This window comes from Neoarius graeffei, chromosome 1, assembly GCF_027579695.1.
Source record: "Neoarius graeffei isolate fNeoGra1 chromosome 1, fNeoGra1.pri, whole genome shotgun sequence".
Lineage (NCBI taxonomy): Eukaryota > Metazoa > Chordata > Actinopteri > Siluriformes > Ariidae > Neoarius > Neoarius graeffei.
In genome coordinates, this window is record NC_083569.1 from 79,702,938 (window position 1) to 79,769,648 (window position 66,711).

At 43.0% G+C, this 66,711-nt stretch overlaps 1 pseudogene; it reads right to left on the minus strand.

Annotated features, from left to right (window-relative positions):
- Positions 1–16,589: 16,589 nt before the first annotated feature.
- LOC132894691 (E3 ubiquitin-protein ligase TRIM21-like) lies at positions 16,590–42,380 on the minus strand (annotated as a pseudogene).
- Positions 42,381–66,711: the final 24,331 nt, after the last annotated feature.

Sequence of the window (66,711 nt, forward strand, 5' to 3'; positions counted from 1 at the left end):
AATCTGTCCCTCTTGAGTTACATGTTGGTCCTGGGATCGAGATGCTGACCTCTTCTGCTCCTTGGACCTGCCTGATCCATCCTGGTGCCCTGTGTCTGGTTGGAGTCTCATCACATCACTCCTGTGGAGGATGGCCCCATGAGGACAGTAAAAGTCACACTTGGAGGACACTCTGGACTCTTACAGTAATGCTTTTATGGCTGAGGACTACAGTTGACTTGCTAACTTTAGGACTATAGTTGTCATGAACAGTTTTGCACTCAAGTTTCCATCAATGAAGAGTTTATAACATCAACAAAACTGACTTCTTGTTAAAATTGTTAATATTATAGTCATGTTGAGCCCTGTGATGACCTGGCGACTTGTCCAGGGTGTACCCCGCCTTTCGCCCGTAGTCAGCTGGGATAGGTTCCAGCTTGCCTGCGACCCTGTAGAAGGATAAAGCGGCTTGAGATAATGAGATGAGATGAGATAGTCATGTTGTCTGTTGTTGCCCAAATGAAGATGGGCTCCCTTTTGAGTCTGGTTCCTCTTGAGGTTTCTTCCTTGTGACGTCTGAGGGAGTTTTTCCTTGCCACCGTTGCCACAGGCTTGCTCATTGGGGATAGATTAGGGATAAAATTAGCTCATGTTTTAAGTCGTTCAAATTGTGTTAAGCTGCTTTGCGACAATGTTTATTGTTAAAAGTGCTATATAAATAAACTTGACTTTTGTTAAGTTCTAACATGTTTAGTGAGAAGACTTGAGTTACACATAATAATAATATCAATAATAATAAGCTAAAGCAGGAGGCAGCACGGTGGTGTAGTGGTTAGCGCTATCACCTCACAGCAAGAAGGTCCGGGTTCGAGCCCCGTGGCTGGTGAGGGCCTTTCTGTGCGGAGTTTGCATGTTCTCCCCGTGTCCGCATGGGATTCCCCCGGGAGCTCCAGTTTCCCCCACAGTCCAAAGACATGCAGGTTAGGTTAACTGGTGACTCTAAATTGACCGTAGGTGTGAATGTGAGTGTGAATGGTTGTCTGTGTCTATGTGTCAGCCCTGTGATGACCTGTTGACTTGTCCAGGGTGTACCCCGCCTTTCGCTCGTAGTCAGCTGGGATAGGCTCCAGCTTGCCCGTGACCCTGTAGAACAGGATAAAGCGGCCAGAGATAATAAGATGAGATGAGAGCTAAAGCAGGGGTTTTCAAAGTGTGGCAGAGTCAGCCCCCCCTCAGAGAGCAAATAAACAACAGCGCCCCCCATTTTTGTTGTTGCTATACTTAATGTTCCATTCATATTTTAAAAAAATGGTTGTTGTAAACATTTTTATTATTTTCTTTTACACATTTTAAACATCTGTGCTTTTTGAAAAGATCTTTTTTTACACATTTAAAACATAATCTCATCTCATTATCTCTAGCCGCTTTATCCTGTTCTACAGGGTCGCAGGCAAGCTGGAGCCTATCCCAGCTGACTACGGGTGAAAGGCGGGGTACACCCTGGACAAGTCGCCAGGTCATCACAGGGCTGACACATAGACACAGACAACCATTCACACTCACATTCACACCTACGGTCAATTTAGAGTCACCAGTTAACCTAACCTGCATGTCTTTGGGCTGTGGGGGAAACCGGAGCACCCAGAGGAAACCCATGGGGACACGGGGAGAACATGCAAACTCCACACAGAAAGGCCCTCGCCGGCCACGGGGCTCGAACCCGGACCTTCTTGCTGTGAGGCGACAGTGCTAACCACTACACCACCGTGCTGCCCTTTAAAACATATGGGCTTTATTAAAACATCTTTTTTTACGCATTTTAAACATCTGTGCTTTTTTAAAACCTCTTTTTTTTTTACACATTTTAAACATCTGTGCTTTTTTTTTTAAACATCTTGTTTAACACATTTTAAACATCTCATAGCATCGTTAGCTAGCACCTCTTGGCAGACAACACACTGTGGCAGTGGAGCATCTTCAGATCCAGTCCACAAAAATCCAAACTTTAAATAATCGTGGTCATACTTCCTTGTTTTTTTGCTTGGCCCAGACTCTGTCTCCTCACTTACTGTAGCTTTAGGTATAAAAATCGATCCATTTTGGCTCTGGCAAAGGCTAGCTGAAGTTCGCTAAATGTCCGCAATAGTAACTTCTCATCTCATTATCTCTAGCCGCTTTATCCTTCTACAGGGTTGCAGGCAAGCTGGAGCCTATCCCAGCTGACTATGGGCGAAAGGCGGGGTACACCCTGGACAAGTCGCCAGGTCATCACAGGGCTGACACATAGACACAGACAACCATTCACACTCACGGTCAATTTAGAGTCACCAGTTAACCTAACTTGCATGTCTTTGGACTGTGGGGGAAACCGGAGCACCCGGAGGAAACCCACGCGGACACGGGGAGAACATGCAAACTCCACACAGAAAGGCCCTCGCTGGCCACGGGGCTCAAACCCGGACCCTCTTGCTGTGAGGCGACAGCGCTAACCACTACACCACCGTGCCGCCCGCAATAGTAACTTATTCTGGTTTATTTTTCCTGACGTTGCCCCCCCCCCTAAGAACTCTGGCGCCCCCTAGGGGAGCCGCGCCCCACACTTTGAAAAGGCCTGAGCTAAAGAAAGGGAGACGTCATGTATTGGTTGTAATACTGTAGTTACCAATAGGTGGTGCTGTGACATTACAAGGCCTTGCTGTATATAATGAAGCTGCACCAGTAAACGTTGTTCAGTCTGCTACCAGCCGTCTTTTCCTTGAGTCACATACATTCAAGGGCGTAGAATTGGCATGGACGGAAGTGACGTGTCCCCACCAATATCCAGTGATTATTGAATTGTCCCCACCAATAATTTCCCTCAAAAAAAAAAAGATCTGTCAACGTCTAATTCACCTAGAGGTGCAGAAAGGGTTAAATCAGAGAGGGTTGGTTAAATCACGTTCTCTACTGGAGTCTTACCTCGGTTACACATTATAGTTAGTGTGATTGGCTGTGCCTTTCCCGAGCTGTCATGTGAGACTGTAGCCACGTTTGGTTGTTAGCAGCGCCAAAACTGGAAGGTAGACCACCAACGGGATTTACTGTGTAAGACTCAGGTGCAATGTGACACATGGGTGTCATAAGCGAGTAAGGATGGCAGCAAAAAAGAAGAAAGTGGACATAAGGACCTACTTCTCAAAGAAACCTGTGAGTTACTTAAAGTCATGTTTGCTAATGAAATGAGTCTAATAACGTGGCAAGGCTTTGTCGCACAGCATAACGTTACATACAGCAGGCTAAAATCATCAGTAACGTCAGCTATGATGAATAACATGGTTTGGAAACCAACTACAAATTACCAACTGTCAGTTCTGTTAAAGTCTCAGTTGAAACTCTATGTCAGAGAAAACTGCAGCCTTGTGCAAGGATATTAGGCTAGCCTACAGAGCCTGTTGAAATGATATGTCTATCTGGTGACACACAATAACTTAGTTGTATTAGTAGCCTACTACTGACCCGACGTGTTCATTGGGTTAAATTTTTGAGACAACAAAGTAGGCCATCATGTGCGTCTGCAAGTATTCCACTTTGCAGTGCAGTTGGCACAAATTGTTTTAAAAATGTACTCACTGAAACATTAATGATGATTCAAGATTTGCATAAAGTGACTCAGAAAGACTGAAGTAGCTATCCATTTTTTTTCATACTGGCATGCATGTCCTATTTTGTCAGGTGACGGAACCAACACAACCATCAGACAGCGATGGACAGACAGGTTCACAGGTGAAGTTGAATGATGACTTGGTGATGTAGGCTAGTTGTCCTGTGATTTAACAATGTGAACAGTGGTTCATCACTGTATTTGAAGCACATACTGTGTGACAGCTTATATGGAATGTCTCACTGTTATATAACAGGTGACAGAGGTAGAGGCAAGGTGAATCTGAATGTTGATTTGGTGCTGTAGATTACTAATATTTAGCATCATTACAAATGTTAGGCTGATGATGTAAAGTGATTAATTTGCGTACATTTGACAAAGAATTTGAATTGACATGTCTCACTTTTTGTATGGCATGTATCAATATGTTATTTTATCAGGTGACAATCCTGACAGGTACTAGTGCAGTCAGAGGGGAAGAGTCAGGGCCAACGGTGAGACCCATTAAGCACATAATCATGGTTTTAATGTGGAAATAAACTATGTAATCTATATATAATGAGTGGTGATCTGATGAAGTCACATATGTATTATCACATAGTCAGCGTTACAATATGGCTAATTGTATAATGTGGTCTATCTCTAAGGAAACTGGTACACCTGTAGTGAGCAACGGGGAGAGCAGCAGTGAGAGTGACAACAATGAAGAACAGTGTAGAACTGGAGATATTCTGGACATTGAAAACAAGCCACACCAGCTTAATCCCAAATGCATCCCAGTTCAAACATTGTCCAGTAGGGTCCTTCATTTTCAGGAGAGGTGGTACAAAGAGTATCCATGGCTCCATTATAGCCCAGCAGTGAAGGGGATTCTCTGTTTTTACTGTGTGAAAACATATACTGTACAGAAAAGTACTATGTAAAAAAAAAAGGCAGACCCTGTGTAACAGAGTTAAAAATGCACTTTATTAAATATTTATTTCCAATTTGTATTTGTAAGTTTTATTTATCATTTTATGATTATTTTGGGGTGGCACAGTGGTGTAGTGGTTAGCACTGTCGCCTCACAGCAAGAAGGTCCGGGTTCGAGCCCCGCGGCTGGCGAGGGCCTTTCTGTGCAGAGTTTGCATGTTCTTCCCGTGTCCGCGTGGGTTTCCTCCGGGTGCTCCGGTTTCCCCCACAGTCCAAAGACATGCAGGTTAGGTTAACTGGTGACTCTAAATTGACCGTAGGTGTGAATGTGAGTGTGAATGGTTGTCTGTGTCTATGTGTCAGCCCTGTGATGACCTGGCGACTTGTCCAGGGTGTACCCCGCCTTTCGCCCGTAGTCAGCTGGGATAGGCTCCAGCTTGCCTGTGACCCTGTTGGACAGGATAAAGTGGCTAGAGATAATGAGATGAGATGATTATTTTGAGTATTTATGAATTTTATCTGTGAGTTATTTTCATTTACCATTATTTTATAAATTTTCCCTGTGTTAATTATCCTCCTGCACTCTGCCCTTTTCGTTCCTCCTGAGCTTTTGTAGCCCCTCCCCTCTGACCTCACAGTCCTGTTGTGTTCTGCTGAGGGTAAGTTGTGTGGAAAATACAGCAGTAATATTGTGTTATTTTCTTTGAAAGTTTAGTCATTTATGTTAAAATATTCAGTGTATATTATTCTCTGTTACATACTTTATGTTACCAAGTTGTTTTGTGTTGCTTTGTACTGTTAATATAAGAGTTGTGGATGTTTTTAGTTTCGCGTTTTTGGCGCGATTTGTTCATGCTGTCGTGTAACCCATGCAGCATTAGTTTGCATTTCCTGGTGGTGCTATCATTATATGTGTGCATGTTTAGGAGCAGTGGTGTAGGAAGGAAGAGACAGAAGATTTATAATCTGTGTTGATGTCTTCTGCAGGGGAGAAAACAGGAAAGCAACATCTCGAGTCCTCTTCCTTCATGCCCAAACACACACCCGTTACACTGGTGCCGTGACCCTTTGGATCTTCAGATCAGCTTGATGCTCATCACCGTGGATGCTGTGCTACTATCCTGATCTACATTTCAAGATTTTTATGTGGTCAGGTTGATGAGAGACTGTGGTTCAGGGCACTCTGCTTTATTTTTTTATTTTTTATTTTTTTTACCCTCAGTGAGTTGATGACTTTTAATTACTGATTGTACTCCCAGTTAACTTGTTTTTCTACTCCATTTTGTTTCTGTGTACATAAACAATGCAAGTACATTTAATGGTTAAAAGCAGCTGTTGAAATAACGATGGATGGGTTTGGTAGTCCTACTTTACCTAAAGGTAGGGGTGTTTGGTTCAATGATGTTGCTGACAGTAGGGCTGTGGGACATTCAAAGTTCACACCTAATGGTTGTGCAGAATCAGGGTTAGGTTTGAGCCCTGGTTGTACTCCTGTTGGTGGGATAATGAGGGAGGGTCCCCTTACTTCCACACCCCGCAGTGATGCTGATGACATTCGCCACCTCACAGACATGGTAGGGCAGTTAGGTGCTCAAATTGGTGAATCCATTGTTGCTAAGCTAATGTCAGCTTGTGTTGTTAACATGAATAGTGACCACCAGACTATCCCAGCCACCCAGAACGCACCATGTGAAGTTAACAGACATGACCTCCCACATGTGACAGTCCATGTTAAACCTGATAAAGTGCTCCAGACATTCAGAGGTGACAACAGTGACAAATACTCAGTCCAGGACTGGATTGACATGACTAAAACTCACCTCAGAAAACAGGACATTCCTGTGTGTGAACAAGCAGAAGAAATCATGAGCCACTTAATGGGCAAGGCCAGAGATGTTGTGAAGATTGCCTTGTGCAGTGATCCTGCACTTGATGTTACACAGCGACCTGAACTGATCTACAATGTTCTTCTCCACTATTTCAGTGAGGCTCCCTCGTATCTTCCTCTCGCTGACTTTTATGCTACTCTGCCCAAGCACAGAGAAAACCCAGTCGACTACTGGATAAGACTGAACAAGGCAGCAGACCTAGCTCTTGAGGGCCTGCACAGACGAGGGAAGCAGATGGAAGACATGAATGATGAAGTGACTCTCATGTTCGTCAAACACTGCCTTGACCCGGAGCTATCCTGCACCTTAAAATGTAAGCCAATTCATGAGTGGACCTCACGTGATGTTCAGCTGAGAATCGATGATTATCAGAGAGAGTTGAGGGCTAGTGGCAGAACCAATGGTGCTACACAGCTGAAGAGCCACATCAGCACCATCACCCCTGAGCAGCCCAGCCCACCATCATTGAGCCTAGTGACATATGAGCAGTGTCACACTCCGAGTCCATTACCCTCACCCTCCTCTCTCCAAGCCCAACGTCACATGTGTCACCCTCCTTGCCTTTCTCCAGCGCCTGTCTCAGTTCAAGGTGGTCCCCAAAAAGCCTAAAAAAAGAACTACAGGGGAAAATATATTGCTAAATCTTTATAAAAAAAAAAGGCAGCAGGAGGAGCAGCATTCCAGAACTACATTCATGTAAGTTATACAGCTCATGCATGAGTTATTCATTCTGATTGGTCAGAAGCTGCGGATTAAATTTCTATTATGGCATGCCTCTGACAGTAGTGCTGTCTTTAGGTTCAGTCAGTATTAATGCAAGAGTTACTTAGTTGCTGTTTCTAGTAATGAGTAATTTATAAGGGTTTGGACTGTATGGTGGATTTGCTACATCATTTAATGAAGGAGGCGGCACGGTGGTGTACTGGTTAGCGCCGTCGCCTCACAGCAAGAAGGGTCGGGTTCGAGCCTTTCTGTGCGGAGTTTGCATGTTCTCCCCGTGTCCATGTGGGTTTCCCCCACAGTCCAAAGACATGCAGGTTAGGTTAACTGGTGACTCTAAATTGACCGTAGGTGTGAATGTGAGTGTGAATGGTTGTCTGTGTCTATGTGTCAGCCCTGTGATGACCTGGCAACTTGTCCAGGGTGTACCCCGCCTTTCGCCCGTAGTCAGCTGGGATAGGCTCCAGCTTGCCTGTGACCCTGTAGAACAGGATAAAGCGGCTAGAGATAATGAGAATGAGATTTAATGAAGGACTGTCACTATTATGAAATTTTAATTGACAAAAGCTAGACGGCCTTTTGATTTCATAAAATCTGTGAAATTTACACGACCATTCAAAAGTTTGGGGTCACCCAGACAATTTTGTGTTTTCCATGAAAAGTCACACTTTTATTTACCACCATACGTTGTAAAATGAATAGAAAATATAGTCAAGACATTTTTCTGGCCATTTTGAGCATTTAATCGACCCCACAAATGTGATGCTCCAGAAACTCAATCTGCTCAAAGGAAGGTCAGTTTTATAGCTTCTCTAAAGAGCTCAACTGTTTTCAGCTGTGCTAACATGATTGTACAAGGGTTTTCTAATCATCCATTAGCCTTCTGAGGCAATGAGCAAACACATTGTACCATTAGAACACTGGAGTGATAGTTGCTGGAAATGGGCCTCTATACACCTATGGAGATATTGCACCAAAAATCAGACATTTAGTAGAATTTAGCTAGAATAGTCATTTACCACATTAGCAATGTATAGAGTGCATTTCTGATTAGTTTAAAGTGATCTTCATTGAAAAGAACAGTGCTTTTCTTTCAAAAATAAGGAAATTTCAAAGTGACCCCAAACTTTTGAACAGACATTGAAATTTGGTCATTGTGATACATGTTTATTTCTGTAATATCTCACAAAATATCAGGCCATTCTGTGACTGGGAAGTTATTTAATTTGAGGGGATTCCCTATCAAATATTCTTTTCTCAAAACATCTAACTGCTTAATGTCTGATATTCTGACAAGACTTGACATAATTTCTGTTTCAATTAAAAATAATGATGGTGAAATTGGACAGAATTGTTTTATGGGGAGGTGTCCCCTGACAACAATATAAAGCTATTAGTGCGATGGTAAAAGGATTTGATTACAGTCCTAAAGTTCTCTCTAAAACCACAGAGCACCAATGCCTTTACAATAACAGGATGATCTACCATGTTGAGAGCTTTTATAGAAATCCAGAAAAAGAATAAAGCCATCATCATCATCAATATAATCACTATATTCAAGAAGGTCTAGAACTTGGCGCACATTATGTATTGATCTACCTCTCGTTAAAACCTGATTGGGTATCACTTATTATTTGAGAGAGTTCTTCTTTGAGATGGTTGGAGAATATGCGTTTGTTAGTCGTTTGTACTTGTTATTGAGGAGTGTTATTGGTCTCCAGTTATCTAATATTTTTGGATCTTTATATGGTTTTAGTATAATAACTGACACCTTACCTCATAGTTTGTGGAAGTGATACATTTTCTGTAGTTTCTTTAAGTGTTTCAAAAAAAAAGTGCTTTGATATGATCCCAAAAATGTTGATAAAAATGTGCTGTAAGGCCATCTGGGCCCGGGGAGAGGTCTGGAGTCAGGCAATGCAATGCTCTCTCAAGCTCCTCAAATGTGATTTGTGCCTCACAGTCATTTCTGAAATCCTCATTTATTTGAGGAATGAATTATTTATTCTACCAAAAAAGACTTCTGCTGAATCAGAAGAGAAACTAGAAGAGTATGACTTAATAAAAAATAGTGTGTTCCTTTGGTGGTTATTATTATTATTATTATTATTATTTTTTTTTTTTGGTGGGGGGGGGGGGGGGGTCTGAGCATTTATCAGACCCTCCAGGATTTCGCGATGTTGCGATTTGCAACTTCAACGCAAATTCAACCAATCCCCGCGAATTCAGGGCGGTGTTGCAATTATATCCAATCACCGCAACTTTCCCGCAAATTTGACCAATCGTTGGCGTCGTCTTGAGGTGACGTCGACAAACTACCTTCCGCCTTACTTCCATGTATACGTTCAAGAGAAGCAGCATGTGCGAGTCAGTGTTTATATAGGCTTAAATTCTGTTACTGAAAGTATATGTTTACAGTGAAGGACTGTGTGCACTTTACATTATTTTTTTTACTTAATACAAGAAATTAATGGATGCCAACATTTTTGCCAAAATGGTATTTTATTTTCCATTGTTTAGGCAGCTTCAGCATCATACTGTGAGATTCTGTTCAAATTGTTTTTTTTTCTTTTATGAAGCCTGAGCCATTTATTTTATTAGTTTATAATTATTGTTTAATTTAGTCTTCAGGAGAGACTGCCTGCACACAGTACTAGTATTAATAGTTTTTTTTTTCTTACATGAAAGCTGAGGCATTTATATTATATTTTAAGGTAACTTCATGTTGTGCTGTGAGGTTCTATGCACTTTAACTTTTGAACCAACAGGTGCATTTGGATAAGTAAAGCCTATTTTTCTGCATTTTTGTAGTCCTGGTAATCTTTTTATATTGGTAAAGTTGTTTATAGGACCATTTCTCAGTGTCTTTGTTTTTTATAATCAATAGTTTTTCAGTGATAACTTAATATTTAACATATCACTCAATTTTAATCACAAAAAGAGAAAATCGCAACAATTTCTCGCAACTTTCACTTCCTCCCGCAATGTAATCGCAACAAAAACCTAAAAAACACCGCAACTTTCATCGCAATTTTTTGGAAACACCCCCCCCCCCCCCCCCCCCCCCCCCCCCGCAACATCAGACATTTTAGCCCGCAACAGTCACAAAAAAGGCCCGAGAAATCCTGGGGGGACTGATTTATCATCATTAATGATCAATGTTCTGATATAATTTTTCTCCTGGAGGTTTTTCTCCAATCTGCAAAAATAAGAGTTTCTCTCTCGCTCCTCAATGCATTTAGCTTTAGACTGAATGAAAACCACATTTGCTTTCTTCTTATAAATATCATCCAGTTTGGTTTGTAATGTAAGCAATTCCCTTTTGTTAGCATCACTAATTGAGGGTTTACTGCAGCCAGGGCTTTGAACCAGAATTTTTTTCCTATTGGTTCGTTCCGAACAGAAATGGAATTTTAACATTTCTGGTTTTGGGTTCCACCATTAAATAGACATTCCCAAACCGGTTAGAACAAACAAAATTTCATTCCCGGAATGGTTACTTGCGTTCCCTGTCAGCTGTTTAACAAATGGCTATAAAATTATGTCTCTGTCTCATCCAGCTTAAGCCAAATGTAGGCTAATTCTATTACAACCTTCATTAAATAAGACAAGAAATAATTCAAAACAATTATTACTTCAAATGTTGGCGATTTGGATTCTCAGTATGTCTTCCCATCTACACAAACAGAAAAAGTGCCAAAAATGAAAGATAATTAATTTAGTGTGTTACCAAAGGCTAGTCAGGCCCTATGCATTGATAGGCTAACAGAGGTTAACATCATTTAATGTTCGCGAGCCTCTCATTAATGTGGACAAATTTATCGATATCGTGTTTGAAATTGACGTTTTTGAATAACGATAGACTGCAATATTTACCTCTTATTTAAAATGTGGAGACGTGATAGTAGTCCACCCTCCCGCTCTCTCCATTCAGTCAGCGAACGTCACACAGGAAGTGAACCCCAGCGGGTCATAGAAACTTGTGCAGGAGAAGAATGACTTTTTTATTTGTAGGCTACAGAAACTTTGAGGAACGAAATAAAAACCGGTATTAACCGGTTACCATTATTTTTAATAAGCGTTTCTGTTCCGGAACATAAAAAATAATAAAATTTCTGGTTTCGTTTCTGTTCCATGTGAAATAGAAAAAGTTCCCGGTTTTCGTTTTCGTTCCTCAAACCGGTTCAAAGCCCTGACTGCAGCACAGATATATTTCTCTAATCAAATTGGCCGCTACAAGCTGGGCAGAATGTTTTAGTTGTTTATTAAATGACATAGAGAAGTTTCTTATTCTAAATTTCAGAAATTCCCATTTGGAGATACAAGAAGAAAGGCTGGCATCTTCAGAAACATCAGCAATAATATTTTGAACCCCTTGACAGCAGATCTCAGAATGTAACAAGCTGGCATTGCACTTCCAATAGCCCTTGTTTCATTTGTGGGCATTACTAGGTTTCAGAGTTAAACACTTCAAACAGTGGTCAGATAAAGGAGCAGAAGATATACAACAGTCAACAACAAATTCTTTTATATAGTCAGAAATGAGCCTATAATCAAACACATTACTCAAACAAGAGTAATGGGTGTGGAGATGGATGTAGGGCTTTATTCAGAGTGAAACAATGATTAAATTTGAGATAAATTAAAAATTATATTTATCGACAACAATGCGTAGACAAGCAACTAGCATCTTTGGAACAGTCAAGTTTTATATAGGCTGCACAGTGGTGTAGTGGTTAGCACTGTTGCCTCACAGCAAGAAGGTCCTGGGTTTGACCCAGTGGCTGCCGGGGGCCTTTCTGTGTTGAGTTTGCATGTTCTCACCGTGTCTGTGTGGGTTTCCTCCGGGTGCTCTGTTTTCCCCCACAGTCCAAAGACATGCAGATTAGATTAATTGGTGGCTCTAAATTGACTGTACAGTAGGTGTGAATGTGAGTGTGAATGGTTGCTTGTCTCTATGTGTCAGCCCTGTGATGACCTGGTGACTTGTCCAGGGTGTACCCCGCCTCTAACGCATAGTCAGCTGGGATAGGCTCCAGCTTACCCGTGACCCTGCACAGGATAAGTGGTTACAGATAATGGATGGATAGACATTTCATGTAATATGTGCTTCACCTCACTGTACAATAATCTTATGCTATATTCAATGAATAATAATTCTATGTCAGTGATGGTGATGCATTTGGGGGAAGGGGGAGGAGGGACCGTGTATTTCCTTCTTTCTTATGATAGCGGTGGACACCTCAACTTTCTGGTGATATACTGCCCCTTATTTGTTTGGAGTGTGGAGTATGAATTCATCAGGGGGGCAATTCTTACATGCAGCACCTTTAAAGCTGAAAGACTCCACTTCAATCACAACTTGATGGCTTCATTTCAAATCCATTGTGGTGGTGTACAGAGGAAAAACAACAAAAATCATCACTGTCCAAATACTTATGGCCCTTACTGGATATAAAAAAAGTTAAGTTTTAATTTAAATAAGTATTTAAATATGCATCAGTCAAAAACCTGATGTTATAAAAAGAACAAATTCCTGAACGAGGAGCCTGTCACCTTCTTAAACAGACAAAACACAGTGAAGCTCATGAGGAAAGAAGTGACAATGACTGATATGGCCCTTTTCCACTACCCTTTTTCAGCTCACTTCAGCTCGCTTCAGCTCACTTCAGCCCGACACGGCTCGCGTTTCGACTACCAAAAAACAGCACGACTCAGCTCGCTTCAGCCCTGCTTAGCCCCTAAAACTCGCACTGTTTTGGAGTAGGGCTGAAGCGAGCCAAACCGTGCCGAGTGAGGCTGGGGGCTTGAGCAGACACTCCCCTGTGCACTGATTGGTGAGGAGGAGTGTCCTCACATGCCCACACACGCCCCGCGAGCATGCTGGGATCTGTAAACACCGTAAACCCGGAAGAAGGAGAATTACGAATTACGAGAATTATGAAGCCTTATGCACCTCGCCTCATCTATATGCTCTTGCCAGTATCTGTTGGCGTTGTCGGTGACAACAAGCCACAGCACCAAGACCAGCAACACTAACGACTCCATGTCCTCCATGTTTATTGTTTACTATTCGGGTCGTGAGACTACCGCTTAAAAGATCACTGATGTCACTGTTTGCGCTGCTTAACGACATCACGTAACGTCCACCCACTTTCGCTAACTCCACCCAATGTGTCCACCCACTTCCAGCCAGCACAGTTCAGCGCGGTTGTAGTTGAAATGCAACTCCAATAGCCCCACTCAGCTCGACTCAGCCCAACTCAGCACGGCACGGCTCAGCCCGACTCAGCCGCGTTGGTAGTGGAAAAGCGGCAATAGAGGAATCAGGTAAACTAGTCAGTGTAATCTCCTCAGGATGACTTTTCACTGCAGTCACAACACTGTCACGTGCAGCAACATGAAATGTCAGAGCCGTAACGTGTCACTGACCAATCAGGTAGCTTTTTGTCATGAATTTTAAAGGATATGGGACATGAAACATAAATGCACGCTATATCAGTTTCTTTCCATTAAAAATATTAATTAATTGCATCAACAAATACAAAATCATCTATTAAATTCAGTAAAATCGTTATATTCGTGATGATTATATGGCATTTCTGCTCGACTTCCGATATGCATTTTCTACAACCGGAAGAGCCGCTGTCACGTGATCATACGTCACAAAAACTTTCGGGCACAGCACAAGCCGGTAGATGAATGGAGAAGTGGATGACAAGAAAATTGTTTTTATAGTCTTTAAAGTACATTGGACATCATACATTGGACATCATGGTGTATTGTGCTGCTTATGGTTGCAATAATTCCAATGAGAAATGCCCTGGAGTAAGTTTTTTTGCATTCCCCAAGGACCCGAAGCTGAGGAAAGTGTGGGCTCACTACTGCCATAGAAAAAACTTTGCACCTACTGTTTCCCACAAACTGTGTTCGGACCATTTCACAGAGGATTCTTTCAACTTTAATACTCAGGTACTGAACGAAATTAATTGCCAAGCCAAATTTACCTTCACTCGGAGTTGTACCATTATTTTTAGACAGGGCGGACGAACCAGGGCATTCGCCCGCCTGGCCGTGCCCGACGAGGAGCACTCTCAGCCGGCTTGGGAGGCAGACGGCAGCCCCTCCTGGAAGTGTGGTTTTACCATGGGCCTCATGCGGAAAAATGCCGAGGTGCATTCGCTAAGCGACTGAAAGCCAAGGTAAGGATTAGTATTATAATTTTGGGTGTATCAATTATTGATTATCATAATTCTGACTCGTTTCGCCATTTTGAATGTTTTCATCTCGGACTCTGGAAGCATTGTATCTCAATCAATCTCGAAAAATATCAGCAAAAAAAAAACTAGCTTGCAACGGACTTTAGCTAGATCTATGATGAACTTTCAATGTATGATACAAAAATAATACTTCTTTCAACAGATCATTAGCCTTTGAGCAGAATTGTTTTTAACTTACCAGGAAGTGTTATCGAGCCGACCGCTTTCAGTTTCATGGGGACTGAATGAACCCTCGCTCTCAGAATCATCTGACCCGTCAGACTAAATACAAGATCCATGTTCATGTGAATTTCCAGCTATCGGTTCGAATTGATAAGGTCTAACTTCACATCTCTGTGAAACATCGGGAATATCACTGTCGATGGTGTCCATTTCGGTAACCTGTTTACATTAGATTCCCAAGCGCTGGCTCCTTGGAAAGTTTTTGTTACGTCACAGGTCACGTGACCACCTAGCTCATTAACGAATCCTTGTTTTACGCTGATGTATAAAAAAACTTGAATAATGTGATGATTTTCACATTTTTGACGCCCTGCAGTGATTTAGATGGCATTTCTTATGTCCTTTATACATAATTATGCCCAGAAAAAAATCCATGTCCCATATCCTTTAATGAGAATCCCCTCTGCCATCCTACATTTTACATATTTGTTTTAATTTAATGTTTTCAGCCCAAATGGACCGCGTCATTTCACCTTTGTACCAGCAGATGGAAGGATTTAGTGCAGATTGAAGATTCATTTATTCATTCATTTCTATTTTGAAGAACAGAAAAACGTTGCCACTTTTAGTTCTAAATAAAATATAAGTTTGGTTGTGTTTGGTTTTATTTACACAGACATCAGCAGGTGAACTTAATACATTTTACTGATCAGATTAAATTCTGCAGTAAAACTCAGTGTGAACTGTAAATAATCTTTATTAATATTTTATTTATAATGACAAAGTTCCACAATCAAAATGTGTAAAAACAGACACTAGGAGTAAAATTATTTGTTTCTGCAAAAAACAAAACCTAGGTATTAAAATAAACCGAACAGCACTTTTAAATGGGAAAATGCATTTCTAAAATTAACCAGAAAAAGTAAAATATTTCTGTTTATTCTGATCAATTTCTTATTCTAAATTTCAGAAATTCCCATTTGGAGATACAAGAAGAAAGGCTGATATCTTCAGAAACATCAGCAAAAATATTTTGAACCCCTTGACAGTAGATCTCAGAATGTAACAAGCTGGAATTGAACTTCCAATAGCCCTTGTTTCGTTTGTAGGCATTACTAGGTTTCAGAGTTAAACACTTAAAACAGTGGTCAGATAAAGGAGCAGAAGATATACAACACTCAGCAGCAAATTCTTTCTTACAGTAAGAAATGTGTCTGAACAGATTACTCAAACAAGAGTTATAGGTGGAGATGAATGTAGGGCTGTACTCAGACTGGAACGATGATTAAACTTGAGATAAATTCAAAATTATTTTTACTGACAACAATGCATAGACAAACAACAATGCATAGACAAGCAACTAGCATGTTTGGAACAATCAAGTTCCATGTAGGCTGCACGGTGGTCCTCAGGATGACTTTTCACTGCAGTCAGAACACTGTTAGGTGCAGCATCATGAAACGCCGTAACGTGTCACTGACCAATCAGGTAGTACTTTGTTCTGAATAATGAAACTCCCTCTGCCATCCTACATTTTATATTTTTGTTTAAATTTAGGATTTTTAGTCCAAATGGACCACGTCATTTCACCTTTGTACCAGCAGATGGTAGGATGTAGTGCATATCAATGATTCATTTATTCATTCATTTCTATTTTGAAGAACATTTCTAAATAAAAGTTTGATTGTGTTTGGTTTTATTTACACAGACATCAGCAGCTGAATTTAATCGATTTTATTGATCAGATTAAATTCTGCAGTAAAAGTGTGAACTGTAAATAATCTTTGGTAATATTTGATTTGTAATGACAAAGTGCCACAGTCAAAATGTGCAACAACAGACTGTATGATTAAATATTTGTTTCTGTAAAAATCAAAACCCAGGTATTAGAATAAACTGTACAGCACTTTAAAGGGGAATATGCATTTCTAAAATTAACCAGAAAATGTAAAATATTTCTGTTTATTCTCACGATTTAATGGATTAATAAATCTGTGAGATGAAAATTCATTCAGTCTTTAATAAAGGACAGATGATCAGTGGTGCTGAATTTTTACCTCCATCAATTAAACCAGGGCTGAAGTGTGGATAGAGTTTCTCAGTGAAAGACTGACCAGTAAAAGAGTAGATATGAGATCTGGACTTCACATCATAAAAGGAGACCAGACCCTCATCATAATCCACAAACACCCCCACCATCTCCACCTTCTCTCTCAGTGTGAGGGGGACAGGGGGACCAGCACAAGCCTTATACTGATTCTCATTCCTCAGTACCACAGTCCAGAATCCATTCTGAGGTTCCAGTGTAATATTCCGTTTCCTGTTAATGTTCTCTCTCACAACTCCTAAATCCCAGTTAGTTTTCCCTCTGACCTGCACCTCATAATAAAATCTCCCTGAGGAGAAACTCTGCTTTCCCAGAACATTAACACACAGATCAAACCTCTGTGGTGTATTAGGGAGTTTCTGTCGTTTGTCTCCAAGTGTCACTTGTTTTCCATCAGCAGACAGGATGAGTTTGGGATGAGCTGTATCAGGATCCAGAGTCACATCCACTGAGAGAAACACACAGTGTGTGATATGAATATGCAGGTAAAAAAGATTAAATCATCATCCAGTAGATCAGATTCATGAGGACTGATAAGAGTATTTATAGAAGATTAAATAATTAAACATATTTAAATTATCCCTTGAAAAAAGAAAAAAACTTGTACAGTTTATGGCAGGAGTTTTTCAAAGATGATAAATATAAAAAGTCTTCTTTCTGAACCTTTCATGATTTCTCTGTATTTGTAATTTTTGCTTTTCAGGAAATTATAGACAGTCACAGAACGAGAGAAAAACATTTGAGGAAAAACTTGATCCTGATGGATAAAATAAGTTCAGTGAGTGTCTCTAGTGATATATATCTGGTCAGTTTTAGCTTTTGAAAGAAAAAACGTTACTCTGAAGTCGATGATAAAGACACTGCGTTTTTCAGAAATTCTTTTCTCACTGTGTGAGTATAAAACTCTTTGACTTCTTTATTTACCACAAGAACAACATTTACCTTTGATAGGAATAGAGTTTTATACTCAGGCAGTGAAATAAAGAATAAAGTTAAATTCTGTCCAAATACACACTTTTCCTGAATTACTTTATGAGTGAAATGGAAGATGAAGATCAGTCTTTCTAAAGGAGAAAAGGGTTGAAGGGCTTTAGTGCAGGGCAGTAATAGTGAGCTGTAGTGAGGAGGATAATGAGAGACACTTTAAAACTTCCTTTTAGCTGGAGAGATCTACAGATGAAAATAAGTCTGATGATGCAGTGGTGTAATGATGATCTGTGCATTTTAATATGAGAGGAAACAGAAACCTCACTGTACCTGCATACTGCTGAATCCTCTTCAGTTCTGTGGAAACTAATTACAACAAAACATCACTTTCATTAGATTTCAGATGGTTTAATTGTAGGATTTGAATCAAATAAAGCAAAAAATATTATTACAGACTTGTGCCAAGAAAACATATCATATCAAAGTTTCTCACCTTTTTCCTTTAACTTGCCATCGAGTGTTTTAGTGAGTTTCTCATTCAGAGTGTGCTGAAGCTGAGACAGAGCTGTCCTCACAGTGTCCCCACTCAGATCAGTGTTAATACTGATCTCAGTCCAGTTCTTGGTGTTTGAAGGGCTGCACATGGGGGAGTAAATCTACAGTAGAGCAGGAGAGAGGAGAAATCCCTCAGCATGGTGAGTGTTGTTCTGTGATGTTCCAAGGACGCGTTATCCTAATGGGCTTCATGGGCAGCTGCCCAGGGCCTTGGCCACTAGGGCACCTCAGAGGTAGCGAGATCGGAAAATATGAAACGATATTTTCAGAAGTTTTGATCATATTGATAACATTTTTGATGCATTTCACCACCCGTATGGAAGCCCACCTTGTCCCGTCGCATAAATCACCCGTCATTGTCAATATGATCACTGTCCACCATGTCTTCACACGCTATGCCAGCTTGAGTTCAATGATTTAATTAATGACTTTGCTTTCCAGAAAAGTAGGAAAGTGCCCTTGTAAGTTGACCCATGGCTGTCAAACTGAATGCGCAAAGCTGTGTGCCACTGCTGTTTGGGACATTATGTGTGTGAAAGGATGAAATGTTTCACATAGCTGCATGAGATTTATTTCTGAGAGGCAAGATATTTTTCTTTCTTTGTTATCGCTCTTTGTTTTCACAAGTTAAAAGTCGCCTGGATTCCAAAATGAAAACGAACGGTTATATACCAAATGAATGTTCTTGTTCTGAATACTAAAGAAACTGTTGTAGGCCTAGGTTATGTTCTTGACATGTTCATTGACTCACTCATTCAAAGGCTTCTTGAGGATAAACTTTAGTTAACCAGACTTGTTAACCGTGATGTCTGATGGATTTTTTTCACTATGCAATTGCCTATTTCACCATTGCTTTTTCTCGATTAAATAGGTTTTGATGGATATAAAGTTTTATCGTTCAATAGTATTTCTAATTGTGCCACTGTCATTATTTAAGTTTCTGTGTCTAGTTAGACAGGCACGTCTGAGGGGGTGAATTTGCTGAGCGCAGTTGACAACAGGCGGGGGTGGGGCCTTGGGGGGGTGTCTGCCCAAGGCCTCAGCAAGGGTTAACGCGGCCCTGTGATGTTCTGCATTGCCAGTGAGCAGAGAGAGGAACACTGACCTGTAGGAGGTGGAGATGCTCCTTAGTGTGTGAGAGCTGCTTCAGCTCAGTGTCTCTCGTCTTTAGCACAGTGATTTCCTGCTCAAGCTCTTTAATGAGTCCTTCAGCCTGCCTCTCTGCTGCTTTCTGCTTCTCCTCCATCACCTCGAGCAGCTCAGCCTGACTTCTCTCAATGGAGCGAATCAGAGCAGTGAAGACTTCAACACTGTCTGCTTTCTCTTTTTTTGTGGTTCTCTAAAGGAGCAACACATTTTCACTTTCTTTACATCACACTGATTAATGAACTAATATTTATTGCAGATTGTTAAATTCTACAGATTAAAGCAAACAATACATAAACTATTTTCCACACACTTTGCTGAGCTCGACTGAGTGTTTGATCTCTTGGATCTTCTTCAGTCGGTCCTGAATCTTCTGCTGCACATCTGTCTGTTTGAGGACAGAGCAGAAGACAAATAATTAATATTTTTAATACTTTTGTACCTTTTTCCTGGAATTTGATCTCAGAAATTTCCAGTCTGACCTACCACTGGATAAATTAATTTGTATTTTCTATAATAATGTCTAAAGTTGATGTTAATCAGTGTTTCTCACCTTCCTCTCTCCGCTCTCCTCCTCTATAGGAATAGTGTTGTGATTCTTGTGGTCTCCTTCAGTGCAGAACAGACACACATACATCTGATCATCTCTACAGAACAGCTCCAGGGGTCTGTCATGTTTCTGGCATATGTAGTCCTCCAGGTTCTCCACAGGGTTTATTAATTTGTGTTTCTTAAGGCTTGGAACAAGATTATGAGGCTCTAAATGAGTTTTACAGAAAGTTGCACGGCAATCCAGACAGGATTTCAGGGCCTTCAGCTTCTCTCCAGTGCAGACATGACACAGATCCTCAGGTTTGTCAGGACCACGCTTCTTCTTGAAGTGATCTGCAACCTCTCTCAGTGTTGTATTAATCTTCAGTTCAGGTTTCTTGATGAATTTCTCTTCACAGAATGGACAATGACAGTCTTGACTCTTCTCCCAGCACTGTGTAAGGCAGCTCTTACAGAAGTTGTGTCCACATGGAGTGCTGAGTGGATCAGTGAACACATTCAGACAGATCGAACACAGCAACTGCTCTTCAGACAGGAGACTGCTGGAGTCACCAGAAACTAGGGTTGATAGAAAATAATGTTACGCATTGTTTATAAATCATGTAGAAATACTGGAATTTGTTTCAACCTTGTCTCTATACGGTCCACTGCATCTGTGGTGAAGGTGTGAAAATCACGCACCGGAATTTCTCCATAATTTTTCTGGACTGATCCCAAAAAGTCTTTTTATTCTAAATTCACTTAGAATTGAAGTCTAATGACACTTGTTAAGGTGTCATGGGTTAAAATCATTTTTGGAAAATATGTTCATGAATTTTTCAGTGAAGGTTTTGCAAGTGGAGAGCTTACATAAGAGACAAAACACAGAAACTCTTGCATTAATAAGAATCAGTGACTAAGTCGTCATCACCCCAGAGCTGATTATTATTCCATAAAGCTGTACTGTACATGCTTGAGCACTTTATTCCTCTTATAGAGTATCACTGCAACACTCCAACAATAAAACACTTTTCTTTCACAAAGTCACACTTTTTTCAACTCAGCTGAACTTTGCCATTCTTCCATATATGAAGTATACAGAAGAACAAAATGTCATTTTCTTATGAACTGAGGTGCACAGACAGTGCAAATAACAAATATGAAACTAAAACAGTAAACATTAAATATTGCAAGAGCTGTGCAAACATCACATAACCAACATAACACCTAACAGAAGATGACATAAGACAGCATAAAACAACATAACATACACAACGTGACATAACTCAGCCTAGCATACATGTCATAACACAACATAACGCATCCTAATGTAACATGACACAACATGACACATGATAACATAAAATGACTTGCAAAATCAGTGCCCCCAAAAGACAGTGTGATGTACCATAAACAGCCGCAGAACTAAGATTTAAAGAATGGGATTAACAGACTTCCTCTGGCGGGAAACTTCAGAAAGGCAGTGAGGCAAGGAAATGACTCTCCAAACATTTTACCGAATTGGATGGCTTTATTGGTGAATTATGCCTCCATAAAGAACTTTACAGCCGAGGAAGGCGAGGACATTCAAAAGTCACTCGACTTTCTGGCAGAGGAAGTTTCTGTTATTAAACAACAACAGAAAACCATCATGGACCTGGTGACAGAAGTGAAGTCGCTCAGGCTGCAGAATGCCAAGAAGGACCGGCGTCTCGCCTACCTGGAAAGCAGAGTTGCTGAACTGGAACAGTACACCAGGATGAATGATGTCATCATCACTGGGATTCAGATTAAACCCCAGTCATATGCAAAAACGGTGACAAGGAAGGGAGAATCTGATGAACTGGGCAGCAACTCTGTGGAGCAACAAGTGTCTGCATTTCCACACTCAAAGGAAATTGATATTGATTGCAGCAACATCGAGGCCTGCCACATTCTACCCAGGAGAGACAAGGAAAACACTGCCATCATCATGAGGTTCATCAATCGGAAACATAAAGCTGAATTGCTGAAACAAGGAAGGAAACCAAAAGGTACAAATGTCTACATCAACGAGCACCTGACAAAACGCAATGCTGACATTGCCAGAAAAGCATGACATCTGAAGAAAGAAAATAAAATTCAATCTACATGGATCACCAACTGCAAAAAGTATTCATTAAGCTGAACGGTACACCAGAGGAGGTGAGAGTTCTGGTCATACGAAATATCGAGGACTTGGACAACTACCAGTGATGGCTATCGGGACTGTATGGTAATCAATACCGACGTGACACTACACCAAACTCAACCATGACACACACCGAAATAACTCTTTCATCCATTACTCAGAACCAGGGGCGATTTCTCAGAGACAACAAGGGAAGCCGAGCTTCCCCTAAAATTCTCTCCCCAAACTACGGCATCTACGACGTTGAATTCTCATTAAAACAATAACTTGCATAACATAACATATGCCCAAGATTGTATTTACGTTCATAACTATCCTGTAACTTATTTGAGTGATGTCTGACGAACTTGCAGTTCGCTATGAGAATCACCTTTGCTGCCAGGCTGTAACCAGCGTTGCCAGATACTGCTGACGTTTTCCAGCCAAAGTATGTTCAAAACCTGCCAAAATCCACTTAAAACCGCCCAATCTGGCAACACTGGCTGTAACCTTTCTTATTTCAATGGGCTCTATGGCTGGCAGCCGGGTATCCGTTGCAGTCTATGAGAGGGCTCTGAACAGCCAATTTCGGCTAGTTGTTATTGGCTAAAATCAATAAAATCGTCACTTCCAGGGAAGCCGGGCTTCTCTGGGACTAAACGAGACAGTGGGAGGGACAAGAAGCCGGGCTGATGAAGGATTATTGGAGATAGTGTTTGAAAGACATGAGGAGGGCGGGCTCTGTACTTCGGCGTCGGCGAGGAACACGGACGCATGATCAGTCCCTAGCGGATGTCGAGAAAGTGTAGTCGTGTGCCAAAGTGCTGTCCGAATTTCTTTTCATATAAACGTTTCTTCTCATTGATGTCTCTGTACATTACTCTGTAAATAAATGTAAATATTACTCGTTGTGCTCCGTTAACTTTCATCCATTCTATCAGTTTGATCATTCGTGAATTCACTCGTTTATTTCATTTGTAGTTCAATCTGGTTGTAGGCTAGCTTGAGCCTTATTGGGATCTGCAGTGCTAGCTGCTAACAGAAATTGGTGAAGTCTCTGGAAAGCACAACCAGCTAGTATGACAGGGTCACAGACCATTTTCTGGAAAAGTAGCGGAGGGCAGAATTTGTGTATAAATAGTCTCATCTCATTATCTCTAGCCGCTTTATCCTTCTACAGGGTCGCAGGCAAGCTGGAGCCTATCCCAGCTGACTACGGGCGAAAGGCGGGGTACACCCTGGACAAGTCGCCAGGTCATCACAGGGCTGACACATAGACACAGACAACCATTCACACTCACATTCACACCTACGGTCAATTTAGAGTCACCAGTTAACCTAACCTGCATGTCTTTGGACTGTGGGGGAAACCGGAGCACCCGGAGGAAACCCACGCGGACACGGGGAGAACATGCAAACTCCGCACAGAAAGGCCCTCGCCGGCCCCAGGGCTCGAACCCAGGACCTTCTTGCTGTGAGGCGACAGCGCTAACCACTACACCACCGTGCCGCCCTGTATAAATAGTGTGCATCATATAATGTTCATGAATCTGAAGTGTGTATATTGTTCAGTAATGTTAAGAGAATGGTGGGCTCTGTGTTATAGGTTATACCTGGGTATAATATTCAAGGTTCTGTGTGTTGCATAGCCTACCTGGTTATGGATTTCCAGACTGTGTTGCAGAAGATGTTCAAGGATGTGTTGCACAGCTGGGTGTTGTGTTAAAGACTCTGTGTTGCATATCAGGGTATGATGTTCAAGGCTCTTCGTTGAATAGCCAGTGATTTTTGGATGTTTGATATTTTTGATTAAGGATATGAGGCACTAGCCTGGCAAGCCAGACTATACCATGAAATGTACAAGCAAAAATACTTTCTGCCACTAGGTAGGGTTGTCTAGTTCACTATGCTAATAGGGCACAACTCTCTATGCTTTGATATCCGGCCTACAGGTTTTACAATGAATGTGTAAAATGGGCTTCCCCTGTTTTAAAAACCAGCAGCCGCCACTGCTCGGAACACCACTCGGCTAACGCAAATGCTTGTTGATTATGAAGACCTGGAACTGAAACCACATGAATTCACTGACCATAAACTACTGGATATAGAAAATGACATTGACCCAGACATTAACTTTTTCTCAACCATTAATGACAATTGCCACTATTACACAGAGGACAGTACAATCAGTCCACTAAGGCTGTGGGAAAATTATCAGTAATACGCTTCAATGGGGTGGCACAGTGGTGTAGTGGTTAGCGCTGTCGCCTCACAGCAAGAAGGTCTGGGTTCAAGCCCCGTGTCCGCATGGGTTTCCTCTGGGTGCTCTGGTTTTCCCCACAGTCCAAAGACATGCAGGTTAGGTTAACTGGCAACTCTAAATTGACTGTGAGTGTGAATGGTTGCCTGTATCTATGTGTCAGCCCTGTGATGACCTGGCGACTTGTCCAGGGTGTACCCTGCCTTTCGCCTGTAGTCAGCTGGGATAGGCTCCAGCTTGCCTGCGACCCTGTAGAAGGACAATTGAAATTAATATTGAAAAAAGTAGAAATGTATTAATTAGCTGTATATATAGAGCGCCAGAAACTAGTATAGAGGCGTTTAAGGACTGGGTAGAAAAGACATGTACAGTCGATAATAAGAGTTATCTTCATTTGTGGGGATACAAATATTGATCTGCTGAACCCTAATAAGCACAGTATGATGGAGGAATTTATTAATACCATGTACAGTATGAGTCTTCACCCAAAATTTACCAGACCCACTAGAATTACTGACCATAGTGCTACTTTAATAGATGATATATTTACCAGTGACATAGATAATAACATTATAAGTGGAATATTAATCAATGATATCAGTGATCATCTACCAGTTTTTACAATTTATGACTGTAATTGCAAGAGAAATGTGACAGACCATAAACTTAAGTATAGAAGAGTTAGGACAGAGGAAGCCATGTTTGCATTAAATAATGATTTATTACTGCAAGACTGGGAATCAGTTTATACAGAGAATAGCACTGACAGAGCATATGATAACTTTTTAAATATACCGTAAAATACCAAATAATAGCCGAGTTCCAATTAACCGCCGAGTTCCCTTTAACGGCCGGGTGTACGCGTGTGTTGTGACAAATAAAGGCCGGTTCCGAATACTCGCCGGGGTCTAAAAAAAAAAAAAAAAGCGTCCGAACGTTCTATCTAGAATCTTGAGGCCCAGCACTTTTCTGGTTTTCTGGTGTTTAAACGATTTTGCATTGCATAGTTTTCTACCGAAACAATATGAATGAATGAATGAATGAATGAATGAATGAAATTATTTCTATAATCCTGTTTACAACATTTTGTTACGTGATAATAAACATGCCATTTCAATGTTATAATCTTGGTCTACCGTAATATTTCTTGAGGAATGCAACTCCGTAACTTTTGACAGATGTCTTAGCCACCCCTTTGGGTATACCCAACGAAAGCCAGCGTGTGTGGTGACATTGAGGACTGCGGGTTTCCAAGGTTGGACTGCTGCTTCTGTTAAACGACCTAAATTGCCGAATGCATGCGTCAAAGCACACACTGAGTTTTATTAAAGACCTTATACCATTTCACTTGCCCTTACCCATTCGGATCTGGAAGACGCTTTACAAAAAAGGTGAGAGCGTTCTAACATGCATTTCAGTCTGCTCGCGGCCAATCTAATCCAAGGGGCCTTTTCAACAAGTAATCTGTCGTGCAAGTTGGGCAGAAGCACGCGTCAGGCAGGCAACATGTAGGCCTACAAGTCAGTAACCTATTCAACTAACTTTCATCCGAACTTTAAGTTTTCTACGGGGTCGAGCCACCGTACCAACTCACTCGGGGAATAGGCTCATATCGGCCAAATAGGGAGACGTCTTGGAGAGAAACGTGATGCAAGATGACAGTATGTAGCCACTGCAGGTCACTTATTTTTCAGCATAAGAAAAAACCCTTTGGTTTGACACTTCGCACCCTAATTATGTTGCTTCAACGTCGCGCCCTCCATGCAATTTCAGATTGACAGACATCGCGAAGCGCAAAGGGTGGAGGCTGCATGGGTGAGGGTGATAGCAAGTGACCATAACTTTGCAGAGTAATTAAATCACAGTGCTGCGCACAGACAATGGTGTGGTTTCTTGATTATTTTGTAAAGCATGCGCTTAACTAGTCATTAACAGGAAAAGGTGTGTGATTTATCCTTTATCCACCCCGACTGTGCCATGCGAAGATGCATTCTGCGTCTTCAAAATTCCCCGAAGTCGGCACCGTGCTATCTGTAATCTAACTCTAAACAAACTGTAAGTTATACTGGTTAAAAGTAGGCCTATCTGAGAATGATTTTTTCCCCGTTTTGAGGTAGATTTTGGGGAAGGTATTTGTGAAGAAGGAATTAATCGCCTGTTCCAAATAGCCGCCTAGTCTCTAATACGCGCCGGGTGTCTTACGTGATTGAGACAAATAATCGCCCGGGCTATTATTTGGTATTTTACGGTATTCAAATTATTATATGATAAGAATTGCCCACTGAAGCAGTATAGTCCAAAACAAAACTATAATGACCAACCTTGGATTACTAAGGGATTACAAAATGCCTGTAAGAAGAAAAACACTCTATATAGAGAATTTATTAAATTAAGAACCAAAGAGGCAGAAAATAAGTATAAAAAATATAAAAACAAGTTAATGAGTATCATAAGGTGATGTAGGAAGGATTATGGCAAATTAATAGATAATAGCAAAAATAATCTGAAAGGAATATGGAATATATTAAATAGTATTATAAAAGATGGCTCTGGACAAATACATTACCCTAAATACTTTAATGACAAAGATATCGAAAATTATAACATGGATGTAGTTGCTAATAGTTTTACAATTTTTTTTGTTAATGTTGGACCAAGATTAGCTCAAAATATCTCTGATCCAGTATCAAATGATGATTGTCTCATCTCAACTCATTATCTCTAGCCACTTTATCCTTCTACAGGGTTGCAGGCAAGCTGGAGCCTATCCCAGCTGACTACAGGCGAAAGACAGGGTACACCCTGGACAAGTCGCCAGGTCATCACAGGGCTGACACATAGACACAGACAACCATTCACACTCACACCTATGGTCAATTTAGAGTCACCAGTTAACCTAACCTGTGGGGGAAACCGGAGCACCCAGAGGAAACCCACGCGGACACAGGGAGAACATGCAAACTCCACACAGAAAGGCCCTCGTCGGCCACGGGGCTTGAACCCGGACCTTCTTGCTGTGAGGCGACAGCGCTAACCACTACACCACCATGCCACCCAAATGATTGATTGTATTGATATTATAATGAGGAATTCTTGTTCTATGTTTCTTACACCAGTAGATGAGAGGGAAATTATTGATATAGTTAATAAATTTAGTAATAAAATGTTCACAGATGGCGGTACGGTGGTGTAGTGGTTAGCGCTGTCGCCTCACAGCAAGAAGGTCCGGGTTCGAGCCCCGTGGCCGACGAGGGCCTTTCTGTGTGGAGTTTGCATGTTCTTCCCGTGTCCGCGTGGGTTTCCTCCGGGTGCTCCGGTTTCCCCCACAGTCCAAAGACATGCAGGTTAGGTTAATTGGTGACTCTAAATTGACCGTGAGTGTGAATGGTTGTCTGTGTCTATGTGTCAGCCCTGTGATGACCTGGCGACTTGCCCAGGGTGTACCCCTCCTTTCGCCCGTAGTCAGCTGGGATAGGCTCCAGCTTGCCTGAGAGCCTGTAGAAGGATAAAGCGGCTAGAGATAATGAGATGAGATGTTCACAGATTGTAATTATATTGATATGAAACTACTGAAAACTATTATTGGGGGATTTCTAAACCATTAACATACAGTACATCTGTAACTTGTCATTTCAAACTGGTACATTTCCAAGTAATATGAAAATAACAAAAGTAATTCCATTGAATAAATCTGGGGACAAACACAACTTCACAAATTACAGACCTGTTTCTTTACTTCCTCAATTCTCCAAAATTCTTGAAAAACTATTCAATAACAGATTAGATAAATTGATTGAAAAATACAAACTACTCAGTGATGGTCAGTATGGATTTAGAGCAAATAGCTCAACAGAGCTGGCACTAATGGAATCAATTGAAGAAATCAGTAACTCTATAGATGATAAAAAATATGTCGCTGGGATATTTATTGATCTCCAAAAAGCTTTTGATACTATTGCTCATGATATATTAATTCATAAGATGGAACAATATGGGATCAGGGGAATTGTATTAAATTGGATAAGAAGTTATTTGAGCAACAGGACACAATTTGGGAAGTTGGGTGATTCTATCATCTCGTTTGAACATTGCTTGTGGTGTCCCCCAGGGGTCAGTATTGGGTCCTAAACTGTTCATCTCGTTCTCATCTGATTATCTCTAGCCGCTTTATCCTGTTCTACAGGGTCATAGGCAAGCTGGAGCCTATCCCAGCTGACGACGGGCAAAAGGCGGGGTTCACCCTGGACAAGTCGCCAGGTCATCACAGGGCCGACACATAGACACAGACAACCATTCACACCTACGGTCAATTTAGAGTCACCAGTTAACCTAACCTGCATGTCTTTGGACTGTGGGGGAAACCGGAGCACCCGGAGGAAACCCATGCAGACATGAGGAGAACATGCAAACTCCGCACAGAAAGGTCCTTGTCGGCCACGGGGCTCGAACCCAGACCTTCTTGCTGTGAGGCGACCGCGCTAACCACTACACCACCGTGCCACCCATATGTGCAATGTATCTAAGATATTTAAGATGGTATTATTTGCAGATGACACGAATATGTTTTGTTCTGGAACAAATTTACGAGAGTTAGAAAACAATCTCTTCAGAATTGTGCAGGTTAAAAAGTTGGTTTGATCGAAATAAATTATCATTAAATCTGTCTCAAACAAAAATCATGTTATTTAATAATTATAAAATAAATAAGGCGGGCGGCACGGTGGTGTAGTGGTTAGCGCTGTCGCCTCACAGCAAGAAGGTCCGGGTTCGAGCCCCGTGGCCGGCGAGGGCCTTTCTGTGCGGAGTTTGCATGTTCTCCCCGTGTCCGCGTGGGTTTCCTCCGGGTGCTCCGGTTTCCCCCACAGTCCAAAGACATGCAGGTTAGGTTAACTGGTGACTCTAAATTGACCGTAGGTGTGAATGTGAGTGTGAATGGTTGTCTGTGTCTATGTGTCAGCCCTGTGATGACCTGGCGACTTGTCCAGGGTGTACCCCGCCTTTCGCCCGTAGTCAGCTGGGATGGGCTCCAGCTTGCCTGCGACCCTGTAGAACAGGATAAAGCGGCTAGAGATAATGAGATGAGATGAGATAAATAAGGCAATAAATGTACAGGTAGATGGTGTTGACATTGAAAGAGTTTCTAATAATAAATTTATTGGGGTAATAATAGATGATAAAATTACTTGGAAATCACAAATAAAATACATACTAATTAAACTATCAAGAAGCATTTCTGTTTTGAGTAAAGCTAAGCACATCCTCGACTATAATTCACTCCGCATTCTTTACTGTTCTCTGGTTTTACCATACTTAAATTACTGCTCAGAGGTGTGGGGAAATACGTATAAATCTTAACTTCATGCAATAACTATACTTCAAAAATGAGCTATAATTATAATTCATAGTGCTGGTTACCAAGATCATACTAATTCACTATTCTTAAATTTAAAACACAGAAAGGCCCTCGCCGGCCATGGGGCTTGAACCCGGACCTTCCTGCTGTGAGGCGACAGCGCTAACCACTACACCACCGTGCCGCCCCGTATGTATATGTGTATATATGTATTGTATGTGTGTATATATGTATAACATACTAAGTATCTGTATATATGATTGATTTGGTCGAGGTCTTTAACTGGCGGACCGCGGTCCACGTCCGGACCTAAACGTCATCCCTTACGGACCCGGACTTATGTTTAACAAATTATGAAATTATTTTTAATTTTGACGGGCGAATCAATTTTAAGTCGCTACGTTACTCCTTTCCTGTCTGACACAGTTATGCTTTGAAACAGTACTGTACTGAGCAAGGATTGGAACATACAAACCAATCGCATGCGAGTTGTACTACCCACGTGATTCTAGATAGCCAATCAAATCTCTAGCCTAAATTCAGCGCGAGCTGTAACTACAGACCGAGACTGTGCAGACAGACACAGACAGGGAAGAGAGAAGGAGAAAGGAGAACAAGCAATTGAAACGAATGACCAACAAAGGCAGACAATTAACGATACAGGGAGAAAATACGTGAGTGGAAGTCACAAAAGGTAGAAAATCCATGGCGCTTTCAAAAAAGAGAAAAGTAGACACCGAAAACAGAACTTTCAAGGCGGAATGGACCGACGCATACATGTTCATTCTTCCGACCGCTAGCACGAAACCAGTGTGTCTCATAATATGTTCCGAAACCGTGGCACTTATTAAAAGCGCCAATGTCAAACGCCACTACGAGACAAAGCACAAAGCATTTGATCAATCATACCCTCCCAAGTCTGAACTCCGGTCCCAGAAAATTCGCAGTCTCATTGCCCAATATGATCAATCCATGTTCAGCTCCACATACAGCTGTGAGACAGCCTTCTCTACAATGAACATAATAAAAACAAAATATCGTTCCAAGCTGACCAATGAGCATCTGCACATGTGCATGAGAATGGCCCTGACACCATTCAGGCCCAGATTTAAAATGTTGGTAGGGCAAACTAAAGCTCAATTTTCACACTGAAAAGAAAGTGGGGAAGTGGAATATAAAGGGGAAAGATAATCTGCAAGAGAAATAGTTAAGGTGTTTTGAGATTATTTTGCTGAAGAGATTATTGAGATTGTTAAATCAAAATGAAGCTCAAGCTGCTGCCATTTTTTCTGAAGCACTTTTTGTTTTATGATGCATAATTTAGTCATTTTTATTTATTTTCTTGTATTTATTTTTAACTGCAGCCATACAATGTAAGCCTGTGTTTCAGTGTTAATAAAAGAAATTGAAATTATTTAAACTTGTATTTTTGTTGATTTTTGTCTGTTCATTCATTCAGATAATTCAAATGATAAAACTATGCTACTTCTGTATCACAATCACACTGCAAATTAAACATTATGATGTCCCGGACCTCTGCTTGAGGAGATTTGCTTCAACTGGACCTCCTCAAATTTTAGTTAAATACCCCTGGTCTATATTATACCATGTTGGTATGTCTTGGTATGTTTCCTTTTTTGTTTGTTGCTTTTGTTTTCTTTTATATATATTTTTATTATGGTGGAAAGTGACGTTTGAATAGCGGTGGTATAGAGGGTTAGGATTTGATAAGTTATTTACTTCTTCCTAATCCTTTCCGAACATTATTATGTTATTGCCTTGTGGCTACGCTATCCCGTTTGTTCATGACTATGTTTTGATTATTGCATTTTTCATTAAAAAAAGTTTTCTTTACTGTTCGGAATCAAGCAATCAATCAAACTATGGAGGCAGGTGTGAGGAGGTAGAGAATAAAGTGTCAGTGCACAGTTTAAAGTGACTGTGTGCAGTTTGTATATTGTGTCTATTGTTCCTTTTAGAGTGAAAAAGGACTCCATCTGTAGTTACTTTAAATGTGGAACATATGCAAAAAAAATCACTGATCTCCATATAAAACATCTGGAGAGCTTATCGCCCAATCCCTGCTGTAGAGATGAGTGAAGCCATCTCACCGTCCATAGACGGTTTTAAACGGGGGCCAGGGGGGGCCAGTGCCCCTGTAAAATTGCTCCTGGCCCCTGTTGTGGCCCCTGTGCTGAACAGGTAACAAGATTTATTAATTTTGACGTGCGCTGGCTCGAAGATCGGAACTGACATGACGGAGTGTTCTACACGGACTCCTTAAAGCGCTACACGCACACTGTTACCTGCAGCAGAAAGACCCACAGCAGCGCGAATTGTAAACTTCGGACGTGAGATATAACAGATATAACATTCCTCTCCGTTTACTTTTTAGTATAGACCTACTGTAGGCTATCATCATGAAAAGGAGCAAGAAGGACATTATGTCCTTTTTTGCCCCTGTTGGCAAAAAGCAACATAGTGAGAGTAAGGAAGATGAAGATTATGAAAGAGGAGAGAGAGCCAGAGGTGGAGAGAGAGCCAGAGGTGGAGAGAGAGCCAGAGGTGGTGGTTGGAGAGGTGGAAAGTGAGGCATCTGAAAGGCAATCTGAGAGTGAGGATGAAGACATTCAGGATCAGATTGAGGGACAGAATGAGGGACAACCCAACAAGTCATTGGGACAACCAGATTCACCATGCATATCAAGTACAGCACCATCAGGTTTGTGATGTTGAACAAATGTATGTGTGTGAGCAGTGTCGACCTACAATTCATATAGCCTACCCTGAAAGTGTGAAGTCTGAATAATAATTAATAAATATAAAATACAAATAATAGATATAATAATAAATTAATAAATGATTAATGATAAATAAATGTTGTTCTCAGTCGCACTCTCATATTTACTGTATTCATCTTTCTCCAGATATCAGCAAGTGCTTGGACGACACTCCAGTGCAGCCACGTCTGAAGAAAAGGTTCATTGTATGCAAAAATAGAAATCTTATTTTACAAAAAAGAGAAACATGGTTTTAAGATTTACTGAGCACAATTTATTTTATGTTTAGGCTATTGAGACAGAATGTTTATCTCATTGTATTTATGCTCAATGCATTTTGTTTTGGTTTTAAATAAACTAAACTAAACATTTTGAATGCTTAAATATTGTCATGTTTTGCCCATATGTGCCCCCCTGAAAAAACACTGGCCCCACCTTGGCCCCCCTAGTAATTTTGGTCTAGAACCGCCACTGGTCACCGTCACATTACCACACACACCATGTGTATTTGCTTTATGTGTTAAAGCGTCGTATCCAATCAAATTTACCCCAGGAAAAGTACTTCCTGACTTTTTCCACTTTCATCACCTCCTCTTATTTTCTCAACTTTACTCCTATTCCTTATATATCTTTATTGTGCTCCCATTTATTGTTGCTTTTTTCCCTTTTCCAGTTCAGTCTCTGATCATTTTTTGAACAGCTCTTTTACTCTTATTATTTTTATGGAGATTATTTCAGTTTTTCTCTGATACAGTGTATCTTTCTCTTTCGACAGTTGTTGAAACAGGATTATATTCTCATGTTATTTGCCATTTTCACTTCATTCTCACAGTCATGTCTTAACAGTATTTATTGTTCATAATTCACATCACACATGAATTCAATCCTGATAGAGTTCACTAACAGATTATTCCTCGGTGCTCACTTTAATATCTCACATCCCATTTTCTTTAACACAACAACAGCAACAACGCCTCAAGCCTGTTACAGACATCCTACAATAAATATGGATAAAAGAAAATAAGCTAGTTCATTAATTGGTTTCATCTCTCTCACTTCCTCTCTTCACATGTCATCTTTCCCTTTTCTCCTTATTAGCGAGCTTTCTGTCCTCATCTATTTTGCTGCTAACACATGCGTTTAGCCCCTGCCACGCTGGTCTGTCAACCACTACATCACTTCATGAATCTAATTCTGTCATGCCCCGCCTCGAACTTCCACTATGGAGATTACTTATCTCCCAAGTCAGCGCTAATCCGGATCTGGGACAGGAATTCCATCTAGCCTGCATTTCACTTCCTGGTTCTCTCTGCTGTGTATAAATAAGCCGTTCAGACCCTGACTTTGCCAGAACGTCTTATTTCACTATTCTAGCCATTTCTGTACCTTTATTGCGTTTCATGGTTTTTGCTCAAGCTATTTTTCTAGTTCATGGTTTTTGCACTAAAAGTTTTTTTCTAGTTCATGGTTTTCTTGCTCTAGCGTTTTTGTCCTTGTCTGTCTCGTGTTTTTGTCAAGTTTTTTTGTCTCTTTTTACCTGGACTATTTTTGCCATTTGTTTTTGTCCCGTTTTTGCCACGCCCTTTTCCCTGGATTAAAGCACCTTATTTATTGGATTACCATCTGTGTTCTGCTTGTGGATCCTTATCTCACCACACCTCCACCACCCCTAACAGTACATTCTGGCCAACATGGATCCAGTGGAACTCACCCATCTGAGAACGGCCATCCAGCAGCAAGGGACTCTCCTTGGGACCCATCAACAAGACCTCCAGCAGATCACCCAGAACCTTGCCACCCTGTCCAACTCACTCAATCTCCTCACCATGCAGATGCAGTGCTATCAAGCCGTGCCTACCCCTGCCCAGCCGTCTCCGACTTCAGCTCCTCTCTGCGAACCCAGACTTCCAGCACCTCAGCCCTACAATGGAGAACCAGGTACTTGCAGATCGTTCCTATCTCAATGCTCTTTGATGCTAGAGCTGCAACCTCTGGCCTTCCCCACAGAACGCTTCCAGGTAGCATATACAATCATGCTCCTCACTGGCAAGGCCAGATAGTGGGGAACAGCTGTCTGGGATGCCGATGCACCCTTTTGTTCCTGTTTCAAGGATTTCTCCGAGGAGATGAGGCAAACTTTTGACTGCTCTCTGTCAGGTCGGGAGGCAGCTAGAGAGCTCATGGAGCTGTGGCAGGGGTCCTGGTCTACCTCGGACTAGTCCGGAATGCCATCAAGTTCCGGACATTGGCAGCATTGTGTGGTTGGAATGAGAGCGCCCAGGTCAATGCATTCCTGCATGGCTTGTCCAACACCATTAAGAATGAACTGGTATTGTGGGAACTGCCATCAGACCTTTCCAGTCTTATGGACCTTGCCAACCATATCAACGCCCAGTTCTAGCAATGGAGGAGAGAGAAGCCTGTATGCGAAAGGGAACGAGACCACCAGTGAATCGAGGGGCCCTGGTGGGCAACACTTGGAACCAGGCCCCCACTGATTGATTGTTACTCTCTGTCATCGTCATCCATGACAACCAGCATCACCATCTCCAGGCCCTCATTGACTCAGGGGCGGACAGGAACCTGATCTGCGCCGCCACTGCCAAGCGTCTGGGAATTCCACTACTCGCCCTCGACGCCCCTCTCACAGTCCTGACACTCAATGGCACTGGCTTGACCATCATCACCCATCTTACTCCCATGCTCAACCTGAGGATTTCTGGCAACCACTCTGAAACCATCCAACTCCACGTCATGAACAACCCCCACATACCCATCATCCTAGGATTACCCTGTTTAATGCAGCACAACCCCCACCTAAACTGGGCTGATAATACCATCCTAGGCTGGAGCCATTCCTGCCTAGCTTCCTGCCTGAACTCCACTCTGTCTCCCGCCAAACCACCGCAGCCTTCAGCCAGCGAGTTTCCCAACCTCTCTCACGTGCCTCTGGAATATCTGGATCTCAAACTTGTTTTCAGCAAGACCCAAGCAGTGTCCCTCCCTCCTCACAGACCGTGTATGACTGTGGAATCAACTTCCTGCCTGGGACGGCGCCACCCAAAGGGCGACTCTACTCTCTTTCTCCCATTGAAAGACAAGCCATGGAGAAGTACATCTCTGAGTCTCTGACAGCTGGGATCATCTGCCCTTCCTCCTCCAGCAGGGGCGGGATTTTTCTTTGTGGAAAAGAAGGACAAGTTGCTCCACCCCTGCATTGACTATCAAGGTCTCAACGCCATCATGATCAAGGACTGCTACTCCCTACCACTCATGACTATGGCCTTTGAACTACTCCAGGGAGCCAAGATATTCAAAAAGTTGGACTTATGCAATGGCTACCATCTCGTCAGGATCAGGGAGGGGGACGAGTGGAAGACGGCCTTTAACACCACCACTGGCCACTACGAGTACCTCGTGGTCCCTTTCGGCCTGACCAACATGCCCGCAGTCTTCCAGGCACTCGTCAACGATGTCCTGAGTGTCTTTCTTAACATCTTCGTTTTTGTGTACCTGGATGACATCCTGATCTTCTCTCACTCCCTGGAGGAACATCAGGGCCATGTCCAGCAGGTCCTCCAGCGCCTGCTAGAAAACAAGCTGTTTATCAAGGCGGAAAAAAGCAAATTCCACCAGAGCTCTGTCTCGTTTCTGGGGTTCATCATCTCCCCGGCTAGGATCCAGATGGACCCTCTCAAGCTTGAGGCAGTCACAGACTGACCTACCCCATCCTTGTGACAAGAGCTCCAGCGTTTCCTGGGATTCACTAATTTCTATAGGTGCTTCATCCTCGACTTCAACATGGTGGCCAGACCTCTCACTGCCTTGACCTCAATAAAGATCTCATTCAAGTGGGGGGAGGAAGCAGAGAAAGCCTTCTCCATGCTCAAGCGCAAATTCACCACAGCACCCATTCTCACCATACCTGAACTGACGAAACAGTTCATCATGGAGGTCGACACTTCTGAGTTTGGGGTTGGACCCATTCTCTCCCAGAGGGCCAGCAATAACAAGGTCCACCCCTGCTCCTTCTTCTCTCGCCAGCTGTCCCCTGCCAAATGGAATTACGACATCAGCGACAGAGTTGTTGGCCATCAAGCTAGCCTTGGAAGAGTGGAGGCACTGGCTCAAGGGGTTGGATCTCCCCTTCCTAGTCTGGACCAACCATAAAAGCCTGGAGTACCTCAAGTCTGCCAAACATCTCAATTCCCATCAAGCCCATTGGCCTCTCTTCTTCTCCCGGTTCAACTTCACGCTTTCCTACCACCCAGGCTCCAAGAATGGCAAACCCGATGCCCTGTCCAGGATGTTCTCCTCCCACCAAGAGGAGTCCAAGCCACCTGAGACCATCATTCCTCCATGCTGCCTGGTGGGAGCCGCCTTTCTAGCGGTTGAGATGCTCATGCAGAAGGCCCTGGAGCAGGACCCCAGTAAGGTAACTCAAGCAACATACCATCTAACCATCTGTTTGTTCCCTGTTCTGTGCAAACCCAGGTGCTGCAGTGGGGTCATGGCTCCAAGTTTGCTTGTCACCCAGGAGCTGCTCGAACCCTAGCTCTCGTCCAACAGCACTTCTGGTGGCCATCCATCAAGGAAGACGTCCAGGAGTTTGTGGCAGCCTGCGACACATGTGCCCAGAACAAGACAGCCAATCGACCCCCTGCCGGCTTGCTAAGACCCCTCCCGATTCCTCATCGACCCTGGTCTCACATCACCCTGGACTTCATCACAGGACTCCCAAACTCAGGTGGCAATACATGCATCCTCACTGTCATTGACCGTTTTTCCAAGACTGTCCATTTCATTTCTCTGCCCAAGCTCCCCTCAGCCAAAGAGACCACAGAACTACTCATCCACCACGTTTTCTGCCTACATGGTCTGCCTACTGACATAGTTTCTGACCGGGGTCCTCAGTTCACTGCACAGTTCTGGAGAGCCTTCTGCAAACTCATCCGGGCCACCTGTAGTCTCTCTGTGGGCTTCCACCCACAGACCAACAGCCAGGCAGAATGAGCTAACCAGGCTTTGGAGGTTGCACTCAGATGCATGGCATCCAGGGATGCCAGTTCTTGGAGTAAGTACCTACCCTGGATCGGGTACGCTCATAAAAGTCTTCCTTCACCTGCCACAGGTCTCTCGCCATTCCAGTGCTTACTTGGGTACCAACCACCACTGCTCCCCAGCCAGGAGGAGGAGTTTGCCTTACCCTCAGCCCAGATCTTCATACGCCACTGCAGGAGAACGTGGGCAATGGCCTAGAGAAGACTCATTCGTTCCACCCTAGAATCCAAGAGGCAGGCCGACAAAGGCCGCTCTAAGGCACCCACGTACCGGGTGGGGCAATGAGTCATGCTCTCCACACACCACCTGCCACTCAGAACTGTCTCCCGCAAGCTGGCTCCCAGGTACCTAGGACCTTTCCTCATCAGCAAGGTAATCAATCCATGTTCCATCAGACTGGCTTTACCACTCACCATGCGACGCGTTCACCCCACCTTTCACGTATCACAGCTTAAACCCCTGGTTTCCAGTCCTTTGCATGATACATGGCCCATCCAATGAAGCCTGTTCTGGATAAGAATGATCTAGATATCTGTGGTGTTGGCGTGATTCAGTACTTTGTCATTTGTAATGTAGTGGTCCCATTTGATTTTGAGTATAGATCTCAAATGCCATTGTTGGACAGTCCTGAGAAGCCTGATGTGGTGACGGTATATGGTCCAGGTCTCACTTCCATACATTAGCGGGATGATGCACTGATTGTATACCTTGAGCTTTGTTGCAATGGTCAGGTCTCTACAGTCGAAACCCTGTCCCTTAGACTTCCCAATGTACGTGAGGCAGCCTGAATGTGTGCAGTAATTTCTGCATCTTTCTTGCAATCTTTGGTGACATAACTACAAGATATTTGAAGCAGTCTACTCTCCAACTTGTGTCCATCATTGTAGAAATCAACCTGTTCATCTACGCTCATGGTGTCTGTCATCTTGATGTTTATCCAGAGGCCCATTTTCTTTGACAAATTGCTGGAGGCAGACAACAAAAGCTGTAGAGCTTTGCCATTGTTGGTAAATATTGCAGTCTTTTTTTCCCCTCCTTCCCCATATCTTATTCTTTTTATATTTGTATATGTAAATAATTTATTTTAATTTATCTAGAAGTTTTCTCTATTTATTTTCTCTGTTTACTGTATCTGTAAAGATGCTGCTGGAATCTTAATTTCCCTGAGGGAACCTGCCCAAAGGGATCAATAAAGTTTAATCTAATCTAATCTAATCTAATCTAATCTAATCTAATCTAATCTAATCTAATCTAATCTAATCTAATCTAATCTAATCTAATCTAATCTAATCTAATCTAATCTAATGTCATCCACATATTGGGCTTCTCTTATGTAACTGGTGAGAGTCTTGGTCTTGGATTTCAGGCGGTGCAGGTCAAATAAATCACTGTCATATCTGAAACGGATCTTGATGCTGAACTGAGGACCTATGTTCTTAAAAGCAAGGTACAGCATGATGGCAGCGTATATTCCAAACAGAGCTGGAGCAAGCTTACAGCCCTGCTTGACACCACTATTGTATTCAATTGGCTTGGACAGTTCTCCATCAATAGGCAATCTGGCATGCACTCCAGAGTAGAGCTTCTTGATGACACAAACAAACCTGGGAGGGCATCCAAGCTTACTCAGGACCTTGAAGAGGAGCTCTCGATTCACGCAATCAAATGCCTTAATGAAATCAGTAAAGGCAATGTGCAGATTCTGATGCTGTTCTCTACACTTTTCCATAATTTGACGTAAGATGAAGATACCATTGATTGTGCTTCGACTTTCTCTGTAGCCAGACTGAGATTCAGGATAAACTAGCTCTGCAAGTCATTGAAGATGCTGTTACATGATGTCAGAGAATACCTTGCCAAGCACACTGAGCAAAGATATGTCACGGTAGTTGCCACAGTGACTGTGATCGCCCTTTTTATATAGAATACAGATAATGGCGTCAATCACGTCTGCTGGTAGATTTACTGATGTCCAAAACAGATTGGAGATAGTGAAAGAGAATGATGTCAGAGTTTGTCCACCATGCATGAGTACCTCAGGAATTATACTGTCTGGACTCGGGCTCTTCTTGAGTTTGGTGTTCTTGACAGCAGTCATCACTTCTTCCATGGTAATGGGATCATCAAACTCCTCAATGAATGGACGTTGTTCCTGCTCACCCAGTATGCTCAAATCAACATCAGTGGGTTGGTTTAAAAGCTCATCAAAATGTTCAACCCATCTCTCCTTGATGTCACATGGAGAGGAGAGGAGCTCCCCACTTTTTGTTCTTACTGGATTGAGAGCTTTTGGCTTTGGACAATAGACGGCATTGATCATAGCATAGAACTCTCTGATGTTTTTCTCCTTTGCATATCTCTCTGCTTCATCTGCTTTTTGCTGAAAGCATTTATTCTTAAGTCTCCTGATCTCATTTCAAAGTGCTTTCCTGTCACCACTGAGTCTTTTGTCTTTAAGCAGAATCTGAGATCTTGGTCATCAAACCAGTCTTTGCTCCTCTTCTTTTTCTTACCAAAACCATGTTTGGTTGCACTTTGAAGCACCTTTTTCAGACTGTCCCAAGATTCTTCACCATCTTGGAGTTTAGATACTGTGTTTTAATCTACTGTATCAGTAAACTGATAGACTTCACTAACTTATAGATTATTCCTTGGTGCTCACACCAATATCTCGCATCCCATTTTCTTTAACACACATTGGCTTTTTTATACTATTGAGTTGTTACAGGGGTGCTTGAAAGTTTGTGAACCCTTTAGAATTTTCTATATTTCTGCATAAATATGACCTAAAACATGATCAGATTTTCACACAAGTCCTAAAGAGAACCCAGTTAAACAAAGGAGACAAAAATATTATACTTGGAAATTTATTTATTGAGGAAAATGATCCAATTTTACATATCTGCTTTGAAAGCCACTGCTGTCCAAAAAGAACATTGCTGCTCATCTGCAGTTTGCTAAAGATCACATGGACAAGCCAGAAGGCTATTGGAAAAATGTTTTGTGGACAGATGAGACCAAAATGGAACGTTTTGGTTTAAATGAGAAGCGTTCTGTTTGGAGAAAGGAAAACACTGCATTCCAGCATAAGAACCTTATCCCATCTGTGAAACATGTTGGTGGTAGTATCATGGTTTGGGCCTGTTTTGCTGCATCTGGGCCAGAACGGCTTGCCATCATTGATGGAACATTGAATTCTGAATTATACCAGCGAATTCTAAAGGAAAATGTCAGGACATCTGTCCATAAACTCAATCTCAAGAGAAGGTGGGTCATGCAGCGAGACACCAACCCTAAGCACACAAGTTGTTCTACCAAAGAATGGTTAAAGAAGAATAAAGTTAATGTTTTGGAATGGCCAAGTCAAAGTCCTGACCTTAATCCAATCGAAATGTTGTGGAAGGACCTGAAGCGAGCAGTTCATGTGAGGAAACTCACCAACATCCCAGAGTTGAAGCTGTCCTGTACAGAGGAATGGGCTAAAATTCCTCCAAGCCAGTGTGCAGGACTGATCAACAGTTACCGGAAATGTTTAGTTGCAGTTATTGCTGCACAAGGGGGTCACACCAGATACTGAAAGCAAAGGTTCACATACTTTTGCCACTCACAGATATGTAATATTGGATCATTTTTCTCAATAAATAAATGACCAAGTATAATATTTTTGTTGCATTTGTTTATCTGGGTTCTCTGGGTTCATTAAACTAATAGGTCTGAAGTCAAAAGGTCTATCACTGTCTCTGCCAGGCTTTGGTGTTACAGAAATAGTTGATAGGTACATTGTTTGTGGAAGTGTATGATTGTTTTTCACAGAATTTGCCAGTTCTATCAACAAAGGGGTAGTGTTTGACCAAAAAGCTGAATAAAATTACATTGTTACACCATCCAATCTTTAAGCTTTCTTTAAAGGAATTTTTTAATATCAGATTTAATTTCTGTCCAAGAAATGTCTTTCATGAGTTTTTCTTTTTGCTCTGATGAGAAGCATTTCAAATTAAGTGATTTTAGAAAGGGGAGAGGGTCATATTCTTTTATTTCTGATGTAAAAAAGTTTCTAATAATATGATTTAAATGCTTTGTTCATGATCTGATTATTTCTGTAAACGAAATCTATTTTTTTTTTATGTTTCATAGATACAGATCATCTCTAGCACCTTCTTAACTATGGAGGTTAAATGTTTACCTGAGTTATTGCAAAAAAAAAATGTAATGAAGTTTATTAGACTTATGGCTAAGGTCATTTGCTTTCTTAAGTAAGACATTTTCCAGTTAAGCTGTCCAGAATACCAATGTTTTTAGGGCTGATCTTGGGGTCCCCCATTTACAGTGGTCTGGATAAATAAATCACTCTGAAAATGAAAGTGTCAGATTTTGGGAAGCATTTCATGATGCTCATTTTCATGGTTTATTTCATGTCAGTTTTTTATGGCTTTCATTGCATCATTTAAATAAATAAGTGGCAAACAACATATTTAGAGTCACATTTAATTATGTATAATCATTCAAAAATAATTTAATTTCTTTAATCCCAATTCTAGTTCTGCATAATTTATTTTGTCACTTTTAACTGCAGATCTAATTATTGAAGCAATTCATAATATCATTAAATATTTGAATAAAGTCAGAAAATTCCTCCATAATGACATGTTCAGTGTCAAGAAATGGGTTATGTTTGTGTTTTATTACACACAGCTTATTTTTATATGAAAAGAGGTGGCATAAAGTTAACAGAAAATATAATTAAAACATTAATTGCAACCATTTACTTTCAGGATTCATTTCAGCCAAAATTTCAGCATAGTGACAGTCCTTCATTAAATGATGTAGCGCATACACCATGCAGTACAAGTCCATAACCACAAACTATCATGTATGAGCTGTATAACTTACAGAAAGGTGGTTCATCCATGCTGCTCCTTTTTCTGTCTTTTGCTGGTGATGAAGATTCAGCCATTTTCTTCCTCCTGTGTTTTGAACCTTTTCAGTCAGAAATCACATCATTCAGTTCACACATGTAACAGTATGAGGTGTTACTGATTAGTCTGTTTGACTCCACAGGCCTGTCTGCAGTGTTAAACCTCAGCAATAACACTGGAAGCATTTAGACTGTGATATAAAACACACGCAAACATTCTCATCTTCATTAGATTGTAATAAACACAGGATTTCACTGATCATTCTCACAGCTCTCAGCTCAGGAACTGGATCATTCACAGTTTCTCACTGACTGATATGCTTTTATAAGTGTTTGTTTCACCCAGTGATCACCTCTGGACTTCTGACACACACACACACACACACACAGTATAAAGTATAATTATATTTTAACTTGTATTTCAGTGTTCATGCTGGAATCAGTTTAGTTTTGAGCAGTTAATAAAACACAGCAACCTTTAAACCTGTTTTTCAGCTTTGTTGTCTTGGTTGATCACTGATCATTAAAGACACAGTTTTTAAACTAAACTCAGTAAAACACTTATAATTAGCTTGTATTTCAGTGTCAGTGTTTCAGCAGTGTGTTAGAGACTCTGTCTCTGTCTGACATTATTAACATGTACAGTTTATCCTGATAAATCACACACTGACAAAACCTCTGAACTATAAAACATTCACTGAAGAACATACCTTTATTTTACTCGCCTCTTTTTAGGGAGCCAGAATGGTCAGCTTTTAAAGTCCTTGCAGAGTCGGTGAATATCAAGCAATTGTTTAGAATAAAAAGAATAGTTTGTACTCGATGGGAGCTCACTGCTTTTCATGTTTCACTTCCTTTTCAATGAGGCAGTGAGCAAAAATTCAGATTGAGGCGGTTCCACACGTGATCTCAGTGCAGTTTGTAATTCCGAGTTTAATTCTGAACAAACATTGCACAGGCAATTCACAGTTCATCATGTGTTATATTTAATTATTGTCACACTATTCATACCATGTTGTAATAATAGTGTATCACTTCCAAAAGTACTTTTAAGAAGCTTAATTTGTCTGATTTTCCAGGAAATGAAGCTTTTCTCTCATACCCAAAGACACTCCTGTACTGTGTAATTACACTGAAATAATTAAAATAATAGTTTTAAAAAACATGTCGTGTTTCTCTCCCCATCTTTGAATTAACTGCGCTCTACCTTACATCACTCTCCTGTGTGTACGTACACACACACACACACACACACACACACACAACTTTCATCCAGTTAATTCAGCTTAGCTCACACAGTTGGGAAATTTGGTCATTAAGTATAAAGTATAATTGTATTTTAACTTGTATTTCAGTGTTCATGCTGGAATCAGTTTAGTTTTGAGCAGTTAATAAAACACAGCAACCTTTAAACCTGGTTTTCAGTTTTGCTCTCTCAGCAGGTCCCTGATCATTAATGAAGATATCCCAAGATAAAGTGTCATAAAGGCAGGTGTTAGCCAACATGAGCCACAGCCTGAAAATGACAACAAGAATTTGACTGTTAGGCTCAAACCCAGAACCTCTTTGCTATGAGGCTGGACCACTACACCACCATACTGTACCACCCAAAGTGAAATTCATTCAGTCTTTAATACAGGAGAGATTATCAGTGGTGCTGAATTTTTACTTCCTTCATAGAAATAATGACTGAAGTGGGGATAGAGTTTCTCAGTGAAAGACTGACCAGTGAAAGAGTAGATATGAGATCTGGACTTCACATCATAAAAGGAGACCAGACCCTCATCATAATCCACAAACACCCCCACCGTCTCCACCTTCTCTGTCAGTGTGAGGGGGACAGAGGGACCAGCACAAGCCTCATACTGAGTCTCATTCCTCAGTATCACAGTCCATAATCTCCTGTGTGTACACACACACACACACACACACACACACACACACACACACACACACACACACACACCCCTTTCATCCAGTTAATTCAGCTTAGCTCACACAGTTGGGAAATTTGGTCATTAAGTATAAAGTATAATTGTATTTTAACTTGTATTTCAGTGTTCATGCTGGAATCAGTTTAGTTTTGAGCAGTTAATAAAACACAGCAACCTTTAAACCTGGTTTTCAGCTTTGCTCTCTCAGCAGGTCCCTTATCATTAATGAAGATATCCCAAGATAAAGTGTAATAAAGGCAGGTGTTAGCCAACATGAGCCACAGCCTGAAAATGACAACAAGAATTTGACTGTTAGGCTCAAACCCAGAACCTCTTTGCTATGAGACTGGACCACTGCACCACCATACTGTACCACCCAAGGTGAAATTCATTCAGTCTTTAATACAGGAGAGATCATCAGTGGTGCTGAATTTTTACTTCCTTAATGACTGAAGAAGGGATAGAGTTTCTCAGTGAAAGACTGACCAGTGAAAGAGTAGATATGAGATCTGGACTTCACATCATAAAAGGAGACCAGACCCTCATCATAATCCACAAACACCCCCACTGTCTCCATCTTCTCTGTCAGTGTGAGGGGGACAGAGGGATCAGCACGAGCCTTATACTGATTCTCATTCCTCAGTACCACAGTCCACAATCCATTCTGATTTTCCAGTGTAATGTCTTCCTTCCTGTTAATGTTCTCTCTCACAACTCCTAATGTCCACTCAGTTTTCCCTCTGACCTGCACCTCATAATAAAATCTCCCTGAGGAGAAACTCTGCTTTATCAGAAATAAGCAAACCTCTGTGGTGTATCAGGGAGTTTCTGTCAATTTGTCTCCATGTGTCACTTGTTTTCCATCAGGAGACAGGATGAGATATGGATTTGCTGTATCAGGATCAAGAGTCAAATCAAAATCAAATCAAATCAAGTTTATTTGTATAGCGCTTTTAACAGTAAACATTGTCGCAAAGCAGCTTTACAGAATTTGAACGACTTAAAACATGAGCTAATTTTATCCCTAATCTATCCCCAATGAGCAAGCCTGTGGCGACGGTGGCAAGGAAAAACTCCCTCAGACGACATGAGGAAGAAACCTCGAGAGGAACCAGACTCAAAAGGGAACCCATCCTCATTTGGGCAACAACAGACAGCCTGACTATAATATTAACAGTTTTAACAGGTATAGCCCTCAACTGTCCTCATGGGGCCGTCCTTCACAGGAGCGGTGCGATAAAACTCCGACCAGACACAGGGCACCAGGATGGATCAAGCAGGTCCGAGGGGCAGAAGAGGCCAGCATCTCAATCCCAGGATCAACATGTAACTCAGAGGGACAGATTGAGGGGGGGGGGAGAGAGAGAAAGAAAACACGTTGTTAGGTGTGCCCTAAAAATGACAAGTATTAAATCTGTGTGGTAGGCTCGCAGAGACGAGAGTCTTTACATCAGGCATAACACACAACAATGGCATGTTAATATGGTAAAATATATCATGACCTGCTCTGGCTGGACGCTTGATTGGGTGATGGGAGCACACTCCTCAGCAATGATGAGATGCAGATGGGACCCTTAGGGCTGGCCAAGACAATTCAGTTACATTTCACTGGGCCTGGGACATGCGACAGAATGTCTGACGGCCGATTCCCTGCAGGCTACGATAGCCAGTCGAGGTCTCCACCCTCTCCACCAAAAGATTTCCTGTTGACTCCATGTAACTCAGAGGGACAGATTTGTGGTGGGGGGGGAGGGAAAGAAAACACAGGTGGTTAGGTATGCCCAATGTCACCTGAATAAGTAGGAACAGTATACATATTGCACCGAGTACAAGCAGGGACTCCGGCAACTAACTATGACAGCATAACTAAAAGGAGAGAGCCAGAAGGTAACACAGGCATGAGGGAGCCCTGGGACATAAAGCAGCCAGCCACTACACCGTCAACAAACTCGAGTGAGCAAGCGAGTGGGGACTGACAGCATCCATACATCCCAGTTTACCAAAACACTCTATGTCTGAGGACCCTCCAGATCTACTCCTTTACCTCATAAACACCATTAACAAAAGGCTTGACTAAACAGATATGTATTCAGCCTAGACTTTTTTCAGAGTCACATCCACTGAGAGAAACACACAGTGTGTGATATGAGTATGCAAGTAAAAAAGATTAAAACATCATCTGGTAGTGACTATCATTTGTAGCATTTGTTGAAGATTTGTGGAATATGTAATAAATAATTAAGCAGGAAGAAAGAAAGCATATTTGAAATATCCCTTGAGGGGAAAAAAGGACAGTTTATGGTAGGACCCTATTAAAGAAGAGAAGTACAACTTGTTTTCAATTTAAAACTATTCTTGAGTGAGTTTTATTTATATTTATACCACAGCACACTCAAATTCTTTATTGTAATTGGCCAGAAGGTGTGCATTTTTTTTGTTGAATAGTATGGCCTGGACAGTAGTCCTGGTTATTACATGAACGGTAGGTTAATAATAATGTGAATGTTCTAAATTGTTATTGTTTCTCTCATAAAAACTCATTCACACTGGGGAACTCAAAGTGGCAAGTTCATCATTATTAATTAATAATAAAATTCTATATTGTGCTTCTATGCTGTATATTGGTTTTACGGTTGTCAGGAAAATATTTCAGAGCCTTGAGTCATAACTGACTGAGCTACTATTTACTAGCTAGCTGACATCCATCATTTTAATCAAACTGAGTATATGTAGCTAATATAAGGTACCAATGTTTACACTCAGTACAACCTGTTTTTACAGGATAAGTTACCCAGTATAGTAAGTGTGTTGTGAGGCACTAGTTCTTTAAGTGCGCAGGGATACGTTACGTTAAGTAGGCCCGTTTGCGGCAAGTTCAGGCATCACAACTAGGTTACAGCTTGTGTGTGTAACTTGACATAAAGGTCACTCAATAAAGTGCCTATCTTTATATGAAGCATCCCGCTCGATTCTTTTACATGGTGTCAGAAGTGGGATCGAAGTGAAACCCGAAGATGGCGAAGTTTCCACCCCCTGAGAACTTTGATTTTACTCGTCCTGAACAGTGGCCAGAATGGCGCCAGCGCTTCAAACGATTCAGGATAGCAACGAAACTGCACAAGGAAACAGAAGAGGTACAGGTCTGTACACTGCTCTATTCACTCGGAAAAGAAGCTGAACATGTTTTCAAGACATTTAGTTTTGCTGAGGAGGGAGACGAGAATAAGTACGAGGCTGTCTTAGAAAAGCTGGACAATTACTTTGTCCCTAAAGTGAACGTCATTCACGAACGAGCTCGTTTTCACCAGAGAATACAGAAGCATGGGGAGAGCGCAGAGGAGTACATTAGGAGCTTGCATGAAATGGCGGAAACCTGCTCATTTGGAGGAAACAAGAACGAAAATATCCGCGACCGGTTAGTAGTCGGCATATTGGATAAAGAACTCTCTGAAAAGTTACAGTTGACATCTGACTTGACACTCGACAAAGCTGTTGAATTAGTGCGTCATTCTGAACAAGTAAAAGGGCATGTTAGTGAGCAAGGCGCCTGTGCTAGCTGTAGCACACAGTTAGATGAAGTGGCTAAGAGGGGGCAACGACCGGCAGCGAACACAGAGCGCTGCTATGATCAGCAACAAAAAGTAGGCGCGAAACTGACACATGAATGGAGAGGAAGAACGTGCTACAGGTGCGGAAAATTTCATGCTAGAGAAGACAGATGCCCAGTGAGAAATGCCGAATGCCACTCCTGCAAAAAGCGGGGACATTTCGCTGCTGTCTGCCGTTCCTACATTGTCAACGAGGTCAGCACACATGCAGAGGGCAACGAGCAGACCCCAACAGAATACTACTTGGGTGCAATCACACAGGTGACTGATTCAAATGATGCTTGGACTGTAAAATTACCCATTCTTGGAGTTCTTGTGAACTTTAAAATTGATACTGGAGCAGATACGAGTGTCATATCAGAAAAGACTTTCGGCCTTATGAACAACAAGCCAAAGCTTAGGAAAGTTGAAACCGTACTGGATAGCCCAGGGGGCAGGCTGAGCTGTTTAGGCTATTTCATAGCAAATACCAAGCAAAAGCAGAAGCAGTTCAGGTTTAAAGTGCATGTGCTTAGTGGAGATGGTAGCCATCTTCTGGGGAGGAATGTAGCAGAGGCAATGGGTCTAGTTAAGCGCATTGCAGAAATAAAACAGCGGAAGACCTTCCAACCTACAGAGGTTGGAACCCTGAATGTAAAACCAGTTAAGATTACGCTGAAGGAAGGGGCGGTTCCATATAGCGTGACAACAGCAAGGCGTGTGTCTGTGCCAATGCTCTCTAAAGTCAAGGATGAACTAGACCACATGGTAGTTAGTGGGGTTATCACAGAAATTAAAGAACCAACTGAGTGGTGCGCAGCAATGGTACCAGTACCGAAGAAAAACAAAGAACAGATTCGAATATGTGTGGACTTAAAGAAATTGAATAAAGCCGTGAAGAGAGAAAAGTTCATCCTGCCCACCGTTGATGACATCCTGCCTAAGCTAGCCCATGCTAAAGTGTTCTCGCTGCTTGATGCGGCAAGCGGTTTCTGGCAAATACCATTAGAGCCTGAGAGTGCCAAATTGACCACGTTTATCACCCCATTCGGGAGGTACTTTTTTAATAGACTCCCTTTTGGGATCACCAGTGCCCCCGAAATTTTGCAGCGTGAAATGACTGAACTCTTGAAAGACAGAGGGCGTAGTAGCGTACATGGACGACATCCTAGTCTTTGCAGAGACGGCTGAGCTACATGAGGAGAGACTGCAGAACACCCTCGATACATTAAGGAAAGCAGGACTGAAGCTGAATCACGATAAGTGCCTCCTTCGCCAGCGGCGGCTCAACTACCTGGGTCACTGCATTGATGAGCATGGAATCCAGCCGGATGAATCTAAAGTTCAAGCCATTACCCAATTGCAACCACCTAACAACGTCCACGAGCTCAGGAGGATCTTGGGAATGATTCATTATCTTGGCAGGTACCTCCCACACCTGTCAGACATCACTAAGCCGTTGACTGACTTGTTAAAGACTGAGGTAATATGGGGGTGGGGCACAGCACAACAGGAGGCCTTCAAAAGAGTGAAACAGCTTGTTACAGAGGCCCCTGTGTTAGCATTCTATGATGTGAAACGCGACACTGTAGTTAGTGCTGATGCAAGTAGCTATGGACTGGGCGCAGTCCTACTGCAGTCACATGATGGACAATTAAAGCCTGTAGCTTACTGCTCCAGAACAATGACTGATACTGAAAAGCGCTATGCGCAAATTGAAAAAGAATGTCTCGCTGCAGTCTGGGCATGTGAAAAGTTTTCCAAGTACTTGTATGGCCTTGACACATTCACACTACAGAGTGACCATAAACCACTCATTCCACTGATTAACAGTAAAGACATAGACTCTGTGCCCATGCGGTGTCAGAGACTGCTGCTGCGCATGCTTAGGTATAACCCAACAGCTGAGTACGTACCTGGGAAGCAGTTGGTCATCGCAGACACCCTCTCTAGACATCCTCAGCTGGAGATGACTCGGGACGTCGCGGAGTTGACCAGCGAGCTGGAGGCGTATGAGGAGGCCGTTCGAGACGCATGGCCCGTATCCCCCAGCAAACTCGACATGATCAGACAGAACACACTCAAGGATGATGAGCTGAAGTCGGTGGAACATTACGTGCTTGGAGGATGGCCGCAGTATTCTTCTGAAGTGCCTTTAAAGGTAAAAGCCTTCTACTCACACCGTGACCAGTTGACAGTCTCACAAGGCCTAGTATTGTACAACAACAGGATAGTGATACCTAAGAGCATGAGAATGGAGATCTTAGAATGCATACACGATGGCCACCAAGGAATTGTGAAGTGTCGTGAACGAGCTCAGTGCAGTGTGTGGTGGCCGGGTATAAGCAAGAACATCCAGGAGAGAGTGAGCACCTGCAACGTCTGCCAAGAGATCAAGCCCACTCAGAGGAGGGAACCCCTTCTTTGCACACCACTTCCAAGCCGCCCATGGGAGAAGGTGGCAGCCGACATTTGCCACTTCAATAATAAGAACTTTCTAGTAGTGGTAGATTACCTTTCAAGGTACATTGAAATCGCTCACCTCAACAACATGTCAACAGAGACAACAGTAGCCAGTTTGAAAAACATCTTTGCCAGATGGGGCTGCCCAGTTGAACTAATTACTGACAATGGCCCCCAATTTACGGGAACTGTTTTTGCCCACTTTGCTAAAGCATTTGATTTCAGGCACACCACCACAAGTCCCCACTATGCACAGGCCAATGGGGAAGCAGAAAGAGCCATGCAGACAGCTAAATGGATCCTCAGACAAGCCGACCCTGCTCTAGCGCTGCTGTCCTACAGGGCAACGCCATTGCAGGCAACAGGAGCAAGCCCTTCACAGCTGATGCTGGGCAGACAAATCCATTCTACGCTTCCTACGCTGGAGGCTAACCTACAACCTGCGTGGCCGGACTTCCAGAAAGTGCGGCAGCGAGATGACCTTGCCAAGCTGCGCTACAGTCATGCCTATGACTCCAGGTACAAGGCGAGGCCGTTGCCTGAGCTTCAGCCTGGCACTCGTGTTTCAGTAAAGCTGGACAACGAGAGGGGATGGACCAAATCAGCTTCTGTGGTGCGGCAGCACCACACGCCACGGTCGTACATCGTTCAGACGGGGAATGGTGAGTTGCGGAGGAACAGACACCACCTCAGACCAATTCTGCCAGCCACGACAGCCCTTCAACAAGAACAGGGGCCGGTAGGTCCAAGCGCACAGAACGAGGAGAGTGACTCACAGATTGACAGGCCAGCAACACCCGACACTGGGAGCCCAGTCCCTCCCGCTCCCTCTACGCCTGTGTTCCCTGAAACTCTGAGACGCAGTGAGAGAGCTGTGAAACCACCAGACAGATATGGAGACTATGTGTAGAGTGCCTTAACCTACCGCAATATCAGCAAAAGAACTTAAATGAGTTGGAATGGTTTCTGTGTTAAAAAAAAAAAAAGAAAAAGAAAAAGAGAGCCTGTTCCTGTTGATATATAATGTATTGACTTGTTCGAGGACAGAAGGAAATTGTTTATTGATATTGCATATGGTAAACAGTTCACATAAAGAAGATATCTTTAATACAGAAAGTTAAGGAATATTGCATTCTAGATGTTCATGAAATGTAAGAATATTTTCCAGGTTAAATTTCTACTGTTTACACTCATTCATATCTTGCAGGTCTCAACAGACTCAAAGAAAGGGAGATGTGTTGTGAGGCACTAGTTCTTTAAGTGCGCAGGGATACGTTACGTTAAGTAGGCCCGTTTGCGGCAAGTTCAGGCATCACAACTAGGTTACAGCTTGTGTGTGTAACTTGACATAAAGGTCACTCAATAAAGTGCCTATCTTTATATGAAGCATCCCGCTCGATTCTTTTACAGTAAGTTACCCATTTGAATCAAGAAGTGCTCTCTTTTATGCTCTGTTCATTCAGTTAGTGCGGTTCATTTAAAAATAATAAAAAGAAGAAGCCTTTATTTGTCACATGTACTCAATCAGAGCGAAATTCCTACTCTGCATTTAACCTATCTGAAGCAGTGAACACACGCATGCACACACAAGTGAGAATGACAAAGCACACATACCCAGAGCAGTGGGCAGCTATGCTACAGCGTAAGCCCAGGGAGCAGTTGGGGGTTAGGTGCCTTGCTCAAGGGCACTTCAGCCATGATAGAGACAGAGGGGAAAGTGCCAGAGGTGGACAAAGTACCCAACCTCATTTCTTAAGTCAAAGTACAGATCCCACTGGTCAACTGTTACTCCGATACAAGTGAAAGTTGTACAGTAACATTTTTACTTAAGTTAAAGTACTGAAGTACTTGCTTTTAAAAATACTTAAGTATTAAAAGTACATTTTCTGTCAACGCATTGTTATATTATTGCCACAACACTTACAAAACCTACTGCCGTTACCAAAGACAGAAATGTGAGTTCACAAAATGAACGCTTGCTGTGCCATCATGGTGGTTTAACATTAAGCTAGCTAGTCAGTGAAACTCCACCTGACATGCTAGCAAACTCTTTTCAAACTCAATCATATTGGGTAGCTAATGCTACTAGATGTTCTGTTCATTTGGCAAGATTATGCTAAAACATTTCTGAAAGGACTTCAGAGAAGTTAACATTATTCATGTTAGCGTAACTCCGTTTTTACATGCTAATTAACAGTGTCCAAGTTAACTAGCTATGTGTTATTGTTAGCCATGGACAAGGCTACAGCAGCTTGGCAGGCAAATCCATATAAAGTCATTTGACTAACCTGACTGCATAGTTATTGCAATGTTATCACTAGCTCTAAAAGCATAGACAACTTCGTTGCAAGCTTTCTCTTAGAATAAAATACCGTATTTACAGACCTCAATATGCTTCTGCGGGTCGGACGGTGAGTTTTTGTAGGCTGTGATGTGATTCGTTTTTGGCAAACAAAGCAAACATATAAAATGAAATGAATCTTTAATCCTTTTAGAAAACTGAAACATGGGTTCATGGGCCATGAGTTCATGCATTCCTCCGAAGAACCGCCTCCTTCCATTCTGCCATCAACTGATTGTGTTCAAATAATGCTATAGAGAAATCACTGAACTTGATTTTATAGTCTATGGATGTGACGTGACCCTAGTGATTACTGATATGCTGTCTCAGGGTCACCTGCGAAAAAAATCAATCATGTTTTAGAAAAGAAAAAAACATCCACTTTCAAAGCTGCTTCATAGTAATAAGTAACGAGGACCTTGATAGAAATGTAGTGGATTAAAAAGTACGATATTTGCCTTTCAAATGTAGTGAAGTTAAAGTCATAAGTTTCCAAAAAAAAAAAAAATAATACTCAAGCAAGGACGGCTCTAGGTCTTTGGCTGCCCTAGGCAAGATTGAGTTTTGGCGCCCCCCCCCCCCCCAAGGAAAAAAACCCTCTAATAACATCTAAATAACACTTTAATCTAATCACTCTATTCTATTACTATTAAACAATGTACGGTGCATGGACAATAAACAAGAAGTCATTTTTATCTTTTTCATTATTGTTATTATTGTTATCATTATTCACATAAAGTGTCACAAAGTAAAATGACCACACAAATTCAATACATATCTCCATATAATGGGCAAAAACTCTTCCGCACCCTGTTCAAAGTGTAGTGCATGGACAATAAACAAGAAATTATTTTTAGTTTCTTTTTTGCTATTAAAAGTTAAGTCATCTCTGAAGAATTAACAAATTAAATGAATAAAAAATTCTACAATTCTAAATTGTGCAAACTTAAGCACCCTGTTAGGACATCAATGGGCTGTATTTTCAAACAAAAGTGCTATTATGGGTATTTTGTTATTGAAGTAACATTACAATGGGACTCGTCTGGTCTTCCTAATGGCAAATTCCTTGATAATATCATCAAATGATATTTCTCTTGAGATCTCTTGGTTGATGCTCATCAGAGCAAGCCCATTCAGATGTTCTTGACTCATTGTTGACCTTAAGTATGTCTTCAGCAGTTTTAATTTTGAAAAGCTTCTTTCAGTAGAAGCTACTGTCACAGGTAGTGTAACAGCAGAGGTAAGGAGCGCGTATTTCTACATCCCCAGCCGCATCAGAGGTGTTGTAAAAAAGGTTTTCAACCTTTCATGAGCCAGGGCGCACTTTTTTCAATGAAAAAATCTCAAGGCACATCACCAATAGAAAATGTTGACTGAAACTAAAACGCTGTTGCCAATATTTACAATCTACAGTCATTCTATAATTTCTCCCGGTACACTTGGTGATCTCTCACGGCACATTAGTGTTCCGCGGTACTAGAGTTCGGCAGCACAGTGGTTGAAAACACTGTACACCACTGATGCACTTGGTAACATCTCCATTCAATAACTCCATCCCTCCTTTTTGGTGGGGTTTTGGTCACCCTTGGCGCCCCTGGGCACACTTTGCGCTCGCCGGCGCTGGTAAAGAGAACACATCTGAGTGCTTGTTTCGTTTCCGACACACTGAGATTGTTTCTTGTTTTCAATGCGTTTATTATATTTTCCTCCAGGAAGCTCTTCGCAACATGGTTGCTTGAATGAGCTGCTAAACTGTCATTTTAATGAGAACACAGATCAACAAAGCAACTTTGTTTTATTAAAAAAAAAAAACGTGCCAGGCACCATTGGAATATCTCGCTGCGAAACGTGTTCGGTGCATAAAAGACCTTTACTTCAGCCCAGACTGCTCAACGACACCGACAGACTGCTCCAAGTGCAGCCATATTCAAAACAAGCAACAGATCTATGTCAGTTATCTACGTTATGCAAAAACACTCTTTAGCCAACAACACTTAGGCTATTACATGGCCAAAACAGAGAATAGCCGTGGATGCACACTTGCGCGCGCCCGAAGACACACTATAGACAGGGCGAACCACTGTTGAGCGTTTATTGTTTCATGATTAACAACCACCACCCCACCCCGCTTTTTTTGACAAATCGCACCCTGAATACATGCTTTGCTGTATAATTAAATTAGGCTAAGACATTATAATGCTGACTCGTTTTCAGAATAGTGGAAGTCATAATTTTTCTCCCCCCGTTTCTGCGCCCCTGGATGGACTCAGCGCCCTTAGCATTTGCCTATATTGCCTATATGCCACGGGCCGGCTCTGTACTCAAGTAAAGTACAGATACTCTGGAAGGTGCTGTTCATTCATTCAACTCCTCTCACATTTTTCCTGCTGGTCCTGGGAATCGAACTGGCGGCCGCGGCCCTTTGGGCCCAAGGCTGCTTCTCAAACCTAAAATTAAAAATAAGTGACCAGCCAATGTTTGTGTATGTATTTTCACACTTATGCCATTTTTCAAGAATGATCATTGCAGGTTAAACTCTTAAGATGGTGTACAAATAGGCCTACATTTCCTACTTGCTCTGGTATTATTTACCACAAATAAAACTGTGAGAAAACAGACGAAGATATACAGCATGTTTTTGCCATGTGTGATCTGAATGATGTGATTTCTTAATGAAAAGGCTAAAAAAAGAACTACAGGGGAAAGTATATCACTGCATCTTTATATAAGAAAAAGGCAGCAGAAGAAACAGCACGCCAGAACTACATTCATGTAAGTTATACAGCTCATGCATGAGTTTTTGCTAAATTATTCATTCTGATTGGTCAGAAGCTGCGGATTAAATTTCTATTATGGCATGCCTCTGACAGTCGTGCTGTCTTCAGGTTCAGTCAGTATTAATGCACGAGTTGCTGTTTCTAGTAATGAGTAGTACGTAAGGGTTTGGACTGTGTGGTGGATTTGCTACATCATTTAATGAAGGACTGTCACTATTATGAAATTTTAATTGACAATTAAAGCTAGATGACCTTTTGATTTCATAAAATCTGTGAAATTTATTTCCCTTTGAAATTTGGTAATTGTGATATATATTTACTTCTGTAATATCTCACAAAAATATCAGGCCATTCTGTGGCTGGAAAGTTACTTAATTTGAGGGGATTCCCTATCAAATGATCTTTTCTCAAAACATCTAACTGCTTAATGTCTGATTTTTTGACAAGAATTTACAGCATTTCTGTTTCAATTAAAAAGAATGATGGTGAAATTGGACAGAATTGTTTTATACGTCTATTAATTGTAAAGCGAGGGTAGGTGCCACCTGACAACAATATAAAGCTATTAGTGTGATGGTGAAAGGATTTGATTACAGTCCTAAAGTTCTCTTTGAAACCACAGAATTCCAATGCCTTTACAATAACAGGATGATCTACCATGTTGAAAGCTTTATAGAAATCCAGAAAAAGAATAAAGCCATCATCATCATCATCAATATAATCACGATACTCAAGAAGGTCTAGAACCCGGCGCACATCGTATTGATCTACCTCTCGTTAAAAACTGATTGGGTATCACTTATTATTTGAGAGAGTCCTTCTTTGAGATGGTTGGAGAATATGCGTTTGTTAGTCGTTTGTACTTGTTATTGAGGAGTGTTATTGGTCTCCAGTTATCTAATATTTTTGGATCTTTATCTGATTTTAGTGTAGGTGCAATAGGCTTATCAAATCAGTCTCATGTAAAAAAGGGGTCAGTCTCATAAATTCATTAATCATTAATTCAAGTGTCTAATAGTTTATAGCTAAACTATTAAAATCAAAGGAATAACTTAGTGGTGATTGTAGGAATCAGAGCGGGTGGGTGGAGCACAGAAGCACAGCAGGCCAGAACTGAGTTCCAAAAACTCTTTTTATTTGTAACTTTTCAGCTTTTCACACTCTCCCAGCCATGCACACACACACACACACACACAAGTCTTCTGGTTGGGGAGAGAGCTCCCTTCCTCTGCTATCTCTCTCCTTTTGTAGGGCACAGTCACTGGGAAAGACACACAAACACTGGTTAACTAACATCAGATGCAGTGATTCTGCCACTTACCTTCTCTAACTCCACCCTCCGTTCACAGACCGATGCTTGACCACACCCCCGCTGCCACATACCCCCACCGCCCGACTCAGGCCGGGGAGCCATACGGCCTGAAGCTGACTCCCCTCCCCCTTGAAGGGAGAGGAAATCCTCCACGACCATCTGCGCCCCCAGCCTGTGGACCACCTTGAACTTAAACGGCTGGAGTGGCAGAAACCAACGGGTGATCCGCGCGTTGGCATCCTTCATGCGGTGGAGCCACTGGAGGGGCGCGTGGTCCAAACAGAGGGTGAAAGGGCATCCCAGTAGGTAGTAGCAGAGGGCAAGGACCGCCCACTTGATGACCAGGCACTCCTTTTCTATGGCGCTGTAGCGGCCCTCACGCACCGACAGCTTCCTGCTGATGTACAGCACTGGACGATCCTCCCCCTCCACCTCCTAGGACAGAACAGCCCCTTGTCCGACGCGTCCATCTGCAAAACAAAGGGGAGAGAAAAGTCAGGGGAGTGTAACAGTGGCCCCCCACACAGTGCAGCCTTTACCTCAGAGAAAGCCCGCTGGCATTGCTCCGTCCACTGGAGCGGATCTGGTGCCCCCTTTTTAGTGAGATCAGTCAGCGGGCTGGTGACGTCCGAATAATTAGGTATAAACCTACGATAGTATCCAGCCAGCCCCAGGAACTGTCTCACTCCCTTTTTGGTCTTGGGCCTCAGGCAGGCCGCAATCGCTGCTGTCTTGTTAATTTGGGGATGCACCTGTCCATTGCCCAAGTGGAAGCCCAGATACCATACTTCCACCCGCCCAATCGCACACTTCTTCGGGTTGGCTGTGAGACCCGCTCGCCTGAGCGACCTAAGGACGGCCCTTAGGTGTTCTAAATGCCGCGGCCAGTCATTACTATAGATTATGATATCGTCCAGGTATACGGCTGCATAGGTGGTGTGGGGGCGGAGGACCCTATCTATAAGCCGCTGGAATGTAGCAGGAGCCCCAAACAGCCCAAAAGGAAGTGTGACAAACTGGTGTAAGCCAAACGGTGTGGAAAAGGCTGTTTTCTCTCGGGATAATGGAGTCAAGGGGATCTGCCAATATCCGTTTGTCAAATCCAGTGTCGAATAAAAACGAGCCATGCCTAGTTGATCAAGCAACTCATCAATATGAGGCACTGGGTATGCATCAAATTTAGACATCGCGTTGACTTTTCTATAGTCCACACAGAACCGGACCGACCCGTCGGCCTTGGGAACAAAGACCACTGGGCTGCTTCAGTCACGGTGGGACTCCTCAATGATGCCCATGTCAAGCATGGCCTCGAGTTCTTCCCAAACCACCTTTTTCTTGTGTTCGGGCAGTCTGTAAGGGTGGCTGCGCACGACCACCCCCGGGGGCGTCTCAATGTGGTGTTCTATGAGGCGGGTGCAGCCGGGCAGGGGCAAGAACACGTCAGTAAATTCTGTCTGCAACTGGGCAACCTCCGTGAGTTGGGCTGGGGAGAGGTGGTCTCCACAGGGGACCGGAGTGGTAAGCGATGTCAATGTTCCCTTTTGAACCTCTGGCCCCAGCTCCGCCTTCTCTGGAACCAGCGACACCAACACCACAGGGACCTCCTCGTTCCAAAGTTTTAGCAGATTGAAGTGGTAAATCTGTAAAGCCCCACCTCTGTCCATTCGCCTCACCTCATAGTCGATGTCCCTGACTCGCCGTGTGACCTCAAAGGGTCCTTGCCACTTGGTGATCAATTTGGAGCTCGACGTGGGCAACAGCACGAACTCCCTAAGGTGTGTGCCCCTGTCGTACAGGTGGATTTTCTTGGGCCTGCTGCAAATTCTCCTGGGTTAGGTGAGTGTGGAGTTTTGCGCGCAGGTTGATAACGTATTGAATTTCATTTTTGCTCATTGAAGGTCCCTCCTCCCAGTTTTCCCACAGTACATCTAGAATGCCACACGGCTTACACCCATATAATAATTCGAATGGGGAGAACCCCGTGGAGGCTTGTGGGACCTCTTGCACTGCGAATAACAGGGGCTAGAGCCATTTATCCCAGTTGCGTGCGTCCTCACGTACAAATTTTTTAATTATGTTTTTGAGGGTGCGATTAAACCGTTCGACTAAGCCGTCCGTTTGTGGGTGATAAATGCTGGTGCGGATTGGCTTAATTCCCAGTAACCCATACATTTCAAGCAATGTGCGTGACAAACGTAGTGCCTTGATCAGTCAGAATCTCTTTGGGGATTCCAACTCGGGAGATGACATGGAAGAGTGCTTCCACAATACTACGTGCTGAGATATTGCGAAGAGGCACTGCTTCTGGATATCACATTGCATAGTCCACCAGAACTAAAATAAAGTGATACCCTCGTGTTGACCGATCTAATGGCTCGATGAGATCCATCCCAATTCTTTCGAATGGGGTCTCGATTAATGGCAGAGGGTGAAAAGGTGCTTTTGGAATGGCCGCTGGATTTACTAACTTGCATTCACAGCACGCCGTAAAACCACCTACGGACATCGCCACGAATCCCTGGCCAATAGAACCGGGGCCATTATTTGGGCTAGTGTTTTATCCTGCCCCAAGTGTCCAGCCATGGGATTAAAGTGAGCCGCATGGAATATAAATTCCCGGCGGCTCTTTGGGATCAAAAGCTGTGTGATCGGTGATAGATTATACCGAGTGTCCTGCATCACTCAGTATAATCTATCCTTAATAATGGAAAAATAGGGGAAGGACGGGGTGGCGTTTGGCTGGAGCGTTTGACCATAGATTTCTCTCACTTGGTCAAAGGCATGCCGCAGAGTCTCATCTCGCGACTGCTATCACAGGAAATCCGCAAGGGATTCCCCAAGAGAGGGAGGAGGAGCCTGCTGCTCCTCACTCTGATGCGGTGATGATGTAGATGGCTCTGTGACAGCTGTTCCCGCCAATGCCACACATGGACCTCCCCCTGCTGAACTATGGCAGGCCCCACTCTTCACTAAATGAGTCATTAATTCCCGAAATCCTGGCCAATCAGTCCCCAAAATTATCAAGTGGGTAAGGTGAGGATTAACCGCCGCCTTTACTCTAAATTTCTCCCCTCGAAATAGAATGTGGACCGACACTAATGGGTAGTTGTGAACATCCCCGTGCACACACAACACCTTCACCAATTGTGCTCTCCCCAATGCCTCGTCTTGCACCAGGCTTTGGTGGATTGAGGTCTGATTACATCCGGAGTCCACAAAGCCTGATACGTATCCCCTTGGATACTCACCGGTATGCGATACGCTCCAGCCCGATCGAGGGTGGGCCCTGGTGCATCGGGGATCCAGACCACCGTGCCCACCTCCTTCGCTGAGCACTGATGCTGGAGATGCCCCGGCTCCCCGCAGCGCCAGCAAACCGGCCCGGGCTCTCTCTCTGCACCGGTTTTCCGGCGCTCATTCACCTGGGGGCGGGAGACAGACACGGAACTGGGAAATGGTAGGGCACCGCGGGTGGGGGAACGGGGTGAGGATGAGGAACAGAAAGGGAGGGGGAGAGAGAGAGAGAGAGAGAGAGAGAGAGAGAGGGGAGAAGAGGAGACATGCTGTCCTGCCATCAGAACAGCCGCCAAATGGTCCTCCACCAGCTCGATGGCCTGATCCAGCAACTCTGGGCGATGGCACTGGACCCACTCTGCTGTTCCTTCGGGAAGTCGGGCGATGAATTGTTCCAGCGCCACCAGATCAACAATTCCCTCGGTGTCGCAGTTGTCGGCCCTCAGCCACCGCTGGCAGGTGTCCTGGAGTTGCTGGCCAAACGTGAACGGCCGGCCGACCTCCTCCAGGTGCAGAGCGCGGAAGCATTGCCATTGTTGCTCCGGGGTGCGCCCCGCATGCTGGAGGACAGCCCAGTGGAGGTCGGTGTAGACCAGCCAGCTGTCGGCGGGGAGCTGTAGGGTGGCCAGCTGTGCCTTGCCCGTTAGCAGGGGGAGGAGGCGCGCCGTGCGCTATTCCACCGGCCAGCCCCAGGCCTCTGCTGCCTGCTCAAAGAGCATGAGGAAGGCCTCGGGGTTGTCGTGCGGGCCCATGTTCATTAGGGTGAGGTGGGGAGGGCCTGTGGCAGTGGAGGTGGTGGACCCCACTGACGCGAGTAGGTGCCGGAATGCCTGGCGATCTTCCTGCTGCGCCAGCACCAGGGCCTCGAACCTTTGCTCCTGCTCCTTCCAGAGGGCAACCAGCACCTGGTGCTGACTCTGTTGGGCCATGGCGAGGGCATGGATCAGATCCTTGAAGGGGGAGGACTCCATGGGGCTGTTCTCCTCTGTGCTCCGTTCCCGGGTTTCGGCACCACTGTAGGAATCAGAGCGGGTGGGTGGAGCACAGAAGCATGGCAGGCCAGAACTGAGTTCCAAAAACTCTTTTTATTTGTAGCTTTTCAGCTTTTCACACTCTCCCAGCCACACACGCATGCACACACACAAGTCTTCTGGTTGGGGAGAGAGCTCCCTTCCTCTGCTCTCTCTCTCTCTCCTTTTATAAGGCGCAGTCACTGGGGAAGACACACAAACACAGGTTAACTAACATCAGGTGCAGTGATTCTGCCACTTTCCTTCCCTGACTCCGCCCTCCTTTCATAGACCGATGCTTGATCACACCCCTGCTGCCACAGTGATGTTGCTATAGTTTTGGTGAGTATTGTAGCTCTAATGTAATACATTTACTCTAGATCTATAACATTCATATAACAACCAAATGGGTGAAGGCAATTAGAGTACTTGTTTGGCAGAGGTTGGCGCTCAGTGAATGTTGTAGCAATAGACAGGACACAGTTTATTCCAAAGATAACATTTATTGAAATAGCTGGCATGAATTAGCAAACTAATACTGATCAGATATAGGAACAATAGCAGCCAAGGGATACTTTAATACAAGTGGTGATACAATGTATACAAATAAGAATCAGTAGTGTATATGATGATAACTAAGGCACTAATGGTGATCAGAAGTAATAAGCTATATACAAGTTTACAGTGTAGGGGTGAGTGGATGTTAAAATGTGAGAGGGAAATCACGTGTTTGTGTGTCTGTGTAAGAACATGTGCGTGTGTATGTGTGTGTGTGAGAGTGTGTGCGTGAGTGTGTGTGAGTGTAGGCATGCGTGTGCGCAGCTGTGCACTAACGAGATGGGGAGGAGCTAGGGAGAGAGGGCATGCACAGGCACATGACAAGGAGGAGGGGAGTGAGGCTGTGAATGGAATGCGTGAGCCTTTGTTCTCGGCCTCAAAGCTAAACTTCTACTCAACCTTAGCTACTCCTGAAATCCCAATGTTGGAGTGTAGTACGACAGAGGGAGTTAAAAAGAGAGTGAGAGAGAATGCATGCACAACCTAACTAAATACAGATAGTAAACAAAGCAAATCAAACAACACGTGGTCTAAGACCGACTTTCATGTGAATCAAAATGCGTACATTTAAACCATAAATGAATTCAAATAAACAACACTCTTCACATTAATTAGCCACACCTAAGACTAACAACTGCCCAGATGACAGCCTTACTTGAGATCGCTCTTGCTTGGCGACTGAAAGTATGCCATCTGTTATCCAAAGACAGCGCGGAGCGCAGGTCCAGGGAGGGGTGTCCCATCGGTCGTCCAATGATCTGGAAGGAATCTTGTTTGTAGTTCATTGATGTTGTGAAAGGGAAAAGGGATCCTGTCGCCTTTTCTCTTTAAAATACTGCGTGGGCTGCAGTAACTAACCGGTTCAGTTATTATTCTATGTGAAGATCAAATACATTGAACTTTGGCTAAAGGTCTGGTATCAATAGCTTATTCTTTGTCCTTTACTCTCCTGTAGCGCAGATGCAATGACATCTCTCTTTCATGCATGGAAACCCACTGCCAGAGAGAAAGAATTTCGATTCCGCCACTGGTTTAAAGCACAGTTGTGACATCACTGTATTTGGTATCTGGTATCATCTTTGTATCCAATACCATTACAGGGAGTCAGAAGAATGGGCGGAGATAGAACATGGCATCGAGTACAGGGATTGGTGTGTTCAATGCTGCACAGTGAAAGGGGGAAGATGGTTACTATGGTGACGGCTTGGCAGCTCATCCCTACATTAGTATAAGAACTATGACACCTTACCTCATAGTTTGTGGAAGTGATACTGTAGCGGTTCTGTATGAGTGGGTGGAGCACAGAGGACGGCAGGACAGAGATCAGGTTTGCAATAGGCTTTATTGCCACACTTTTCAGTGAACAATTTCTTAATCAACCAGACACACACACGCAACCGGCGTCTAGTTTGGGCTGAGCTCCTCTGCTCTCGCTCTCCCTCCTTAAGTAGGGCGCGGTCACTGGGAAGACACACACAAACACAGGTTAATTGATGTCAGGTGTAGTGATTCTGCCACTTACCTTCCCTGACTCCGCCCTCCTGTCACAGACCGGCGCTTGACCATGCCCCCGCCTGACTCAGGCCGGGCGGCTGTCCGGCCTGCAGCCGACTCCCCCCCATTGACGGGAGAGGAAGTCCGCCATGACCATCTGCGCACCCGGCCTGTAGACCACCTTGAAATTAAAGGGTTGGAGTGCCAGATACCAACGGGTGATCTGCGCGTTGGCATCCTTCATGTGGTGGAGCCACTGGAGGGGCGCGTGGTCCGAACAGAGGGTGAAAGGGCACCCCAGCAGGTAGTAACAGAGGGCGAGGACTGCCCACTTGATGGCCAGACACTCTTTCTCTCTGGTGCTGTAGCACCCCTCATGCACCGACAGCTTCCTATTGATGTACAGGATGGGGCGGTCCTCTCCCTCCACCTCCTGGGACAAAACCGCCCCCAGCCCTCTGTCCGACGCATCGGTCTGTAACGTAAAGGGGAGAGAAAAGTCAGGGGAGTGTAAAAGTGGCCCCCCACACAGTGCAGCCTTTACCTCAGAAAAAGCCCGCTGGCATTGCTCCGTCCACTGGACCGGATATGGTGCCCCCTTTTTAGTGAGATCAGTCAGTGGGCTGGTGACGTCTGAATAATTAGGTATAAACCTACGATAATAGCCAGCCAGCCCCAGGAACTGTCTCACCCCCTTTTTGGTCTTGGGCCTCGGGCAGGCCGCAATTGCTGCGGTCTTGTTAATTTGGGGACGCACCTGCCCGTTGCCCAAGTGGAAGCCCAGATACCATACTTCCACCCACCCAATCGCACACTTCTTCGGGTTGGCTGTGAGACCCGCTCGCCTCAGTGACCTAAGGACGGCCCTGAGGTGTTCGAGGTGCCTCAGACAGTCATTACTATAGATGATGATGTCGTCGAGGTAGGCGGATGCATAGGTGGCGTGGGGGCGGAGGACCCTATCAATCAGCCGCTGAAACGTAGTGGGCGCCCCAAACAGCCCAAACGGAAGTGTGACGAATTGGTGTAAACCAAACGGTGTGGAAAAGGCCGTTTTTTCTCGGGATAGTGGAGTCAAGGGGATCTGCCAATATGCCTTCGTCAAATCCAGTGTCGAATAAAAGTGAGCCCTGCCTAGTTGATCGAGCAACTCATCAATACGAGGCATTGGGTACGTGGCGAATTTAGACACCGCGTTGACTTTCCTGTAGAGGATGTGCAGTCACGTGACCCGCACGTGTGTACTCCGCCCACTCCGGCATGTTGGATGGCATCAGGATAGTTTACCTTGCGCGAGTGTAATGGATCCAGGCAGTAATCACCAAGAAAATAAGGAAAATACCCCATCTACATCGCGCAATTACTTGTCTAAGTTTGTTCAGCATCTTGAATGTGACGTGAGGCAGCGTTACGTGGAAAAGTGTTCCAGGTTGGGGATTGCAGATCCGTACAACTTGCCACAATCCTTGTTCAGGGAAATTCGGAGCTGCGGTGCCAGCGATTTGCCCGATCTGGCCTACCACGACATTTACAATTTTCTCGTTAATCGTGAATCGTGTTACAATGGCAAAGCCCTCAAAGCTTACAAGAGCCTGGAAGCTTATAAATATTTTGTTGCGGGATGGGTATCTCAACTACACCTCTGGAAGGTACCGAAGAAGAATGTCTACTTGATAACCTCATGGGTAAGTGGCATTAAGACGTTTATCATAAAGAGACTATGCAGGACGTTTTGTCTTAAGAATGTTCGAAATTTAAACTCAGTTCCAGATAATGACAGGGTTGTAAATATGTATGTTTTTGTCTGAAAAACAGTAAAATCAGAAAGCAACGCACGTGTGCGCAGATTTCTGATTTACTGTTTTCTTCTCATACATATACTTCCAAGTTCTAAATAATATTTTGAAAAGACCCCAATGGTCCAATAAAGTGTGCAGTGACTAAAAATAACCAGTAGGCCTACAGAAAAATTCAAGTTCTCTTAACTTATATCATATTATGCATTTTTACTTCAGGTTGCCCATTCCCAGGCTTTGTCAGCTGCCCCACTCAGACCTTGGGTAGCTACAGATACAACTGGAGAGGTTCTGTCAGCCCACTGCACATGTATGGCAGGCTTAGGGGAAAGCTGCAGCCACATTGCAGCCACCCTCTTTTCTGTTGAGGCAGCTGTCAAGATTGCAAAGGAGACATCCTGCACATCCCTTCCCTGTGCCTGGTCCAACACATCTGGGGCCAAGATTGATTATGCAGATGCTGCAGCATAGATTTTACCAGCCCCCAAAGGAAAAAGGTCAAATTACACAAGACAGTGTCTCCAGCAACAAGCACTTCCAGGGATATCCCTTTGCCAACATCTGATGATAAACAGTCCCTGTACGACAGCATTCATGCAACTGGAGTCAAATCTGCAGTCTTGTCACTGGTCCCCAAATATTCAAAGACATTCATACCAAAAGCAGTGGCTCTGGAATTACCAGCATCATTACCTGAATTATACCGGGAGACATTTGAGCAGCTCACCCGCCAAGAGCTACATGACAAGTGTGAAGAGGTCTTCACTACCCTTCATGTTTCACAGGAACAGGTAACTGAACTTGAAATCAAATATTTTTAATATAAATAAACATCATTCTGCTCTCCCCACAGTATTACTTTAAAAGTTTCCCCTTGAATCAACTTAAATATGGGGCCAGATAACATGAAATTATATTCTCTCTGTAGTATAAATAAACGCAGCTATCTGATCTCAGTGTAACTTATTAAGCTTAACTGTTAAAAGTTTAAATTTATTGTATGACAATGGCTATGATCAACAAAGCATCCTTCATTAACTAAAATTCTTATGTGGTAAACTTTTAATGCTACGGAAATGGTACCCTACACATTTTAAGTCTCTTGCTCGATTACAGGCAACAGTGATAGAGCAAGAGACCCGAGAACAAACGAAGTGCAAGATCTGGTATCAACAGAGGGCAGGACGGATCACTGCATCACTGTTCAAAGCTGCCACATGCACAGATCCACACAACCCGTCTGTCTCGCTGATCAAGCAGATCTGCTATCCAGGGGCTCTCATTCCAAACAATGACAACGCGGTAGGTTATAAGTTCTACATAAGACTCAAAATTATACCAGAAGTAACAAAAAAACAAATTTGAGTAAATTAACACACAAACATCAGACGTATGTAGATACTTTGTCACATGCGTTTAATGATACCAAGCCGAAGAAAAATGAAAAAACATTTTCAGATGCACCTAAGGACACTGATATGCAAACAACACCAGGACTATTTTGTTCTACAATTCTAGTAAATGCCTGTCACTAAATGCAGTTGTTCCTTCCCTCACAGATGGGGATGCGACCATGAGAAACAAGCCCGTGATATGTATCAGGAGTACATTGCCTTCAACCACCAAAATGTAGAGGTGACAACAGCCGAGTTACACCTACATCCTGATTACCCATTCCTTGGAGCATCCCCAGATGGTCTTGTGCAGTGTGACTGCTGTGGAAGAGGAGTGCTTGAGATTAAGTGTCCATTCTGCTTGACCAAAAAGGACATTTATGCA